The sequence below is a fragment of the Malus domestica genome, chromosome 12, assembly GCF_042453785.1.
Source record: "Malus domestica chromosome 12, GDT2T_hap1".
Taxonomy (NCBI): Eukaryota; Viridiplantae; Streptophyta; class Magnoliopsida; order Rosales; family Rosaceae; genus Malus; species Malus domestica.
Genome location: NC_091672.1, coordinates 22603967 through 22675517, shown reverse-complemented (window position 1 = coordinate 22675517; position 71551 = coordinate 22603967). Strand labels below are relative to the sequence as shown.

Below are 71551 nucleotides of genomic sequence, written 5' to 3'. Positions count from 1 at the left end.
CGTACCTTGGAAATTATTACCCACAGAAATCTGGAGTTCAGATCAAATTTATGAATTTTACAACTCCAAAAATACAATTAAAAATCCAATTTTCTCAACTGTGAGTACAGATCTAAGATTAAAACCAAGTAATAACAATAACACAACCTAAACATATTATCATAAATTTTACCCACAAACAAAACCAACCCAGATTATCATAAAATGCTTGAGGGAAGAACCTCACCTTTGTTTCGCCGTTGGAAACTAACGTACCCGCTCCGTGGAAGTTCCAATCTCATCTAAGTCGTGGACACAACAGAGGAGAGCGGGATTGACATCTAAGTGGGTAGAGACTAGAGAGTCGATTTCGAGAGAGGGAGAGTCGTCGATTGAGGGCATCTAAGAGGGTGAGGGATGTAGGTGAAGCTTGGTTCTTTGTTCAAAGAAAAAGGTCGGAAATGAGAGAGAGAGAGAGAGAGAGAGAACTGATTGTTGGTGGTAGACTTGACATTCGTGTTGTGTTTTCCGTATTCATGTCGTTTTTGTTGGTGGTAGACCTGGATCGTTGATATTATATTCAGAGTTTTACGGTTAGTAAAAATATTGCTTGATGTTTATAAAGTTTTTACAAACTATATGACATCGACTCATATTTCAGTTAACCGTAAATATCGAAATATGATATCAAAGATCTAAACCGTTCATCTTCTTACATCCGCTAGACGGTTAAATATAAATTTAAGGTTTATGAATTATAGTGTTTGATTTCAAAGCTGACCCCTTCATTAAAGTTGTAAAGTTTGTCACTATTAAAACTGATATAACATAAATATAGTTAGAATGGTATTATTGTAATTGGGAAATATGGCTATATAAGGGATTGTATAGCAATCATTTCCTTAAGTTCATTTGTATACATTTTCTCTAATCAATCAATACAATCTCTTTTGTTGCTCTCTATCAATTCTTTCTCTTCCTCTGTACCAATCTTTATCTTTTGCAATGTAGTTAATATGGTATCAAAGCCATCAGGCTCACGCCATAGATTCTGGTGGTTTATCTTCGTAGTAGTTTACTTTTTTTTTTTCTTCCTAGTTTAGTTTCTCTTCAAATTTCCATTAGATTCAGCGATTGTTCTTGTGTTGACTTTCTGTGCTCCGTTCTGTTCGCCGTTTGCAACGACGCTGTTAGGCTGCGAGAGAACCTTGGCAGTCATGGTTCGAGATTTTTGGTTCTTGAATTGGGAATTTTTCATATTTTCATCAAGGTCTTCAATGGCTCGGGTCCACTCTGGTTCAGGTTTCTGCGACTGAGAGCAGAGTTTGATTTCTTTGCACCGTTGATTCACTGCTTCTTCTTCATGTTCTCTTGCTGATGAGATATGAGTATGCGTGTTGCTCATCTAGGTAAATACTGCAAAGTTGTTGGGTGAAAATAATCATATGGATTAGTTGACATCAGAGGGTATATTAGTTGTCAATAAAATCCATACCCCCAATCATAAGCAAAGGATCAGAGAGGAGTTTCCTCCAAACATCGTTGGCAGATTGAGACTTTTCCTTGAAGAGAGCTCCCAGCGCGGTTGGCTGTTGCTGCTTAGCAGGGTGGGACCTCTTTCTTGCTTGGCTCTGATGGCAGACCGGCCTTCACGAATGGGCATAGTGACGTCCCCATCTTCTTCTTCTTTCTATCGATTGTTCGAATTTTGTTGCTTCCTTTGCGATTTTGCTAAACTTTATCCAGCTCCAGGATAAGCCGACGTTTGGGTTCTGTTCGGAATTTCTCTTATGTGTTGCTGATTGGACAATGGGATATTGGACTTTGTCAGGTTGTTTCTTGTATCTGTCATATTCTTTATGCATATATGGTGTTTGTGAAAATGTCTGAATGAAACTAAATGCCTCAAGGAGATCAGTGATCTGGAAATTTGGTTCTTTCTTATGCTCTTCTGCTCTGCGACCTACCAATCTGCTTAGGGTTTTTGTCGCCCATCTGCATTTCCATTGCAGGGTCTGTTCATCTGGGTCGAGATCGAACTGTTTGGTGACTGCCGGTGAGACTGTTGACATTTTAAGCTATTCTGCGTTGAGATTTTTTGATGGGTTTTCTACTTTTCCTGCATTATGTTGCTGAATTGTGACGTTGATTAGATTCTTGAACTTGATCTCTCCAAACCCATTTGGGGGTTCGAGTTCTCTCACTGTATGATGCTTTGTGTTTCTTGCCATTGTTGATTTGGATTATATGTTTTGGATTTGGTTTCTTGGAGTGTCATTCTCCTTGGTTGATTTGGTTTATTGGAGTGTCATTCTCCTTAGTTAGTTTGGGTTTCTTGGAGTGTCATTCTCCTTGGTTGATTTGGTTTCTTGGAGTGTCATTCTCCTTGGTAGATTTGGTTTCTTAGAGTGTCATTCTCCTTGGTAGATTTGGTTTCTTGGAGTGTCATTCTCCTTGGTAGATTTGGTTTCTTGGAGTGTTATTCTCCTTGGTTGATTTGGTGCCAGTCTCTGTAAAGCTATAAAGATTTAGGTTGGATAATTTGCATATACAATGAGTGTGTTAGTATGGCTTCTCAGTTCATTGTCGAAAATTTGTTGGGTATGTTAAAGATAAAGCTGGATTGTACTTATGGCTTTCATCATGGCTTCACCAACGGCAAAAGTTGTAGTCTTGTGTAATGATAATGGGGTGAGCATCGGTTTGGTCAGTAGTTACAACAGTGTCAGTGGGTGCTTTCTTGTTTGCAGTAGCTTAATTCTTGAAGCATGGCAGATATTTTGCTCTCGCAATTCCAGATCAGTCTCAAATACCTGGCTAGTTCAAACTTCACTTGGATACTCCAAGTTTAGTTTGAGGGGGGAGTAATAACTGATATAACAGAAATATAGTTAGAAGGGTATTATTGTAATTGGGAAATATGGCTATATAAGGGATTGTATAGCAATCATTTCCTTAAGTTCATTTGTATACATTTTCTCTAATCAATCAATACAATATCTTTTGTTGCTCTCTACCAATTCTTTCTCTTCCTCTGTACCAATCTCCATCTTTTGCAATGTAGTTAATAACTATGAGTGATTGTATATTTTTTTTTACATTTTTTACACTTCTACAATAATAATTATTAATTTTATTAATTTTTCCCTCAAATAAAAAAACATTATTCACGAAGGTTTGGAGGATTTTAAAAATCTAAACGATAATGCAAGTGTAATCATTACCTACTCGTGGAGGAATAATGATGAATCACTAGTGTTTATATATTCTTTCACATTTTTCATATGTGTATGTATGTGTTTGGGCCCAAAATATTGGTTTGGGCCGAGCACTAAATTGTTCTCGGCCCAGAGGCCGTACTTATGAATCATTGGGGGTCATTCGGTTTATGGGCCACATAGCCAAGGCCGACTGTGTCCTATTAGGAATCCATGGGTTGTTGAATCTTGATACGAGAAGAAGTTTCGATAAGATAAGGATATTGGAGTTTGGGATTGAATCCGGCTTGATAACGGGTTGAGTTCAAAGTCCTAGTAGAAGTAGGACTGGCCAAAATAAGGGAGGATCGAGGAAATGAGTCCTGATCCGAGAATGGTTATGATTCGATCGGAAGCAGGTTAACTATTATAAATAAGGGGAGGATGATACCATTCAACCCCCTTCAATTCAACACATAAACTGCCTTGCGCAAACCCTCGCTTTTACGAAACCTCTCAACTATCTTGAGATTTTTATTTTCTTCTTTCGCCAACACATCTTCAGTTTGGATAAACAGCACTATGAAGGCAACCGGTGAATGTCTTCAGTGTGGATAAATAACATTGTTGCCGTAGAATCAACCGACCGCGGCACACCTTCAGTTTGGATAAATAGCACTGCGTCGAGGCTGACTAGTTATCTATCCAAGTCTTAATTGAGAAGGATTTTCGAGTCTTTATTGGCAGAGGTCATCCCATTAGCCTTCTCGGTGAAGTGAGGTGTTACGAATTACTAGGCTCGGCACATTGAACGTCGAGTTGTTGATGGTTGGTTATTCACAAGTAGGTTTTAGAGTTCGGCATTCTGACGGCCGAACCACTTTCACAATCAAGACGTACATTTGTTTTGAGTATCTGTGTCTCTATACTCTGGTGTCGATTCGTCGTGCTTATACTCTTACGAAAATAATCACTGTGACTGAATTTGACGCCGACGATTTGTGAACTTCGCAGAGCTAGTAGCCTTGTCTTCAGGCTCTAAAACTCGAAGGCTGAGACATGTTCATTCCTTGGCCGCAGTCGTAAGATCAAGAAGTCAGCAGCGCACCCAACGCGACATCAACAAATTTTACTCCTCGACCGAGCTCGGCCGACAAGTTGGCACGCCCCGCACACAACCAAATGATGTAGTTAGCCCAATGTTAAAACTACGAAGTACATGACCATCGAGACATGATCAGTAAAAAAGAAAACAACCATGGGAAAATCAGCGACCAATCTGCCGGTTCAGAGTCTTGGACAAAAAGTGTCACATGCGCGAAATCCAATCGTTGTTGTGACCCTTGAGGCTGCAAGTGTGACACACCGAGAAAATTAAGTTTACCTCGATACCCAACCTTGAAACAGAGCATTACCCAATCGAACCGCCGACATTTTCATTGAAAAAATAGTGAAGGACTACGACGAAGACGGTGGTGAAGGTTTTGACCCTCCAACTAGGTCGTTTCTCCGAATGCGACTTGATAAGCAATCTCGACAAGTTGAACAGACAGTTGTTAAAAAATGAACAATTTTCTCGAGGTAATACGAAGTAATGGTGAGACCCACACCAAATTGGTCGAGTTATTAGTTAGTAGGGTATTTGAATGAGGATCTGTTGATCAGGCTCGACAGCTTCCACTAAGAAGTAATTCGCTATAGGCCGAAGTAGTGTCTACTCGGCCCAAAATGATTGACTTAGAAAAAAAGGGAGGATCAAGTAGTAGGTCAGATGGATCCGACCAGATGATGGAAGCAATATTCGTCGATATGATCGAGGTCAAACGGATGATCGATTAGGCCATATAAAAAGGGATGACCACCCACTGATTTTTCGGGACCAGCTGTAGTCGAATCTATGTCAGATTCTAGTGCAGAAGAAATTGATAAGCCAATGGTTTGTGTAGCAATTGTAGGGCACGCGTCGTATTAACCGAACCCAAGGAGAGATCAACACCACGACAACCATCTAAGTCTGCGATGACACCCCTGAAAGAACTTGGCGGAGGCCAACGCCAAAAAGTGTTTGCTAGGCTCGGTTCTCAGGAATGGACATATGGTCATACCTTGGCCAAACGGCACATTGACTTCGACGCGCCATTTTATAACGAGGATTATTACTCGCATAATTCCAGCAGCTCAAGTTCGTCGGCGAATAAAAAAACCTTCAAACCGCCTGAGCCACGTGATCAATGTTGGTACAGTTACAATTCCCTTACTGGTATGTATACTGCACTATCTAAATCTCAAAAACGTTGACGCCAATGGATATATTGCATGGCTCGACGACAGGCAGCACATGCTATTCCGACTACTAAATGGCAGCCAAAAGAGGCAACAGGAAGCGACGATAACCGACGTACCCCGACCATCATGGCCGAATTACTTTAAGAGAAAAAGGCAGTTGATTGCGACTTTGAAACCACCATTGAAGAGTTTAAGAAACGCATCAAACTCATTATTCGGCCTGGGGAGATGAAAACTCATTTCGAGCATTTCAGAAAAGAAGCTGAAAATAAGTTTCCCTCATTGCCCCTGCAAGTTTCATTAATAAAGGTCCGGCGAAACCTACACCTTCCATTCCTCGGCGAATCCTTGGAGTACATGCGCGACTTTCATAAGAAACATTCTGCCAATGACTTGTACGGTCTGCCTAAGGCATGTAAAAAAGCCCTCGACTTGGCACTAACTTACCCTGATGCTGAATATATTATCCAAAAAACCACTGATCCAGCAATGAAAGCCAAGTTCCAGAACATACGAAAAGCCAGGGTCCTTGGCTTCGAAGTCGATCCATACACCGACATTGATATAGCCGAGCTTCTTTTTTCTCTTGACGACCTTCAATATTTGTGACACCACTTCGAAGTTTTTTCGGTCGTATTTCTCTTCGATCTTACGGTTGATGAAAAAGATCAGGTGGCGCGACTGGACGCCTACTTAGACACAAATGACGCTCGGATTGCCTATGAGAAACGAGCTTGTAAGGCATTGCATGGGCAAAATCAGACACCAAAAACGAATGGGTTCGAAGACAACAGTCAGAAGGAAGTAAGGTCGGGTTACATCGCACAAGAGCAAGTACCTGTTGAGGCGCACATTAATCAAGCCGAGGATGTTCTAACGCACAATGTTACAATCCTCGATAACCCGGAAGATGACGACCAAGATCCAATGGGCCTTTCAGTCTTCGAGAATATGGAAATCAGCATGGTTCATATCCTACCTGCTAAATTCCAGCTAACTACACACCAACCAAACTTCTTGGATGGTGAAGTGGTGGTCGAGGAAGCAACACAATTTGATTTCGTCAACACCGCTAAAGAAGAGCAAGCAAACAACGACGACAAACTTAAAACAACCCTGGCCATATTGTTTCCTTGCTCATCCTCGGCTAATCTTCAACATTTAAAGCCGTTGTGTGTCACGGCCCACATTGAAGGTTACCCAATCTCCAAAATATTCATCGATTGCGGGACGACGGTCAATATCATGCCCGTATCCGTCATGAAAGCATTACGACGATCCGACGACGAACTCAACCCATCAGGGATAACCATGAGCAGCTTCGTCGGTGATAAGTCCCAAACCAAAGAAGTGCTACCCTTAGAGGTAAACATTGCATGTTGCAATCACATGACCATATTTTTCATCGTCGACTCCAAGACCGAATATAATGTTTTGCTCGGTCTGGATTGGATTCATCAAATGAATTGCATCTCTATTCCTTATACCAAGTTCTCATTTTTTGGGGCGGCAAATCGGTTGTGGTCCACCCAGCTGATAATCAGCCATTCGAAACCAATATGATTCAAGCCCGCTATTATGACGATCACGTCGACTACATTACTATACAGGGTTTTGTTAAAGATGTACGGTCGACTCAGATCTCAGTCCAGAAAGCCATCGAGGTAGGCGCTGAGACTGTACACCAGGATTTGGCAAGACTCGGCTTGGCCGACTTAATTACCAACACTGAGACTGACGCCACTAGAGAAAGACGTCGGGCTATGGTTTCATCCACGATGGAACGTCTGCTGGCTCATTGGTATGCTATTTCCAAGCGTCCACGATCAGGTATTAACTTAATTGAATTTTTGGCTGAATAAGATAACGGCCAAGTACTATCGTTAGATAAAATTCAGGCCGCACCGACTGAACTCGAAGACAGTCGACCCCAAGTTAAGGACCCCTTAGAAGAAATAAATGTTGGAACGACCGATGCCCATCGGCCGTTATTTATTAGCGCATTGTTACCCCATTCCATGAAAGTCAAACTCAGTCAATTACTCAATGAGTTTAAAGATTGTTTTGGTTTGAATTATCACGAGATGCCAGGCCTTGATCAGATCCTTGTTGAACATGAATTACGCATCAAAGCTGGTTGTAAGCCTTTCCGCCAGCCCCCTCGCAGATTCTCAACAGAAGTACAGCTCGGCATAAAAGATGAACTAGTTCGACTTTTAAAAGATGGGTTTTTTCAGACCGCTAGATACGTCAAGTGGCTGGCCAATATTGTCCTAGTGCTAAAGAAAAATGGTGCCATACGCATCTGTATCGATTTTTGTAATCTGAACTTGGCAACGCCCAAAGATGAATACCCGATGCCGATCTCTGACTTGTTAATTGACGCCGCATCACATCACGAGATCTTATCCTTTATGAATGGGCATGCTGGTTATAACCAGATTTTCATCGCCGAAGCTAATGTCCATAAGACTACTTTTCGTTACCCCGGGGCACTCGGCACATACGAATGGGTCATCATGACCTTCGACCTCAAGAACATTGGTACTACATACCAACGAGCTATGAACACTATTTTCCATGATTTAATTGGTACCATCATCGAAGTTTACATAGACAATGTGGTCATCAAATCAGCACGTTGGCAGACACATTTGGATGACCTCCGTTAGATGTTCCTACGCATGCGCCGACACAATCTTAAGATGAATCCGGCCAAATGTGCTTTAGGCGTATCAGCCGGAAATTGTTTAGGCTTCCTCGTACATCACCGCAGTATTGAGGTGGATGACAACAAGGCTCGTGCAATCATTAATGCTCCACCCCCGACGATAAAGAAATAGTTACAATCGTTGCTCGGTAAGGTCAACTTTTTTTGACGATTTATTGCTAATTCGGTCGGGAAAATGAAAACCTTCTCCACGCTTTTGAAACTTAAAGACTCCGATACCTTTGAATGACGTGCCGAGGACTAAGAGGCATTTACGCAGATCAAGGTCTCTTTAATAACTCCACTCATCATCGTCCCACCACGACGAGGACGACCTCTTAAGCTATATATCTCGACAGTCGAAGAATCCGTCGGATGTCTTCTTGCACAAGATAATGACGTTGGGCGAGAACATGCCATTTTTTACCTTAGCCGAAACCTCAACCCACTAGAGATTAATTACTCCGCTGTCGAGAAGCTTTGTCTCACCCTATTTTTCACCGCGTCAAAACTCAGACATTACATGCTCCTATCAATCACTCAGGTTATCGCCCAGACCGATGTCATTCGTTACATGCTCACTCGACCGATTGTAAAGGGCCAAATTGGCAAGTTGACGATAGCCATTTTTAAGTTTAGCTTGCAATACGTGCCCCAGAAAGCTGTTAAAGGTCAAGCTTTGGCCGATTTTTTGGCCTAACACCCTTTCCCGTATGAGTTCAGGGGCAATGACGTTGACATTGGCCTAGTACAAACACGTGATAATTACTAGATGATATACTTTGATGGATCCAGTACTTCAGTCTCGGCTGGCGTTGGGATCGTTATTCAATCCCCCAATCATAATCGTCGGTATTTTTCTCTCAAGCTCAGTTTTGATTGTACGAATAATCAGGCCGAATACGAAGCGCTTATTATCGGCCTCGGCGTGCTACACGATTTGCGGGCAACTCGTGTCCTTGTTCTTGGTGACTCCGAACTTGTCATTAATCAACTCAACGAGACTTTTTGTTGCATGAGTTGTACTCTGGCGCCTTACCATATGGTTGCCAGCTATTTGACCAAATCTTTCGACGGCGTTACTTTCAAACACATTTCATGAGTTCATAACACTGACGCTGACGAATTAGTTCAAATAGCCTCCGGAGCCCAACTTATGGGGGGAAAATTAGGTCGAGAAATACCTGTGTCACGACAAGCACATTCGGCATTGATTAATCAACAAGTTCTTCAACGTGATTGCGTGTACACGGGTCATGTCTTTGCCTTCGTTGTTAGAACGAAATGACAATATTGAGGTTTGTGCCGTCGAGGCATTATCGGACGATTGGAGAAAGACGATTATGCGATATATTGATAACCCCAATGAAAAACACGACCGAAAGATAAAAGTTCATGCCACAAAGTACGTATTATACCAGAATGAGTTGTATTGCAAAGGTGAGGATAGGTTACTGTTGCTGTGCCTTGGCCCGCATGAAGCTGCCTAAGCAATGGCAGAAGTACATGAAGGAATTTGTGGAACCCTCCAATCTGGATGAAAAATGCGTTGACTACTTTGGCGGCATGGCTATTTCTGGCTGAGTGTTCTAAAGGATTGTATTAAGTACGCAAAGGGTTGTGTACAGTGTCAAATCCATAGGCCTATACAGAGAGTACCGGTCGAATCATTACATTCAATCACCAAACCATGATCGTTTCGAGGATGGGCCATGGATGTTATCGGTAAAATCACACCATCTTCTGGTGCAGCCAAACATGCGTGGATACTCATTACAACAGACTATTTCACTAAATGGGTCAAAGCCAAGTCATATGCCGAGTTGACATCTAAAGAAGTTTGTAATTTCGTTGAAGAAAACATTGTGACTAGATTCGGCGTGCCAAAAACAATCATAACAGACAATGGTACGATCTTTACGTCTGACAGATTTAAAGAATATACGACAAGTCTAAAGATTCGACTCAAGCAATCTACGCCGTATTACCCGCAGGCGAATGGACAGGCCGAAGCAAGTAATAAGATCCTGATCGGTATTCTTGAAAAAATGATAAAAGAAAGGCCAGGTATGTGGCATTTAAAGATAAACGAAGCGTTATGGGCTTATCAGACTTCTCTACAGACAGCCACTGGAACGACTCTTTACGCATTGACTTACGGACACGACGTAATGTTGCCAGTTGAGCTAAGTATAAACTCGTTGCGAGTAATTGAACAAAGTAGTTTGTTTAGCGCCAAGTACAATTGGGCCATGAGACAAGAGTTAGAAGATTTAGAAGAAGCTCGGCTTGATGTTTATAACTTATTAGTAGCACAAAAGAAGATTACCGAGCGAGCTTACAATCAACGAGTCAGACAAAAACGTTCGGTGAAGGAGAGTTGGTTTGGTAAACTGTACTACCCGTAGGAATTAAAGACCCCAGGTTCGGCAAGTGGTCGCCGAATTGGGAAGGGTCGTTCGTTATTTATAAAGTTTTTGGCAAGGGAGCATACTGTCTTAAAGACCGAACCGGTGTAGTTCACAAGTTGCCAATCAACGAAAGGTTTTTAAAGAAATATTATCCAGTCACATGGGACATGCAGGAATAAAAGTTCATTTCATTAAATTCGCAAAAAGGTGTACAAATGAAGTGGGTCAATCAGTTACAATCAAATAATTCTAGGGCGATGAAGGTAAGAGAGATTCAAGAATGACCTTTAACTCCAACCACTGCACTTCATCCATCATGACCTCAGCTTGCCGATTCCTCTTGTCCATCTTCAGCTGTTCGACCAATTTCACGCTAGCTGCGTATTCGGTTAAGCAAGATTTGCCGCTTGACTCAAAATCCTTTGCAAGTTCGGAAGCAATTGTCAACCTTCAATTTTGGAGTTCGGCAATTTGACGGTCAAGGACGGCCATGGTCTCATTTTTCACCTTTAACACTTCGACCTTTGGACGAAGAGCGTCTCAAATGGATGTTGCACCTTTCAAGTCGTCGTCAGCCCGAAGAGCTTTCTCAAAGATATAGAAATATTCTTGGGTCCGTTCCAAGGCAGAAGACGCTTGAGTAATAGCCTCGGTGCTCAATTGACCATCAGATGCGAGATCATTTAGACATGCACCCACCGAATCAAGGCCCTGGCGTTCGAGAACTTGTGAAGCTGAGAGAGATAAGAGATTCTGCAACCGAACAAGAACAGTCGATTCGGTCGGTTCGGTTGTGGCTGCCGAAGGGCCAGCTGCTCTCGAAGTACTCGATAGGAGAGCATCGAATTCGACTTCCCACGAAGACTGCACATGAAAAGAATTTAGCAAAAAAGAAAATCATAATAGAATATAGCAAAGAGAATTTGTTTTTGACCTGCTGAGAGGAGACCTCGACCATGTCTCCTGGTTCATTGTTTGAACCAAGAGAACTTAATGGCCGAGCCTAGTGTTTTAGACTGCTTCTTAATTCACGCGACCGATGAAGGCTATCTATGTTCGACGGCCACTGGGGTGGCCAGGAAATATAGATAACACATTTCAGTGCATAGAATTTTTAGTGAAATGAACGACTAGACACCTGCCATTTAATATTTTTCTCGGTTCAGACTCGTTATAGCAAAATTAACAAGAGGAAGTAATCGAGCCTTACAGAAGCTGAAGTCACTTCTTGAAAGGGGATGCCGAGTTTTTGATCCTGCAGATGAACTAGGGTTTCTGGTGTCACTTCAGGCTCGACGAGAGGTCGTTTTCCACGATCAATTGCTGGAGGATTGACCTGATCAGCCGCCTCAACCACAGGGGGAAGATCGATGGAAGAAGGTTCAGTTGGTCGAGGGTGGCTCGCTGGCAGAATCTCGTCGCTTTCGTCATCCTGAAACAAAAAAGCTGTTAGTACTTTCGAATTTAATGAGTGAAGGGAGTTGCCAGCATAATTATACATCTTCTAAAATGATCGCTCATTGTTTTGGATTCTTGGGGAGATTCTTCTCGATCGAATGGGTTGCTTCCCCTAAGACGGGTGCTACAGTCGGCCCTAGGGTTGCAGGCGTCTCAACCAACGGTATAGCAACTGGTTTGACCACGACCTTGGTGACTTCAAAGGTTGGGTGAGCTTGGGGTGCCGGGCTGGTTGGAGTTTGCCTGTTCTCTGTTGAGGCCTAGACAACAGGAGCAGGAGGGAAGGCACTAGGAGCGGTCGTTCTGGTGGTGTGGCTGGAGATAACATGGATCTCCTAAGCTCATTTCTTCGCCAGTTTCTTGACGCGTTTTGTGGGACGAAGGGCTTCACCAACCGTCTCGGTGTTCGGGCGAAGCTGTCTGCTTGTTGTGTTTTGTACGGCGGTTGTAGATTGCTTGGATGAAGAGGCCAATTTTTTCTTGACCGCAGCTGGGGCGACCACGTCTGCCTATTTTAATACCCGACCACCTGAGAAAGCGAAGTCTAATTAGTAAAATCATTTAAGTGTTTGAAAAATAAAGGTAGGGATAGTCATATACCTTGGGGCATCTCTTTAGGTTGAGGGGCAGAAGTTTTTTTAGGTCTGTCATAAAAAATTTTGTTGACTACGTCCTCAACCAAAATGCCAAAAAGGTCATGGGTATATGCTTCCCACCAGTCGCCGAATGTATCAGTGCCAAGAGATTCAGGAACAATTGGTCGAAGGTAGAATTTCTTACACCGTTCCTGAAGCTCTTTCTCAATGTCTCTACACTCCCTTTCTGAGGAGCCAGATAGGTGTCCTTGGCTTAGAAGGGAGAGAGAATTAAGTAGAGGCACCGGGCAACCTTGGAGGTAGCCAAGTTGTCGGGTAGCAAAGTGTGGGTGGTAGACTTCCCAACTTGCTCGGCGAGCATCGCAACTGAGGGGAAGGTCACGAGTTAACACGAACGACCCCCAGTTTTGACGAAAACCAGCATCTTCGCTTTCATTCCAGGTTGATGTGGGAATTTGACGGAGTGAGGGTGTTCTTGACAACGACATACCAAAAATTCATCGTCGGAAAAGACGTCTAGGCCAAAGAAATGTTTGAAGACTTCTTCAGCTCGGTGAGGAGGCACTGGTCGAGAGGCCAACTGAAGGCCGAGTGATGCAGTAGACTGAAAGTTGGAGATTTCTGGCCGAATGGTGGAGAAATAAACCTGTAGCCAGAGTTAGAACATCCAGAGAGGTCCATTCTGTTGCGGGTTGATCTTATTGACGGTCGTCTCAACGAGGTAGCGTAGAAGATTGGCAAGGATAACTGGACTGAGGGCCAGAAAGTAATCACTGGCCAAGGCTTCCACCATCGGCATATTTTCGACCAAGCACTTATTCGACTTGGTACAACAGATAAACTTATTGTACCAGTAAAATAGGAAGACCTCATATTCGCCCCTCCGCAGACCCGTCTCTCATCGACCGGCAAAATGGAGGATGAGGGTGTTGTAGTTTAGAAAATTTTTATGTAACTTCTGAATTTCCCCTTTTGAAGGCTCTTGACCTTCTTGGCTCAACGTCTTGATGGTCCGTTCGTCGAACAACACTTTGAGGTTGAGGTTTGATGGGCATCCAATAAGGGTGTCGTCTATTGGCATGCCAGAAGGAGAAGTCCCAAGGATAGCCGAGATGTCGAGGACGGTGGGGGTCATGGGGCCGAACGGAATGACCAATGTGTTGGTGGTCGAGCACCAGAAGCTTAGAGCTGTCATAAGAAGTTCTTTATCCATGGAAATCTCCATGGTCGAGAGCTTAATGATGTCGTGGATGCCGAGAGCCTCCCATTCTTTGCCAAAGAATTTTTCAATTCGTACAACCCAAGCCGCCCAGTTTGCGTTGGTCGAAGGCCAGGCTCCTTGAGGCTCTGTCTGTCACCACTTTGACCAATCAAATCCTTGCAGCAAATGTGTCAGGCAGTGCTTTTTGAATAGGTTGGTGATGGATGATGGCATTGTGTCCTTAAAGAGTGAGCCCATTATTTGGTGAGTATTGTTTAGGTCACTCTTAAAAAGCAGAGTCTTAATGGCGTTTCGATCGATAAAGTCCTTGCACTTATTGTACTCGTTGGAGAATTCTGAGATGAAGGGGGCCATTGATGAAAGCTTAAAGATTTCTGAGATGAAAGCTTAGGGTTTTCTGGTTTTTGAAAGTTTTGAAAGCAAGGTGGCATGAAAGTTTCAAGGGTTTTGGAAGACGTAAGGTATGAATGGAAAGGATTTGGGTATTTATAGGCATTTGGGAAAGAATGCTAAATGTTTGATTTTCAAAATTAAGGATACAATCGAGCGGGAAAGTTGCTAATCATGGTAGATATTCAGAGAATCCAGGCAAAAAGATTGAGGCTTTCGCGGTTTGAGGACGCACAATTGCGTGATGCGGGCGGGTTTAGTGCAAGAGAGACGTTTCGGCGATCGCATGTTTTCAAGGGTCATGATTAAGGGCTGCTAGGTTAACCAGGGGACCGACATGTGGCAGGACAGTTGGGAAAATCGAGATTGTGGGATCATGTCTCATAAATGCGCATGGTGGTATTTGTCCATAGGATTCAATGATTGTTTTTAGGTCGGTTTCACTTCTTCAAGGTCGAGGCTTGAACCAACGAGTGTAGGTCGACGACCTCAGAAGCGAGGGGGCAATGTTTGGGCCCAAAATATTGGTTTGGGTCGAGCACTAAATTGTTCTCGGCCCAGAGGCTGTACTTAGGAGTCATTGGGGATCATTCGATTTATGGGCCACATAGCCAAGGCCGACCGTGTCCTATTAGGAATCCATATGTAGTTGAATCCTAATATGAGAAGGAGTTTCGATAAGATAAGGATGTTGGAGTTTGGGATTGAATCCGACTTGATAACAGGTTGAATTCAAAGTCCTAGTAGGAGTAAGACTAGCCGAGATAAGGGGGGATCGAGGAAACAAGTCATGATCCGAGAATGGTTGTTATTCGATCGGAAGCAGCTTAGCTATTATAAATAAAGGGAGGAAGATACCATTCAACCCCCCTTCAATTCAACACACAAATTGCCCTGCGCAAACCCTCGCTTTTGCGAAACCTCTCAATAATCTTGAGATTTTTATTTTCTTCTTTCGCCGACATATCTTCAGTTTGGATAAACAGCACTGTGAAGGCAACCGGTGAACATCTTCAGTTTGGATAAACAACACTGTTGCCGTAAATCAGCCGACCGCAGTGCACCTTCAGTTTGGATAAACAACACTGCGTCGAGGCTGACTGGTTATCTATCCAAGTCTCGATCGAGAAGGTTTTTCGAGTCCTTATTGGCAGAGGTCATCCCATTAGCCTTCTCGGCGAGGTGAGGTGTTACGAATTACTAGGCTCGGCACATTGAACGCCGAGTTATTGATGATTGGTTATTCACAAGTAAGTTTTAAAGCTCAGCATTCTGACGGCCGAACCACTTTCACAATCAAGACGTACATTTGTTTTGAGTATTTGTGTCTCTATACTCTAGTGTTGATTCGGCATGCTTATACTCTTACGATCACTGTGACCGAATTCGACGCCGACGATTTTTGAACTTCGCAGAACTAGTTGCCTTGTCTTCAGGCTCTAAAACTCGAAGGCCGAGACGTGTTCCTTCCTCGGCTGCAGTCGCAAGATCAAGAAGTCAGCAGCGCACCCAACGCGACATCAACAAATTTTACTCTTATGAAGAGCTCGGCCGACGAGTTGGCATGCCCCGCACACAACCGAAGGACGTAGTTAGCTCATTAGTTACTCGGTCTGCACGCCACGTAGGCTTGGTAGTTTTTAGGGTCAACAGTATGTCTTCTTAGTTCTTGCTTATACAAATACTATATTAGTTTATTTTAATTTTGGACAACAACATGTTAAGTAAAATTTATCCTAATAATGGTAATAAGGAACTCTCATAATAAAAATAAATAATGACAAAAACTTTTTTTTAACTTATATAGAATAATAATACAAAACTATATATTTAATATAGAATATATTGTATATATTAATATGGCTATTGTATTTTATAATTAATCTTTTAGTAATTAGACTTTAAAATTATCAAAATAATTTTTTTCTTAACGGGTTACCCACGTGTTACCCGCATGTATACCCATTAAGAACCCGATAATGACCTGATAAGTTATCATGTTGATCCAAAATCCGTTATTTTCGTGTCATGTCAGAAACTGCCGGATCTAATTGGTGGTGCCAAATCGTGCACGTGACTGAAGGATTTGGTGCCAAATCGTGCACGTGACTGAAGGATTTGGTGCCAAATCGTGAAATAAGCAAATATGTTTGTATTCTATAATTGTAGCTTTTTAAAAGGCTTAGAAAGTTTAAAACCTTTAATATTAGTTATGGTGTAGCAGCTTTCGTGCCATGAAATTGCTTGGAAACAAATCATACTATACTCATCACACATGTATGAAAATAACTTGCTCACCAAATATCTTAGAAGCAGTCATTTGTCTCTCGCTCCAATATTGAATTTGAATACAGGTCTCTTGATAATGCATGAGTCGAGATCACAAGGGTTTGCTTTCTTTGTGTTCGATGTCTTATTCGGTTTTGCTTCATTGTGACTGTGGTAACGAATTTCCGTCGTCTTCAATCTTGATAAAAATGTACTTACAAAATAATCAATACTTTTGATGAAAAAAATATATGCCTCACGCGCCCACGTGGTGGGGTTGGGGGGCCCAATTGATTTCTGATGCCTAAGTTAGTTCCTCACTAATATATTGACATAGTGGTGCAAGTATCTCTAATTGATTGAAATAGGGATTACTTACTTGGATGGAGTCAATATTCAATTGGGAACGTATTAAAGAAGAGATTTAGTAATTAATATCTATCTTTAATGCCTTTGACTTTTCCTTGCTATGGGCAAGTGAGCAGCAGTTGTATTCAACTGCTTGGACCTTCAGGGTGCTGAGCTGGGCATGAGAGTATTGAGAAATATGTCCATTTAATGAAGTCAATCTTGTATTTCTTGAGCAAAACGTGTCTTCTAGGCTTTTGAGATTATTTTAGGGTTCACAAATGGCCCTACACTTGCTGGGCTGCATGAAGGAAAATGACAGTAGGTGTAGAAGTCCCAAGCTGCCACCCCAGTTTGATGTAGATCTCCTACTTTGACTTGGAGATAGACTCTTCTAGGAAATGAAAACCAAATGCCACCAATATCTATTTAATTCTGCTTTAAGCAAGGGGATTAAACAAATTTGGAGAACTAATTTTTATCCCTACAAGGAAGAGAAGCTAGAGGAAATTTGTTTCCCCTTCCCTAGCTTTCTTCTTCTCTTGCCCTTGCAAATAATTGTGTCTTGTTGTTGTTCTTCTTCTCCGCACCGCACCAAGGTAAGAAAAAGTTTCATTTTTCCTTCTTAATTTTCTGGAGCCTCGAGGCTTGAAAATTTGGCTCGGCGAGGACGGGATTGGAATTGGCGTGGCTAGGAGGCCATGGGTGCTGCTGTGCTGCAAGTGGTGCGGCGGCAGGAATGACTTAAATTTACAAAATCACAATAAAAGTAATAATCCAAATCAATTTAATCAATCCAATGCTCGTAGCATATAAGAATTTTTTTTTTTAACCAATAAGTTGGAACTAGCTTTTAGAAGGCTTTGAAAGTTTGAAGTCTATAATATAAATTTGGTATGGTGCTTTCGTGCCCGGAACTGCTTGTAAACGAACCAAAATAAAATAAAAAAACAATACCCTTTACTTCCTATAAAAGTGTGACCTACCAGAAGTGGAGAAATAGAGAACCAGCGTGACCTACCAGAAGTCGAGGAAGAGAACTTCTCAGTTCTGTTAGCTCTTTCTTGGGTCATTAAGTCCTTGCTTCCATTTCGCCAAGTACCAAATACCCCTTTAATCTAAACTGCAAGTGCTAGATTGTCTTAGCAGTTAAAGTATTTCTCTTCATCCACTGGTCCCGAGTGTAGCTTTAAAATGACTGCTTCACATCATAACATTCCATCCCCACCAGCAGCGACGCTGATTAACGGCAGTAATAGTGGCGGGTTCATGCCGATGCGTCGCCACAGGATGATGATGCATATGTCATTCTTCTGGAGCCACAGCGCGGAGGTTCTCTTCACGGGTTGGCCAGGACCCGACCGCCCGGCCATATACGCCATTTCATTGGTGTTTGTCTTCCTTCTGGGCGTGCTGGTCGAGTGGCTCTCTCACAGCCGGCTAATCAAGACCGGAACTAATATAGTCACGGCGGGGCTTCTGCGGACGTGTCTTTACACGGTGCGTTCAGGGGTGTCGTATCTGGGGATGCTCGCCGTCATGTCGTTCAATGGGGGCGTTTTTCTTGCCACGGTTGGCGGGCACGCGGTTGGGTTCTTGGTGTTTGGGAGTGGGGTTTGGAAGAAGTCGGGCGGTTCGGGTACTGAGAGACCGTCAGATCTTCCTCCCATGAGGTGCGGATAATGGATTGTGGGGTGGGTTTTACATTTAAGAAATTTTATTTGAACTCATGTAATCTCTTTTTACACTCAACTTAAATTTAAATTGTTAATTGTCTTTATTGCATAATTACTATTAAGTGCAAAATGAAATTAATAATAAAACTCAAATTTATCAATAAACCTATTAAACCCTACCATCACTTCTTGTTTATTCTACGTTCATTTTGGTTAAAATCTTAATAGGTCTTGTAGAGAAAAACAAGTTTTTTTATTGATCGATAGCGAACCTTAATAGGTCTTGTAGAGAAAAACAAGTTTTTTTATTGATGGATAGTGATTTTGAAGTTTTGAATCTTCCAACTAAGGTATGACTCAATTTATGAATATTTTGTTCGTTTGATTTCAATTTTTTTTAAAGTTTAGAAGATAAGTATTTGGGTTTCAATTTTTTTCATCAATCCCGAATGGTTTGTTAAACTTTCTGCAATTGCAATTGGAAAATTCTAAGGAAAAACTTCTTGCCAATGTTCTTAGATTGTAAACTTCCTTGCTTGTTGATAAATATAAGGGGATGAATTGTTTGATTTGTTGCTTATGCACATTAGTAGAAAGGAAAAAGGCAAATGTCTGGGTTTGGTACTAGAAAAAAAAAAGAGTAGTCATGTAAATGCAAGTGGGAAGAGGAGAGTGGGGCAAGGATGCCTCTTTTAAAAAAATGAAAAATCCAATTCCAGATGTGTTTGGACCCAAATTTACACCATCGGCTTGAGTAATCGAGGTCGTTGAGTAAGTCTAGCTTCACACCGTCGGGTAGGAAAAGTTAAGATAATTTTGTTGTTGTTATGGGATAATATTATGACTTTTAATCATAATAATTATCTTTTAATAATGAATTATCTTGACACTTTTCTTGTACGAGATAAATGCGGCGCAAGCTGTATTGAAGCAAGCATAACAGTTAGATTTAATTTGGGATTCTTAGCATTCAACACGAGTGAGGATAGTCCTAGCACGTGGTGGCATCAATTAGTAACCAAGGTGGAGTCTAATTTGAAAGATTACCTATACGTGGAGAAAGGTAATGAGATGCAAGCAGGATGGGAATGGATTTCTTGAAATTGTTATTATCCAGTTCAGGATTGGTGATAATGATTAAATGTTATCATGCACGTGGCTTGGTGCTGATCAAGATGATGGAATAATCATGTACTTTCGTGGGAAATGAGCCAATCTCATGCAATTCATGCATGTGTGGGGTAATCAGCACAAGAGTATAAGGAAAATATGGGATAATTCGAGAGGTTTAGTCTCGGTTGGTTTCTAGGAAATCATCAAGGCCACGGGATCCATTTGGGATAATTCGAGAAGTTTAAGTCTCGGTCGGTTTCTAAGGTTAAGGGATCATGCATACTTGAGAGAATATTCCCATTATTTACATCGACAATCCTAGTGTTCTGCTACTATAAATACAAGGGGTTATGCATCATTCGAAGACCTCCAATTCAACACACAACTGCCCTGCGTAAACTCTCTCAACAACATGAGATTTTTTATTTTCTCTTTTCGCTGACACATCTTCCGTTGGCATCAACAGCACTGTGAAAGCAACCGGTGATATCTTCAGTCGGCATAGATAGCTTTGTCGCCGTAGAATCAGCCGATCTCGCATCATCTTCCGTTGGCATCAACAGCACTGCGGCGATGATGGTTGGTTACCTATCCAAGTCTCGGTCGAGAAGGATTTCTGAATCCTTATTGATCGAGGTCATCTCATTAGCCTTCTTGGCGAAGTGAGGTGTTACAGCTTACTGAGCTCGGCGCATTGCACGTCGAGTTATTTTATGATTGGATACTCTCAAGTAGGATTCAGAGTTCGGCATTCAGACGGCCGAACCACGTTCATTATTAAGACTCATATCTGCTTTGAGTATTTGTGCCCTTACACTTTGGTGTCGATTCGGCGTGAGTTTACTTTGACGAATACCATCACTATGACCAAATCCAACGACGGCGATTCGTGAACTTCGTAAGAATAGTAGCTTTTTCTTCAGGTTCAAAAACATAAGAGGCCGAGACGTGTTCCTTCCTCGGTCATAATAGCGAGACGCAGAAGTCAGCCGCGCACCCAACGCAACATCAACAAATTTACTCCTCGGCCGAGCTCGGCCGACGAGTTGGCACGCCCCGCATTCATCGAAGGACGTAGTTAGCTTATAGATTACTCGGCCTGCGCACCACGTAGGCTTGGTAGTTTTTAGGGTCAACATTTTGGCACGCCCAGTGAGACCCAGTGCTAAAACTACGAAGTTCACATGATATATCAAGACCACGATCAGGATGAGATTTGGCGCCTACTCAAGGAAGTTGTCGAGCAATAAAAACACCTTGACCGGATCGTTGAAGCAAATAAAGAAAGGAAAAAATCTTTCTCTCAAATGATAAAGGTGAAGGTTCATCACAACTGACAAGATCAATGGTTAAATGAAGATAGAGCTCGATATTATGAGTGGCTCGATAAAAAAATGCCTTTTGGGTTCAAATCAATTCCATTTGAAGAATGGTTGGCTCAAAAGACTGGGGGGCAATTTTTCACTTCGGCCACAATTAAAATTCGGCCTAAGAAGATTGTCAAGACGGCTGAAGAAAAACCTAGGCCACTTGTTTTTTCAGTTGAGACTGAAAGTGTGGTAGGCCTAGAAGAAAACGTTCAAGTTTCTAAGCAAAAAATTGACGCCAAAACTATGCCAATCGATATGATTATCGGCGATAAAGCTGATATAGAGAAATTCCATTCGGCCAAGTTATTTGAGTTCGAAGCCGAAATTAACAACGTAATTATGCATGGGGAGCATAATATTTGTCTAACATATTTGGTGGCCGAAAATGAAAAATATTTCGCCAAGTGAAAAATATTTGGAGAAAATTCTTCATTCGGCCTAGGACGAAATCAATTTCAAAATTTTGTTATTACAAGATCTTGGCTTGGAATAAAGCATGGTTGGCCTCCTCCTAACTATGGTTCGGCCACTTTTATTTCCATTTAGAAAAAAAAAAATTTATTTTCTTAATCATCTGGCTAATTAAGCCGATGCATAAGAAAATAAGGGGAGCAATAACAGTGCGGTAATCCAAATATTAGTTGGTCGAGGAAGCAATCCAGACTTATATATATTAGTTTAGGCCGAATATATGTATCTAAAAGAAGAAAAAAAAAGTTGCTTTCGGCCGAAGTGGCCGAAGAAAAAAAAATTAAATAAATAAATAAAGTTTTACCGAATGAAAGAAGTTTGGCCGAATGCTATATATATATATATATATATAGGCTATATTCTCCTCGGCCTCGGCTTCGGCTCGCTTTACAAAACTGTATATAACATACATGCCGAACTCGGCAAGGCATTATTGTCGAGTATGGGATCATTCATGTATACATGTATATGGCCATTCGGCTTGCCGTCTACATAATATATATATTTTCAAGCCAACATCATTATGGCCTGGTGCCATGCGTGTGTGTGTGTGTGTGTATCCTGAATAGAAGCTTTTGGCCGAATGGCAACCTTATGCATGCAATCACACAATAAATTCAGCATAAATGCAAAACTCGGCCAAATCGTCAACCTTGGCCTAATTTGCCAAGATTCTCACCAAGCTCGGCAGGTCTGTTAAATTTTTGCCGAGTCATGTATTGAAAAGGTTTTTGTTGTTCGATGAATTGTCCCTTTGTGGTAAATGAGTTGGTTTCAATGTCTTTCGGTTTCATGAATGCTCGGGTGTGGTGGATTTGTCGAGTGTTCAAAAAGTATAATTTCCTTAATCATTCGGCTTACGAGCCGAAGCTCAAGGAAACTGGGGGGCAATGTTTGGACCCAAATTTACACCATCGGCTCGAGTAATCGAGGTCGTTGAGTAAGTATAGCTTCACACCGTTGGGTAGGAAAAGTTAGGATAATTTTGTTGTTGTTATGGGATAATATTATGACTTTTAATCATAAGAATTATCTTTTAATAATGAATTATCTTGACACTTTTCTTGTACGAGATAAATGCGGCGCAAGCTGTATTGAAGCAAGCATAACAGTTAGATTTAATTTGGGATTCTTAGCATTCAACATGGGTGAGGATAGTCCTAGCACATGGTGGCATCAATTAGTAACCAAGGTGGAGTCTAATTTGAAAGATTACCTATACGTGGAGAAAGGTAATAAGATGCAAGCAAGATGAGAATGGATTTCTTGAAATTGTTATTATCTAATTCAGGATTGGTGATAATGATTAAATGTTATCATGCACGTGGCTTGGTGCTGATCAAGATGATGGAATAATCATGTACTTTCATGGGAAATGAGCCAATCTCATGCAATTCATGCATGTGTGGGGTAATCAGCACAAGAGTATAAGGAAAATATGCGATAATTCGAGAGGTTTTGTCTCAGTTGGTTTTTAGGAAATCATCAAGGCCACGGGATCCATTTGGGATAATTCGAGAAGTTTAAGTCTCGGTCGGTTTCTAAGGTTAAGGGATCATGCATACTTGAGAGAATATTCCCATTATTTACATCGACAATCCTAGTGTTCTGCTACTATAAATACAAGGGGTCATGCATCATTCGAGGACCTCCAATTCAACACACAGTTGCCCTGCGCAAACTCTCTCAACGACTTGAGATTTTTTATTTTCTCCTTTCGCTGACACATCTTCCGTTGGCATCAACAGCACTGTGAAAGCAATCGGTGATATCTTCAGTCGTCATAGATAGCTCTGTCGCCGTAGAATCAGCCGATCTTGCATCATCTTCCGTTGGCATCAACAGCACTGCGGCGAGGACGGTTGGTTACCTATCCAAGTCTCGGTCAAGAAGGATTTCTGAATCCTTATTGATCGAGGTCATCTCATTAGCCTTCTCGGCGAAGTGAGGTGTTGCAGTTTACTGAGCTCGACGCATTGCACGCCGAGTTATTTTATGACTGGATACTCTCAAGTAGGATTCAGAGTTCGGCATTCAAACGGCCGAACCACGTTCATTATTAAGACTCATATCTGTTTTGAGTATTTGTGCCCTTACACTTTGGTGTCGATTCGGCATGAGTTTACTCTGACGAATACCATCACTGTGACCGAATCCAACGACGGCGATTCGTGAATTTCGTAAGAATAATAGCCTTGTCTTCAAGTTCGAGAACCCAAGAGGCCGAGACGTGTTCCTCCCTTGGTCATAATCGTGAGATGCAGAAGTCAGCCGCGCACCCAACGCAACATCAACAAATTTACTCCTCGGCTAAGCTCGGCCGACGAGTTGGCACGCCCCACATTCATCGAAGGACGTAGTTAGCTTATAGATTACTCGGCCTGCGCACCACGTAAGCTTGGTAGTTTTTAGGGTCAACAAGATGTTATTTTATAAAGGGAATGGGTGTAAAGATAACTTAACCTTTTGAATAAGGTTTGAGATGGTAGTTTAAGTAATAAATTTGGGTTTAAAAAAAATTAATTCTTTAATAAAAAACAATATGGGTGAAGAGAGTAAGTTGAGTGTGGAAAGATGTTACATGAGTTCAAATAAAATTTTCCTTTACATTTTTGTTTGTGTATGTGCACTTGAGTGCATTGGCACTAACTGCATGTTTGTAATATTCCTGAATTAGAACTGTATTAATAAAATAACTTAACGAAAGTTTTATACATTCACTTCATGATTTGGTGAACAGAAATGTTAGTCCGCTCTTTTTTTTATTTTTTTATTATTGTACGATGATTTAAATCGTTTATTTTTAATTTCACATCAACTCTATCCAAAATTAATCAAATGAGAAATCATTAGTCATATGATGATTATCCAATAAATGGATAAATAATGTTATTCATTTAAAAATAGAAAATTCGACAACGTCAATTGGATAGTTAAATTAATTTGGTTGATTTTAGCATAGTTGATATTTAAAGAGTGAACTAAAAAGTTGACAGTTTCGATTATCATGGGACATTTGGAGGAAAAGGTAGAATGAAAAGGTCTGACCATAAAGATAGTAATGAAACATAAATATAATAAAAATAGGTTTTGTGGCTTAAGTTTCTATCAATTGTGAAGTGAATAACATACGATGGATCTACAGTTTCAGATCAGAATAAATGATGTAACTAGTGAATTTCAAAAGAGAGCTTATTGTCATAGTTGGGCTTTACCTTCTCATCAATTTAAAGCATATAACAACATCTTAGCTTCTTAGCACCAACTCCAAATGTGTTTAATTATACCCATCTTCGGAAGAACTCTAGAGCGGCCATTTGTCCCTCGGCCCTTGTAATCACCTCCAAACCAAGTCCCAACAACATTGTTTTCCACACTTGCATGTCTTGTTTGTAGCTATATTACACCAAAAACTACAAGAAAACCTTGCAATGCCCAAATCTCAAGCAAGGAAAGGATGGAGGACATGATGAAGATGAACATGCAGATGAACTTCCACTGGGGAAATGAGGCTACAATCCTATTCAAAGGCTGGCCTAACGAAAGCACTGGCATGTACATATTGGCTTTACTGTTTGTGTTTGTGCTAGCCTTTGCTATGGAAACTTTGTCTGCCTGGCCCGTTGTCAAACCTAGCATGAACCCGATTGTGGCGGGGATCACTCATGCGTCCATTTACGCTGTTCGAATTGGCATGGGGTACTTGGTCATGCTCGCTGTCATGTCATTCAACGCCGGAATCTTCATAGTCGCTGTGGCAGGCCACACCTTCGGGTACTTTATAGTCAAGGCCAGTGCTCTTGTTCTTGCCAAACCAGCTGCTTCCCCAGCCTAGTTGAAATTTGATTTTGTTATGCCTAGTTGATGATCTGATTTAGTTTTACCTTTTGTCAATGAATAGTTTTACCTTTAATATTTCAAGAAAATAGCTTTGATTCATCATTTGTGAGGCTAATTAAGCAAACAATTGAGGAGGATATGTCATATATTGCAAAGATCTCTAAATGTTCACCTTATTCTATAATGTAAAACATCTTGTGTTCTCCTAACAATCAATCATGGAAGTATTTTCACAGAGAAAACAAATGGAGAGAGTTACTATTTAAATCTAATCATTAGCTAGAGGAGGTCCAATTTCAACTCGCATGGATGCAACAATGATATGTATAATGTCCCTACCACTAGAACCAAGTAGAAACAATTATGTAGGATTTAACCATCGTACATATATCTTTGCTTGCGCATGCAAACAAGTGCATCTCCAGTTTTTTCGTCATTGAACCTAGAAATTCATGGTCTGATCCTTGAATTTACCTAAGCCCTGCTGATTCAAAACTAATTAACTATAAATTCAGGATAATGTCGTATTGTTGTTGGAGAACAATTTAGAAACAAAAAATAATATAAATACAAAACTGAAATACTTATACTTTATTATTAAAAAAATACTTGCAAGAATGAAATTACACAATAAATACAGAAATTAAAATGATACTAACTTGAATGAATCAGAGGTAGAGGCTAGTGCATGTCTTTCGAACAGTATTTCCGTCTCACTTTTGTACTTGTGATTCTACAACATCTACTCACCAGGATACAACTACCTAATTCTACAACCCGCACTGGATTATAGAATTCTAGTGAATTGCTTTGTGTGTTTACTCTCTAGGAATTTTGTGCGGAAGAAAAGGAGGAAGAAAAGATGATTTACGATGGAATTGAGGACTCCAGTTATATAGGTTCTTTCATACCTCTTCAAATACCTTGTGGATGTATCTAAAACTATACAAGTTGTGTCTATTAATCAAAACATTTTTAATTAATTTAATTAAAAACTTAATTCAAAATTAAAACTAATTGATCAGATTAATTTTAATTCTTAATTAATTAATATTAATTAATATTAATGTTATTGTTAATATTATGATATAATCATCAAGACTAATTCACACCATTAGTGAGTAATCTAAGTCTCAATCCTTATTCCAAATGATCCAATATCTAATCATTAATAAAGAAGACTAAATTAATATAAGGACTTTAAGTTTCCTTGAGTTCCCGGGACTTAAAAGGAGCTCAAAACTCCAATAATTGTTTCTTTAGAAGTTTGCAAAACACAGCTCTACCACTAGGTGGCAGTATGGTTAGATCATATGGTGCACGGAATCGTACCTCTCCTAGACTCCTATCCTGAAATACCAAAGACGATTAAGTTATTAGATTCCACTAATCCTGTATTGTTTGATACGTCAAATCCTTATTAGTTCTATCAGCTTTATTTCTGTCATTTCCTTTATACGTGCCCACTCCTCCACTCCACTTTCTAAGCACCATTGAATCTTTTTATTTCCTTCTCAAATGTAAATTTAATGGACCAACGTAATGATCTTGGCCTAGATATATGATTTATTCTCGGACGGTGGATCTGAACGAAACGTTATATATATTTTGGTTTTGAAAAATTGATGTTCTAACTATACTAATTTATTGAAAACTGAAATTCAAACTTAAGTGTGTAAAGATAGACACATTACATAACCAACTGACCTAATTCACATATATCATATATCACATTAAAATAAACTTGTTCAAAGTTTTATGTTTAGTATGACAACGCAAGTTACAGAATATCTTGAAAAGTTTAATATAGTGGAACTGTGGAAATCGTAAAATTACATTAAAAGCCATATGAAACAAACAAAAGCCATTGTAAAATAAACAGAAGGCCACTCATCTCTCAAACCTCGATCGTCATCACCCCAAACGTCGTTGCTTTCCAGCTCCTCCATTTATATAATATACACTAAAATCAAGAAGAAAAAATCACCTTCCATTGCCACCAAAACCAGATTCATCCGAAGTAATCCAACCTCAAAATCTCAAACCTCTTTTTCTCTCTGTCTCTGTCTCTCTCGAGAGAGAGAGAAATGGACGACATGCCAAATATGTCTCCTCCGCCCAAGGGCGACCTGACGAACACAACTTATGGTACCATGATGATGAGCAGCGGCCTCACATGGGGCAAAGATGTCATCATCCTCTTCCCCAAGTGGCCTGACAACAACCTCGGCATGTACGTCTTGGCTCTCTTCTTCATCTTCCTCCTCGCTGTCGCGGTCGAGGTATTGTCCGTTTTGCCCAAACACAGACCGGCCGCCAAACCCTACCTATCCCTCCTCGGTCAGACAGGCGTCCACACCTTTCGTACCGGTTTGGCTTACCTGGTCATGCTCTCTGTCATGTCATTCAATATTGGAATCCTCATCGCCGCCGTGGCCGGCCATGCACTAGGTTTCTTCATCGTTAAGGTTCGTGATCATGGCCAACACCCCGACTCGCCCGAGCCCAAAGTTTGATTTGTCTTCTTGTTGTTGATCGGTGCTTAAGTTTGTGTGGGTGCTTGGGTTTGTTTCTATCTTCTTTTTTTGTTGGTCTGTTATGTAGTGCGTGACTATATTTAACGGGAAATATTTTTGCTCATTATCTAATTTATTATTGTCATATGAGTTTAAATTTTGACATTTATGTGATTAATAGACATAAATTTCAGAATTTAAATTCATCTAACGATGATAAATAAGATGGTGGTGAGGAAAAGTTGCCCCATATTTTATGTGTGCGCTTGTTGTGGTTGCTTTTTTTTCACCTAAGATTTTCATGTGCTTGTTGTGTAGTGCTTTAGCTAGTTTGCTTGTGGCTCTAATGAACTAATATTTGTATGATTTGCATATTTCTGTTCGAATGAACTAGTATTTGAACTACACCTCAAGAAAATTAGAGGATTCAAAATTAAACGGGAATTCTAGCAGTGGTTATGGAAGAGAAACTTAGAAAGCTTAAGCGAGAAGAAGAAGAGAATTTCGATAAAAAAAATCAGAGAATATCCTTCTGCAATTCTTCCATATATTTCGGGCATACACACTGAACATGTGAGCTTATAGACCAACAATATAACCGTTGGAGGTGAAAGAGAGATAGACGCATCTCTAAATTCAATCTCAGCCATCCATTACATCCTACACTGAGATTAAACCCTATGAGACTTAACCCAACACATCACATTCTAACACACAAGCTCAGCCTATGAGCTGAAGCATAACACTAATACAAACTTATAGTCTTCTTTAATCAGTTCATCAATTACACACTAACAAATCCTACTTCATTACTCTACCCTTCTCGCACCACTACATCTGATGCACGTGTTACAATTGCAATGCGTTTGATACACGACATCAGCATGCCAAACACATCACTATAGTGGGGCTCATTTGGTAAATAAGATTGGACTAAGCTAACTAAATTAAGGCATGTTGACTATTGAAATTAATAAAAAAGTCCAAATAGGTAGAGTTAGATTACTCATAATCGAAACTTATTCCAATCCCCACAAACTGGTAAAACATCAATACCTCATAACTTATCCTTTCTTTTTAATTAGAAGTTTTAATACCCACAAAATTATGAACCTTCACCTCAGCCTTCAAATCTTATTTCAACGTATCTTATAAGTAATCCAATCCAATCTAATCATAATCATAATCAATACCTTAGAACTTATCCCTTCTGAATTAGAAGTTGTAACACCACATAATGATGAACCTTTTTTTTTTTTTTTAACAAAAAACTTTTGAACAATTTCTCGATTTATGCATGTCATCCCTGCGCAAAGACCATGCTAATCTTCTTCTATATCGTTCCAATTTCATCGGACATCGCCAAGGGGACAAATGATGAACCTTTTAAGTATTGAGTAATCATTACAATTAAGCAAATTTGTCATCGTCAAAAATGTATAAACTAGAATTATATTTGTCTTTAACTTGGGATTAAGAGAAACAAATAGATCAATGGATGGATTAAGGACATTTGACTCTCGCAGTAACAGCAACCGTCCATGAGATCTCGTTCGTGATTGGTCAGTGGAGCTCAGCCTACCTGAACCACTTGACTTGATTATTGCTAAGTTGACTTGACTATTGCTATTGATGCTGTAAAGAACAAGACCGGTTCACGGTTTATGGGACCCTTGACAAAATCATTAAAGAAGTTAAAACATTAATTTCCATGATTTCCACTGTTTGTGGAGTATAGAAAGCTCTACAGTCTACAATTGTTGACACTTAACTACATTTCTAGAACCTGTCAATAATCGAACCTCCGGTGGGGCCGATGGCCGGAACAGCGTCGCAACGTTAATTTGAGACGTTGATCACAAAATCGCACATCCAGGCCGCCCTAGGGCTGCAAGTAGTCTTTTAGGCCAGAGTAGAGAGAACCAGGATGTTCTGGGAGGGTCATCCACAGTTTCATGAGATTCGTCTGAATTATCTCCGTCGGAATCCTCCTTATCATCACTCTTAGGGTTCTCAACTGCAGGCTGATCTACGTCTTCAGTTCCAACCTCTGCAATTTCCCCTGGCTTCTTGTCAAATAGGCCCTTAAATTGTTTCCGTACCTTCTTCTCAACTTCCTGATTATAAATGGCGAGACAATGACAATCGCATAAACAATTTCCGCTCCGTCTCTCAAATCATAAACAAATTGTTGCTGATAAACTCACCTGTTCTTTCTGTTTAACTTTTAGCAGAGCAGCTGTAGCATCAGGTTCGGTTGACTTGTCTAGTTTAATCATCTAAAAGCATCGAGAAGCGAATTTGAAAAGGAATAACAGGAATTTAATCAATAAAAATATCACTGTATTATTTACAAGCATTACCGTGTTGAAGTCACGCTTTGCTTCCTCGAAATCCCCAAGAGTTATGTAGGCCATACCGCGGCGGTAAAGAGCCTTGACATGTCCAGGGTTCGCTTCTAAAACCTAGATGTTCCATCGGGAATGCATTACAAAACAAAGTGAAAAGACTTGACTTCGGACTACATTACTAATTATCCAGACCCTTTATCTTTCAATACGAAAGTAGCAATACATACCTTGTTGCATGTCTCAATGGATTTTCTGCATTCTCCCATCTTCAGGAAGCATGCAGCAACATTCAGATGTAACAGATTCTTTAAACATTCAAAAGAGAACCAATTATGAGTCGTCGACATATAGTTATCAACCACACAGGTTGTGCAGCTCGACTTAGAGAAAGAAGATGTCTACTATTACAAGATACAAGAATTAAGCAATTACAGAAAATTATATATACAGAGGATAAAATCAATCAGCATGGTATAATGGTTACCCTTGTATTTGCAAATATTTTCCCCTCTTCATCATCTTGAGGATTAACATGATTAAATTCCCTAAGTACCTGCATAAAAACCATCCGACAGATAAGATCATACGCCTATAAAGGACGAGGGACACATTTTGAATGGCTTGGAGCAGAAAGTCGATTATGATTTCATAGAATGACAAATCATAAAAAATAAAAGATTTTGATCAGAATGTAGTATTATCACCCATCCATAAAAAAAATCAAATTAAATTGGGTTATACTTAAACAGAAACTGAGTTAATGGCAGTTAGATTCCAGGAATACAACTCAAATCATAAGATAAACTGTGGCTGTGAACTCCTAGAAAAAAATAAAATCAGTTTTGTAACAAGCAACAGCAAACTTGCAATGACATTAATTGACAGACAACCTCAGTAAGAAAACATGCTTCTATACGAAGGTAGAATGGACCCACACCCAATAAGCTCAAATGAACCCTTCTCATAATTAGAATGGATTCTGGTCTGGTTCAGTATGGAATGAAATTATAATCCTGGAATCGACTTGATCATCAGATTATAGATAATTAAGTTCATAACCCTAGCCCATTCCCATTTTGGGTGGAACATATCTACTAATTCTTTGGTTCCAATTAGTAAGAGGGATCTTGAATATACACGTAATTTAAGGGTGAAGCATGAAAGCAAGGGCACATTACCTTGTCATACTTAGCCTTAGCAAGTTCAAATTTTCCTTCTTTGAATAGCCTGTTTCCCTGAAACGAATATAGGGTCAAAGAAGTCAAGCTTTATACCACCAGAACAATTTAATTCTGAAGATAAGCATGAAAGCACGAAACTGAGCACTGACAAAGCTTTGATGCAATAAGATTCTGGGTCAATATATCATTAGCTGTTTACGGTTTGATGCAATAACCACTTAATGTTAATAATAAATACCGTATTTCTAATCTTCTCTGCTTCATCCATTATGCTTTGAAAATTTAAACCAGTCCAATCCTGCAATGAGTTTGAGAATTAGGCATTAATCACATTGGTAGCGTAGAGCTTAAAAGTAGGGACCTACAGAAGAAGAAAAAAACTCAATGCATAGTTAAGACAAATGTCCAGCTAACCAGAAAAAACATACGAGCATGTCTAGTTATGCATAGTTTAGTCACAGACTCACATCAGCACCTAAAGCATTTAGAGTGCCCATAATTAAGTATTCCTCCATCAAGAACCAGTAGAGGTAATTTTAAAGACGAAGTACACAACCACTTTGAAGTTACTTTAAGCCAAAAGCTAATTCTTGAAGGTCAGAATTTCATCTCATATTGAAGCAACTGCTTGACAGAAAGTTAACACTAACATGAACAATTAAAATTATCAACCACAAATATTCAGAAACTATAACCCTAACAAATTACAAACATTATCAAAACAATTTATTTTTTAAAACAAAACTTCGAAGAAAAACTTAAGATTACCTTTGGCATCTCAAACCCAAGAAGCTCGATTTCCCATTGAATATGAGCACCCTCAGGAACATTAGCAGGCCTATGATATGGAAAGAAAAACAGTGATACACTCAAACTCGAAAAACAATAGAAACAATGGCAGGAGACTTCCATTTGTGTGTCTAGGTGTTACATTTTAGGATACTATTTATTATCAATTATGATAGAAATTATAAATGGTAAGCTAGAATTCTCAAAATAACCTAGGAAATTTGTCATATGCATAATCAGGAGGGCATGTGACGAGAGCTATCTCTTCAGGCACCATCAAGCGAACACACATTTCAAATCCCTCGGGCACCTATCATACAACATAAAAGTTTCAATGTAATGAATTTCCAACTAATCACCATTCATATAGAAAGTGTATACAGACGCACACATATTGCACAAACTGAAAAAGTGAAGACAAACTAAGAATTCTTCATAAAGCTTATGGACAACTCACAAGGCCTTCTCCAGAACAAAACTCCAAAGGCTGACCATCGTTATCAACTCTTGTATCATAGAAGATAGTCTTTTCCTCGTTAAGAAGCATACCCTTATAATGGACACGTAGTAGGCTGTCATGAAGAGGGCAATCCATAGGAAACTCACCTAATTGTTCAAGAAATATAATAGAAACATTACACTTCATGCATAAATATAACTTATGTAGATAAAAGATTCGTGAAGACCAAAAAAACTACCATTTGAAAAGGAACAGAGTCAATGACTCGATTGGGAAAATCTGACATGAAAATAATGGAAAATTATGTAGCACGTCTCAATTTATGTTTTTAAGAAACCTTGATTTCACTGGGAACATAAAATTCTTGAACCACACCTTTTCCATCATGAATACGACGTTTTATCAGGCGCCCGTCACCAAGCATGTCACGCACCTGATAATACAGAACCATAAAGCTAGATCAGAACTTGACCACCCTATAAAAGCATATATCCTTGCCAACTTTGCTATACAAATGATTACATAAAGAAGAAAACAAAGAGACATGAAGAGGCAACTTGATTTATGATAAAGAAGAACTTTGCACACCTGAATAAAGTGGGCAAGCTCTACTTCAAAATGAACTTCCTCAACACCTTCTACTCCAGGCAGGAAAGGAGATGGAGTTAAGTACTTGCTGGTCACGTATATTATTGCCTTCTCTTCCCGTGTCATTGTACCAATTCCCATCTCAAGACCTTTAGGTACCTAGTTTATATTCAAAGACATTGGAGTGAATAATATAAAGTAGTAACGCTTAGAGTAATATCCAAATTGACTTTTTCCCCACTCAACCTAAAATCTTGTGTGGTCTGATTACTTCTAGTCTTAATCAAGGTATTAAATATCGGTAATATCGGAAATATCGGTAGTCCGAAAACACGGAAATATCGATGGAAATATCGGGATAATATCGATATCGATAAAAATTACATGGAAACCATGGAAATTGTAAGAAAAACTTGGAAATTTTTATTGAAACTTTGCAAGATGTTTATTTAGTCAATTATTTATTAGTTTATCACAAAAAATTGGAAGGAAATGCATTGCATGATGGATTTAACATTATCAAGTTGATTATATAGCGAGCTGACAAACATTGTGAGTGTAGAAAATATGCAGTAATTAATGAAAGAAGTTTAAACACACCAATTGGGGCTTATTGCGGCAAGTTTTTTAGATATGACCTCGCATCAAGTCGTCTTTTGTGTTAATTTGTAATCTTAACTGGTTTTGTTGTGTTGTGTCAATTAGTTAAATTAAGCGGTACATCCAATTGGGGCTTATAAACATTTTAATTCTCCTTAAAAATCTAAGGGCATTTAATCAGGATTTTAAGTGATTCTTTAAAGTTTAAGGGGTATTCGATCATGATTTTTAAGAAATTCATACATTCCAAATGTATTCATTTAGAAATTGATTCGAAGAGATTTTTAAAAAGTTGGGAAACTCGAAAAAATTAGAAATATTTCACATAATATTTTAAACATTCTCAAATCGCTCCCTGAAAATTTGAGGGAATTCACTTAAAATTTTACATAAAAGTTTTTAAAATTATTAAACTTCATCAAAGTTCATAAATTTTTAAATCTATTATAAAAAAGGTCGTACCCAGTACACAAGGCTCCCGCTTTACGCAGGGTCTGGGAGAGGTGAATGTCGGCTAGCCTTACCCCCATTTATGGAGAGGCTGCTCCCAAGTCTCGAACCCGAGACCTACCGCTCATGGGCGAAGGCACTTGCCATCGCACCTAATATGAAATTCAAATCTAAACCTAATATGAAACAATCACTAAATTACATAGAATTTCTAAACCAAATCTAACAAGGATCAATTAAAATTCTAATACAATGTTGTAATTACTTGGAGTTTTTTAGGGCAATATAAGTAGATGATTTGGGGGCCTGAACCTTGCTTAAATCCCGAAATTGCCAATTGAAACGAGAAAGAAGAAAAGACAAAGAGAACGAGTCAACGATCCCTCCTCTTCCTTATCGCCCTCCTCTCCCTCTTCGCAATCTCCGCCCCTGCAAAACCCTCTTCGTTTCCTCCTACTCCTTCTCCCTCCGCCGCCTCCCCTCCTCCTCTTCCTCCTCCGGCTTCGTCACCATCATCACCGAGATCAACCAGATCCTACCCGAAACCCCCTTTCTTTCTTCTTCTCTTTCTTTCCTTCTCTGCACACTCTCTTCTCTCTCGAAACCCTCTCATCACTCTCACTCTTTCTCCCGTGATTACCCTAGTACACGGCATTTGGGGGCCTGAAACTTGCTTAAATCCCGAAATTGCCAATTGAAACGAGAAAGAAGAAAAGACAAAGAAAACGAGTCAATGATCCCTCCTCTTCCTTATCGCCCTCTTCTCCCTCTTCGCAATCTCCGCCCCTGCAAAACCCTCTTCGTTTCCTCCTACTCCTTCTCCCTCCGCCGCCTCCCCTCCTCCTCTTCCTCCTCCGGCTTCGTCACCATCGTCACCGAGATCAACCAGATCCTACCTGAAACCCCCTTTCTTTCTTCTTCTCTTTCTTTCCTTCTCTGCACACTCTCTTCTCTCTCGAAACCCTCTCATCACTCTCACTCTTTCTCCCGTGATTACCCTAGTACACGGCATTTGGGGGCCTGAAACTTGCTTAAATCCCGAAATTGCCAATTGAAACGAGAAAGAAGAAAAGACAAAGAAAACGAGTCAATGATCCCTCCTCTTCCTTATCGCCCTCTTCTCCCTCTTCGCAATCTCCGCCCCTGCAAAACCCTCTTCGTTTCCTCCTACTCCTTCTCCCTCCGCCGCCTCCCCTCCTCCTCTTCCTCCTCCGGCTTCGTCACCATCGTCACCGAGATCAACCAGATCCTACCTGAAACCCCCTTTCTTTCTTCTTCTCTTTCTTTCCTTCTCTGCACACTCTCTTCTCTCTCGAAACCCTCTCATCACTCTCACTCTTTCTCCCGTGATTACCCTAGTACACGGCACCCACACCATCGTTCCGTAGACAGCATCACCATCAAAACCTCGTCTTTCTCTCTCTTCCTCTTGTCTCTGCAAGATCGACGAAACCCAGAAACCTCCGGCGAGTTTTCTTCATTTTCTCCGGTTAGGTAAGCTTGGGTGTGTGTTATGGAACGAGATCAGGTCGGGGGAAAGCTCACCCAACTCCGGCGAACCCGTGACTGTTGAGGAGCTTTCCGAACACCTTCGGCCATTTCACGGCGAACCAGGGGTATAAACTTACTCCTCTCTCTTTCCTCTTCACGTTGGTAATTAGATCGGAGTCTAAGGTTTGCGTTTGTAATCGGCCGGAGCTGTAGAAGCTCCAGCGTTCTTCTCCGAGTAGCACAGTTCCAAAATATCGCGATAGTTTCGGAAATATCGCGATATTATCGATAATATCGCGATATTTTGACGAAAACCCGTTGGATACCTATTAAAATATCGGTACCGTGAAAAACGGATAATATCGGCGAAATATCGCCGATATTATCGGCATTTTGTTCCTTGGTCTTAATGTACTCTTTAGTGTATGAAAGAAGAAAATTAGCACCAAAAATGCAATTTAAACCCATCAGATAAGTACAGCTAAGAGCAATGTCACATGAAATAAAACAAATGAACGACTCAACACCAACAAAGCAAGTAATGAGAAATCGGTTACCAACCTCTGACTTTCCAAAATTAAAGAAAAATGGCTCTCCTTGAGTACGTGAAACAAGCACTTTTCCATCACCTGTCTTCGCAGAAATCCTGAAAACAACCATATACCTCCCTTAGAACGTTTCCACACATTCATATTTACAGTTCATTACAGAAACAGAATACTTATTGGGAAGGGAAAAAAAAAGGTGTTTACCAGGCTTTTACTTCATAAGGTTCCCTTGGCGATTCCCAACCCTGACCTTCAGTTATTACCTACATTATAGCGATTCACATCAATCATAATCGAACAAATATTCTGAAAGCGTTTGTGAGTTATATCAGCATGCTCCTAAGTCAGAACAAAAGTGCAACAATTAATTTCCCATACCTTCTTTAGAACTCCCAAGTCATCACTAACGACCTGAAAATTAACCAAAATGAAATAAATAAGATCAGAACCAATGAGTAGCCTAGTGCATTGACCACCGTCCAATCAATTGTACTGCAAGCAATTTCAACCATGAGATTTCTGTTTTGAAATTCTTGCCTTGGCTTTAAAGAAATCTATCATCTCAATTTCAAAATGAAGTTCGTCATCCTTTGGAAAGCCGCTGGGTGCTGAAACTGGGCAATCATCCTCACCGTAGTGCACTTGGGGTTTCATTTTGAACTGAAATAATAAATAATACAATTTTGTAAACATGAGCCAAAGATGCACACATTCATAGGCAAAAGACAAAGCTCACTGAACCAAGACGATATTACCATTGCAACTTCACCCTTCAGCATTGTTGGAAGTCCTTCTAGCAAACCCACTATGATCTTGCTCCTTCCCAAAACATGTCGAATAGGAGTACCCTTGCCTGTAAATAAGTATTTATTCAATTCAATGAACATAACAGAGCATTTTAACATGGAAACTCATTTACTCAAGTCGAAATAAAATTAGGAAAAATAAAATGCATTACTTTCGTTCAACAACTTTAGGTAAATCATAGAATACAAGACAACACAAAAGCTATTTAGGGGGAAAACATATAACGAGTGTCATTTACAAGTCCACTAATCTCTATACATACTAAAATCTAATTAGTACCATGGCACCCAACTTGCCTCCATATTCCGATCGGGACGATTCGACAACAACTCCATCCATTGTTCTAACAGTGGAATGATATACAACCTGCAAAATGCACAACGCAATTTAGCTTTCGCAATTTCCTTCCGTAACGTTATCCACCAAAATTCTTAATGTGACACAATTCAATTGCAGTAATAGCTCATCAAAAATCAACACAAGCTCTAACCTGATAACCATCCGAAGGGGTCGAATCGCCTCCACCGGGCCTTATCACCGCTTTCATCAAAGCTCCGGCCGCTATTTTCTTCCTCCTGAATTAATAAAATCAAATAAAAATCAATGAACTTCAATATAGCATTTCACTGCTTGATTCCAATAAAAAAAAAAAAAACTACCGTTTCTCATCTTCGGAAGGCTCCTTCGCCTTCTGCGGCGGCGCAACTACCTGCTCGGCAACTTCTTCAACAGCCATCGCCGATCGACGTCAAAACCCGAGCCCTACATGAACAAACAAGCTTCCGCTCAGCTCGACCAGCAAGAGCGGAGATTCCGTACAGTCAATTATCTTCATAATTTCACTCAGCTAACCTGAAATTCGGAAGATCGAGGACGATTCCAGACCCAGTTGACACACGAGTCGTTGATTTTCAAAGCCTCCAGTTCCGCAGCCTCGGTTGATATTTTTACTGCTTTCCCAGTCCCACTTCTTAACAAACGGTTACAAATTGAACCGCTCGAATTAAAGACGACGAAGGGCAATTTTTTACCGTTGGTAATTGGTACATGGATTTACCATTTACCACTTACTGAGGGGTTGCTGGGTCCTAGAGATGATACGGTGGTGACTCGTGCTCAGGAGCGAGATATTTGGTGCCACATGAGCAGCCTAGTTCGAGCTTGCACCGGGTTCGGTTTGTGTTTGGCTCATCGAAAGCTCAATCGGTAAACTATTGTTATATGTTTATTGTATGGTAGCGTACACTAAAAATTATATCGTTCGATTAATATAATTCACAAAACACTGTATTGTAATATATAACTTTTTTTCTTACTTAACACAATATCATGATTAACGATTACTAAGGAATAATATATCATGATTTATGATTACTTTCGACCACTATATTAAAAAGATTATACGGTGTTCAACTTTTAAGCCAAAACCCTATCATGATATTGCAGAAGCTTTTTACAAAATCAAACCAATTTACTATAAGAAAAAGTTCGAAACAGCTTGAGCTCGGTATTGAACTCGAATTTTTTAAGCTCGCATGAGGTCGGCTTGTGTAAGAAGTAAGAGCCAAGACAAACCTAGCTCGAGTTCAGAAAAAATTAAACAAGCTAAACTTGAGCATGGTGATTTCGGTTTGACTCGGCTCGTTCACAGCCGTACGGACAAGTGGCACCAATGATATATATTTACATGTGATAAATTGTGGTTCACCTAATTAGGGCAACCCATGATCTACTTAAGGAACCCAATAATTCATTTTTAATTTAAGGAACCCAATAATTCATTTTTAATTTAAGATATGATTCAGTTTTTCGTTGAGATATTTAGTTGAGCACATGATGGGGGTGCCATTATTTGGGGGTGCCATTATTTGCCTGAGTCTATCAATATCTTCCAAGGCTTGCTGCTTAGGTCTATCGACAGCTTCCAAGGCATGTCCCAATGCCAGTCGAATTATGTCCAAGAAGGATTTCATCGATCAATTTCAAGTTCTGTACCAGATCGTCATAGGGTCCTTCGGCGACCCTCCCCCCATATTTTCAACTTTTACAGTGTCTCATGACCCATAGGACCACCAAATTCACCATGTATGTACATAGTCATAGACTTTAGTAACATCACATCTCAAATGAGTTCCAGTAAGTTGAAGCAGTGGATATTTTTGCGAACAATGAAATATCTCCTAGTAGAATGAGTTATCCTACCTTTTGATTATGGTATGGTATTGTCAGATCGAACATAGGGTTACTTAATTTGTCTGTCATATCTTCGCTAGGTGTTTATGAAATTATTATAGCAGGTTAGTCTAGTAATTAGAGGGTGGCCGGTTGCCTATAACGGCATGGAAAGCAACTCTATCAAGTAAAGCTAGTCGCCATTCAAGTTGTGACAGTAAGGTCGTTCAGGCTTGCTTGAGAAGGTAAAGTCGGGAAGGCCTTGTTCAAGTTCTATTCTCTATATGAGCTTCGGAACCAATTTGTATACTATGCATGTAACGCGCATATATCACATCCATTGTATTATAAGATCCTATATATTTGAAGCATCTTTGTTAAATCACATGTACTGTTAACCAGCTAAATCGAGTTGATGTAATTTTGATACAACTATATATTTAACTAGATAGTGGGTGAATAAATCGAACTCATTATGTACAAAATTCGAATCTAAAATTTTTCACTTAAGAGTATAGAGTAATATCACTAGATCATGGTACTAAGCGGCCGAGTTGATGTAATTTAAGAGGAGGGACTTCTATATCATCTCAAACAATAATGTGAAGTCCAAAGTTCCGACTTAACACTTTGATTGCCTTGTTAATTATTTGGTTTGGTTCAGAATTTTACGACGGTGTATAAACGTATGTGTACGCCTTTGTCTTAATTTAGGTTAATGTGAGTGCATAAAAATATATAAGGGAAATGCAAATTTCAGAAAACAATAGAGACCGATAAACTCTAATAAGCTATCGTAACTGGAGTGGACATCAATCCGACCAAATCAAACAAACTAGCTTTTTTTTTATTATTATTTTTAGAAATATCGACGGTACGAGGAGAATTTTATTAATATCGAAAAAAATGGTACAGCTAGTCAGGAGGGACATAAACTTAACCCCTCAGACCAACTCCAATGATGGGCTAAAAGCCAAATTACCCCCCAAAATTTCCCCCCAAACCCACTCCAACCCAAGGGGAAAATTTGGGCTAAATGCTAAATGCTAAACCAAGGCCAGATTTCCCCCGAAATTTAGCCCATAAATCGGAATTTAAATTTTTTTTAGGTTAAAATATCCATAAAATTAATTTATGATAGTCTACATATTTTTTTTAATTAATTTAACAAAAAAAAGCCTAAGTTCATTTTTTAATAATCCCGGGCTAAAATTTTAGGCTATAAGACCATCTCCAATCCTAACCTAAAACCTAAAAATATTTAGCCCAGAAAATTTAAGTTTTAGCCCAGAAACAGCTTTTCTACTCCAACCCTTTTGGCCTAAAATTTTAGCCCCAGATTATCAAAAAATGAATTAAGGCTATTTTTTTTTTAAATTAACTTTAAAAAAAAAAATTATGTAGACTATCCTAAATTAATTTTATGAACATTTTAACCTAAAAATATTTAAATTCCGATAAATTTTGAAAAATCACTAAATCAATACATGAAAATCATGATAAACCACATAAACTTAAAAAAATATCTATATTCTAGCCGTTGGAAAAAAATATTTAAATTTCCGATAAATTTTAAGATTATTCTTGCCATTGGATTTAAATTTGGACCGTTAGATCTTTTTTTTTACCGTTAGATTTGATTATATTCGATTTAAGCCGTTAGATTCAATAAATATATAAATATAAAACAACAAAAAAATTGAATGTGGACCGTTGGATTAACCAACGGTCCAATTAACACCACCACCCGATGAAGAAAAGTAGCCGTTGGCTATAGGACAAGGCCCACTTTTCACTCTCATCCGTGGGTCCCAACAGCTTTTGTGGGCTAAATTTGTGACCTATATTTACCTTCATTTTAAGTTTTAGGTTTTAGGTTTTGGGTTGGGGTGGATTTGGGGGGGGGAAGGGGAAAATTTAGGTTATAAGCCACCATTGGAGATGGTCTAATGGTTGGAGTAGAAAAATTGTTTATGGGCTAAAAGCTAAATTTTCCAGGCTAAAATATTTGGCTTTTAGCCCAACCATTGGAGATGATCTCATAATACAAGAAAAAAGGATTAAAGATATATGAAAAAGAACTGGAGACATAAACTTTATCATTCTAGAAACAAAAACAACAAAGATACAAGGAGGGGGGGTGGGGGACATGAAATCTAACCTCTTTAAAGATGAACCTAAAGGTTTAAACCTGCAAAACAAAACAAGCAACATCACAAGATTAAGAAGAAAAAAACCAAAAAATAAGACTAACATGTATGCCGAGATGCACATTAATTTAAGAAGCGGAAGTCAGAAAAGTCAACATAGTCTAAAAATAAAGCAGCTTAAACTGTCAACAGAGAGAAATCATGACATATCAAAGTTGGAGAAGACAACCCCATATTAGCAAACCTGCTAATATAAACTGCAGTAGTAAGACTTTCTTCTTGCCTAACTCATCATGATTCCCGAGGACAATGCCCATTGATGACTCTAGGACATTTAGGTACATGAGAATGGCCTTCCAGGAGTTGGGACCAATACTGGTGGATTCAACAAGTCTTCTTTGATCTTGTCGTAGCTTGCTAACATTGATCTGACTCGATGACGTAACAGCCTAGTTAATAACATGATTCAAAGAGATAACTCGGGGAATTCCTCTCGAGTGCTAAGATGATTGAAAGGTTTATTTTTCGGCTTGCTGGTTATCAGGAGTGAACCGGGGTAGAAGCGAATGCAAATCCCTTTGCAGTTAATTAAAAACGCGAAGGTTAGCAAGAGTTAAAAATCCATTTTCGCCCTTTTAAAGATTTTTTAAAAATCCAAGCACGCTTTGTTGTGCTTAAACAGTATCGTAACTACTTGCGACGGTATAATTTCTTCTCAGACTCGGACAATAAGTTTACATTAAAACTTTAGAATCAAGATAAGGAAGAACTCAAGGAAGTTCATTACTGAGAAAAGTAGTGATCTCGTCTTGCTTGATGGGATCACCACTCAACAATGGTCACTTAGCAATGAACATACTACCTGAAAGCGACCGGGAATGAGAACCTATCCCTTACAACACTCATTCTCATCTTGTTATTTTTTATCCCTTTATGCAAGTGGTATTTTATTCTAAAATAGTTTAACTTGCGCGGGAGAGATAATCAAATTTGGGTACATAGAGAGATCACACCCTTTTTTTATTAGTATTGGAAGATCACATCCTGTCAAGCTAATGTGCACGCTTCCAACTCCAAGTACATACGGCACGGATCATAGTCATGCTCCAGGGATGACAAGTATGGGGTGATGGAGTAGTTTAGTAGATAGGAATCTGTCAATCGTTCATTGGTCTTACCAGCTCCAAATTCTTCTTTTCTTTTATTATTATCTTCTTTTTTTTGTTTAAAAAACCACGACTGGCCACCTCCTCTTTCCACCGCCCCAATAAGCACCCATAGCAATCACCAACCTCCGCTTTCCCGTTTTCTGATCTTGCTTCCATACCCCCTTTCATCTGCCAACCCATCTGGCGATCATCCCTCTAACTTTGGCGATTGCGTTGAACTCCAGACTACTAAGTGCTACAAAGCAAAAGTTAATTAACCAGATACAACTATCGAGTTTTGACATGTTCGATAATTTGTATACTATGCATGTAACGACTCGCGCATATATCACATCCTTTGTATTATAAGATCCTATATTTGAAGCATCTTTGTTAAATCACATGTAATGTTAACCAGCTAAATTGAGTAGATGTAATTTTGATACAACTATATATTTAACTAGATAGCGGGTGAATAAATAGAATTTGAACCAAAAATCTTTCACTTAAAAGTACAGAGTAATATCACTAGACTGTGTTATTAAGTATTCGAGTTGATGTAATTTAAGAGGAGGGACTTTCATGTCATCTCAAACAATAATGTAAATCGAGTAGATGTAATTTTGATACAACTATATATTTAACTAGATAGTGGGTGAATAAATAGGATTTGAACCTAAAATCTCTCACTTAAAAGTACGGAGTAATATCACTAGACCGTGTTATTACGCAGTCGAGTTAATGTAATTTAAGAGGAAGGACTTCTATGTCATCTCAAACAATAATGTGAAGCCCAAAGTTGACTTAATACTTTGCTTGCCTTGTTATATGGTTTGGTTCAGAATTTGACGACGGTGTATAAACATGCCTTTGTCTTAATTTAAGTTAATGTGAGTGTATCAAAATATATAAGGGAAATGCAAATTTCAGAAAACAAAACAGACGGATAAAAACTAATAAGCTATCGTAGATAGGAGTGGACATCAGTCCGACCAAATCAAACAAACCCGCTAATATATATTTATATATATATTTTTTAGAAACCTCAACGGTATGAGAAGAATTTTATTGATAGCGAAAAAAAAGGTATACCTAGTCAGGAGGGACATAAACCTAACCCCTCATAATACAAGAAAAAATGATTAAAGATATATAGAAAAGAAGGGGAGACATAAACATTATCCTTCTAGAAACAAAAACAGCAAAGATACAAGGTAAGGCGGGGACATGAAATCTAAGTCTAAAGACGAACCTAAATGTTTAAACCTACATAACAAAACAAGCAACATCACAAGGTTAAGAAAAAAATTAGAAAATGAGACAAACATGTATGTCGAGATGCATATTAATTTAAGAAACGGAAGCCAGAAAAGCAAACATAGTCTGAAAACAAAGCAGCCCGAACCATCAACAGAGGGGAATCATGTCATACCAAAGTTGAAGAAGACAATCTCATATTAGCAAAATTGTCCACAAACCTGCTAAATATAAACTGCAGTGGTTGCGAAGGTTTGGTTTCGATCAAAGAAAAAGTCAAACGGTTTAAAACCAAACCAAACTATAATGATTGATTTGGTTAAAGTTTTGTGCCTTTGTAAAACCAACCTAAACCGAAATGTACCAACCACTTACATTTAACCTTTATATGATTTTGTTTTACACGTGTATTTTCTATTAGCTATTAATTAAGGATGTTGAATTTGAAGGCTGATGAAATATTGAAGTTATTGTTCTTTGAGTTGTGACTCTAGTAGTTACTAAACTTTGAACTTTGATGGCATGTAAAGATTTTGGGACGGTTTGATGTATTAGGAAATAAAAATGTGGCAAATTATGATATTTTTGTTATTTTAATTAGGTAGAAATTCAAAAAAAAAATTACAATTAATATTTATTTGGTTTTGTTTTGTTTTATTTTCTTAAGAATTTTTGTCAAAAATGGATCGAAATCAAAGCATTATTCCTTCTTTTTTTTTTCTTTTTTTTTTGTGGGAATAGGTTATGCCTCACAAACACAATAAACTAACTATGATGATGTAGTTTAAATTTATTTTTGTCGAGAATTAAACATAAGATCTTTCAAATTTTTTTGAACAAATGATATTACCTACACTAAGATGAGGGGGTGGCTTAGCCTCATAATGGGCTAGCGATAATATGATTCAAATTCACCTTTGACGAGAATCGAACATAAGACTTTTCACTTAGAAGTGAAGAGGAATGTCACAAGATCGTAATACTAAGTGGCAACCTAAGATCTCTCACTTACAAATGAAAAAAAATACTACTAAACCGTAGTACTAAGTGATCATCAAAGCGTTATACTTAAGTGGTTTTGTTAATTTTTTATTTATATGACCGATTAAATCCAGCCCGTGTCCATCCCTACTCGTCCAAAGATAGGAGGATGTGGAAAAGAAAAGAAAGTGCACGTAAGACTGAGTCAAACTCACATGCAGCAAGATGGAAGAGAGATATTAACGCACACATATCCAGTAGGTAGTAGCTAGTACCACAAGCCCAACTTTCCAAGTACCTACCCACGTCCCACCACCACCACTTACGACACATCGACCGACGTGGGTCCATACCAAACAACTATCCCTACCTCCCCTAAGCGCCAATCACGCGCGTTAAACCCCCATGACCAGTGGTAGTGCGCGCCATGTGATTTCATTTCAAAACAACTTTGCATGGCCCTCCTGGCTGCGGCGTGCTTGACCACCACTCCACCGCAACCACTTCACCACCACATGCGGCAAACAGTGGCCTTACTGGTGATGTTATGCGGGTCCCACACTTTAATTTTTAAGAACAATTTACAAGAAGGGATTCACACATCTATTTTTATTATGAAATCTTTTGATATAGACGTTTTAGTTTTGAATTTTTTAAATCAAACATTCATGTTTTTTAACGATTTGATTAAACTTTTTTTTATCATAATTTTGGTGTTATATGCATATTATATTGTAATAAATTTTTTTATAATCTAGCATTTTGATCACACTCTCCTCCGTTAGAGATAATTGTAAAAAAAAAAATTAGATTCAATTTATTTTCACAATAATGCTACAATTTAGCATTTAATTTTTAAAAAATAGAGGTGTGTCACATCCCGGCCCGAGCTCCCACCACATCTCGGACTCGACTTCACCGTTGCACGATATTGTCCGTTTTGAATCCCGACCACACCCTCACGGTTTTGTTTTTGGGAAATCACACGAGAACTTCCCAGTGGGTCACCCATCCTGAGAAGGCTCTCATGCGAACTCGCTTAACTTCGGAGTTCCAATGGAACTCGAAGCCAGTGAGCTCCCAAAAGGCCTAGTGCTAGGTAGAGATGAGAATATACATATAAGGCTTAGAGGATCCACTCCCCTGGGCGATGTGGGCTGTTGCAATCCACCTCCCTTAGGGGCCTGACGTCCTCGTCGGCACACTTCCAGCCAGGGATTGGCTCTGATACCAAATTGTCACATCCCGACCCGGGCCCCCACCACATCCCAGGCTGGACTCCACTGTAACACAATATTGTCCACTTTGGGCCCCGACCACGCTCTCATGGTTTTGTTTCTGGGAACTTACACGAGAACTTCCTAGTGGGTCACCCATCCTGGGAATGCTCTCGCGTGAACTCGCTTAACTTCGGAATTCCGATGGAACCTAAAGCCAGTGAACTCCCAAAAGGCCTCGTGTTAGGTAGAGATAGGAATATACATATAAAGCTTAGAGAATCCACTCCCCTAGGCTATGTGGGATGTTGTAGGTGACTATTGGTCAAAGCACTTTAATCAAATTTTAAAAAGGCATAGATATTTAATCTAAATGATATAAAAAAACTATAGAGGATTCTAATTTTCCCTATTAATCGAGGTTAGATTGAATAAGTTTAACAGAATTTATAGTCAAATTAAATAGGAATGTGTACGAAGCTAAAAAGGTATAAAAATCACTTTCCTGCATTAAACGAATTCTACAATGTAGTGATCCAATTTAATAATGCAAAATCATGTGGTGTCTTGAGGCTTTGATTAATAGTACAATGTCATGAAAGGATTTCGATACAATGATACTATGACATGATGCCTTTTCATCCAATAATACAATTTCATGGAAACGAGTTAACTTCTAGTTGTTGAGATTAACTTATATGAAATTGATTTCACTATTCAGTTCACATACAACAATCATGTAGCAGTTCAATCTAGGAGTGGGCAAACGGGTCTATGAACCACGGGTCGAGGCGGGTAATCGCGGTTCAAGGCGGGTACAAGCCGGGTCCAATTTTTCTAAAGAAGAAACGGGGCGGGGAGGTGGTTTTCACGGGACGGGGCGATTCCAAATATGTAAAAGCACGGGGCCTCGCCCGGGCCGTTTCTAAAATGGAATGAATGGATAGGATTTGTTTCTCCGAGTGACCCAGCCTCTTTTCCCACTCCTATCTCTCCTTGCCGACATCACCGAACGCCGACATCACTGGCACGAACAGATTCCAATCAAACTGTCACCGATTTACCTTCGTCATCCCAGACCTTCACCGATTCACCACCGGTGGTTCAACTGTTGGTGCAGGTATGGTTGCTATTGCTGCAGTTGTTGTCACTGTATTAGCTATTGATGGAGTTCTTTATGCAAAAGGTGGGTTTCAAGAACTGTTGATGATTTTACCATTAGTAAAACAATGGGTGAAATTGGAGCTGGTCCCAGTGATTTGTTAAATGAAGCAGAACTAGCAGCTGCGGCTGAAGAAAAAGAAACTCATGCATTTGAAATTGATCCTTCACAGGTAGATTGTTTGTGATTTGAAAAATGAAGCCCCTTGTTTCTCATTGTTAGCTTGTCTCCCTCACAGTTTAGACTCATGGATTTGAAATTGATCCTTCACATGTTGCTCGAGAAATCGGTTTTGGAGCTCTGTATCAAAACAAAAGCAGAGGTGGCCGAAGTAGGAATTGGGAATGGGGAAATGGGAAGGTGGGATCTGAAGCGGCAAGGGAATAGGAAATAGGAAATTTGTAGGATATGGAGGGGCAATGAGATCCAAGATGTGGGTTTTTGTTTGGGTACTGGGGACTAAGAAATCTCAGAGAGAGGATGGCAAAAAAAAGGAATTGGACTCGTGGACCCGTCCCAAACCGGCCCGTTTCAAACAGGTCAGGTTAGGTACGGTTTCCAAACTTACAATCCTTGTACCCAGCCCGGCCCACCCCATTACACTTTAAAACGGGTAGGTCTGGTTCCTCCAAAATTGGGCCCGCCCGGCCCATGCCCAGCCCTAGTTAAATCTAATAAAACAAAGTTAAAGAGATTTTATTCAGTAATAAAAGGTCACAAAAGCGTTCTAATTCAATAATAAAACAATATATAGGAGGAATGTAAATGAGACTCTTTGCCACCTCATATTTTTTACAATGTTTTATACATATGGCACGGAATTGACATTAGATTGTGAGACGATAAAAAATTCATAAAAAATTTGACTTTTGAGACACTCCTAACATTTCTCTAATTTATAAAATAAAAACTTACACATAGAACAAAAACTTGTTTCATAAAGGAATTAGATTCTCTCCAGATCTCCTCATTGGGGATCCAGATGATCAATTACTATTAACCGTTCATCAAATATCGTATGATCATAATTAAATGTTTTTTATATTTTCAAAAGTAAAGCAGTCTCATTTCGCATGAAAAATATAAAAAGAAAAAAATTATGACCGTACGATCTTTGATAAACGATTGTTACTAATTGAACATTGGAATCCTCAGTGAAGAGATTCGAAGATGATCTAATTCCTTTCATTAATTCTTCTCCTAGTTCCCGCATGGGCCACGAGGGAGTGTGCCACGTGAAAAGCAGTGCACTCATTGGTCCCACTAATTAACATCTGGCGACGGTGGTGCTGCTTCCCTCCTAAGCAAACTCTCTGTCCGTCACTCTCATGAAATCTCAATCGTCACCTTTTTCTCTCCAAAACCAAACCAATTTCGTTTCCTTTGGATTGTCTAATCAAATGTCAACAGTTTTTCTATTTAAACTACACACCCCGTCTAAATTTTCCCCCAACAAGTTCCTTTTTCACACTTTAAATTCCAATTTTAGCCTCTTACTTAACAGTTAAACTCCCACAAAAACTAATAAAATAAAGGATGAATTGTCAATTTAGTCATTAAATTATCACTTGAGTGAAAATTATATTTCTAAATTATTTTTTTCATAAAAATCAGTCTTGAATTATAAAAATATGCTAATTACATATCCAATATTATATTGGAGATGCTATATTCAATTTTTCGGTAATTTAAGTCACATTACTTACACGTGATACATTAGAGGGTAAATTAGTAATTTTACATATAAAAAAATATTGTAAGAAGTAACAAATGATGTGTGAGAAGTAAAAAATGGTGTGTGGATAGCACACCCCTTTCTTTTTCCATTTTTTTTAGTTAAGTTTCTCTAGGGCGGGCCAAATAAGGCTAAAATTGGAATTTTAAGTGTAAAAAATTCTATTTTTTATTTTTTTATTTTTTTTGGGGTTGAACTTAGACTGAGTGTGGGGTTTAAATAAAGAAATAATGGCAAAGAGACCAACTATTTCAATTAAATTTCGTTAGAATGTGGTTAGAAATTCATAATAGAGTCTTCCCACAATGACTGAATTGATTAGAAATCATATGATGTGATTGTTAATAATTGAATTATTATTTAATTGTTGAATAACATTTTTATTTTCTATTGACGACACATTACATGATTTATAAATGCGATAAAAATTTGGTCTACCGACATTACTCATAAAAAAACTCAACAGTTTGATAATTTCTAAGATACTAGTTTTTATTAAACTAGCAAGCGAAGAGCGTCAAAAAACTATTTCAACTATTTACAGCATCTATTGGAGATGAATTAAAGTTAAATTTAGTTATCTTACAACATCTCTTAATTAATTAATTAACTAAAATTTGCTTTAATTAACAACTAAAACAAACATAATTAATGGTTAATATGTGACCATGAAACTAAAATATCCATCTTGCCGGACTAAGGTGAAAAGCAAAAGTCATAATAAGCAGCTTCTTTTAGAGCTTTTTGAACCGCGATATAATTAGTATATGCTTTTTAGCTTCAATCTAATACAAGTTGAACAGAACCAAGTTGGCCAATATACATGCAACTTGGAACCAAAACCCAAATCCCTCTGCCCCAAAAATCTAAAGCATGATTCGGCGGACATAGTAACCTCTCGTGTCAACTGCCCCAAAAATCTAAAGCATGATTCAGCGGCCATAGTAACCTAAGCATGATTCCGCGGCCATAGTAACCTCTCGTGTCAACTGCCCCAAAAATCTAAAGCATGATTCAGCGGCCATAGTAACCTCTCGTGTCAATAATGTAACGTCATGTAACGTCTGATAAATGAAATTTACTTATCCAGCCATACCATTACATCTCATGCCAAAAACACCAACTAAGAAAGTTACAAATTTTATATCATTGGTACAAAACATCATGATAACTGTACACGTGCCGGGTACGTGACAAATAACCCAAAATAATTAAAGAAAAACAAAGGAAATTGCATATAAATACATCCATTTTATTATTATAAATACTAACTGCACTTGCATGGCCATGATGGGTGTACTGGATTAAGATTGGAATCCAAAACTAGGTCTTAACCCTTTACAATTCAGACTTCATTGATTTTTATATGAGATCCCAAACACAAACATTATCCCAAGGACTAAAACAAAAGAGGGATAACAGTCCAGTCCACCACTGCCTTGTTCCTTGACAAAAGCTGCTTCTGCTTTTCTGCTAAACCCTAAAACAGCTTGTACCATATCCACTTTTCAATCAAAGCAGACATTTTATTTTTCACCCTAACAACCCTAATCCAAAAAAACATTTTCTTCTTCTTCTTCGTCTTGTCCAACCGGTTTTGCTGTCCTGTCCTGTCCTTCTCAAAAACTACTATTATCTTCTGTTCTAAAACCTCCTACTATTGTAAAATAAAACCCATTAAAAACCCTATAGCAAGCTTGCATTTCCTTGCCTCCCTAAAATTCCCAAAATCCAAACAGAGCCCTAATAAGTCCACTCCTGGGGGAGCCTTATCTCGCTGCCTACTGCCGCCTGCGGCCGAATGATGCGCTTCTGCTGCGAAATGGCGGTTCTGGCGGCGGCGTTGCTCCGAAGCTGAAGAGCAACCTCTGCAAATTCAACGAAACAAATGAGTACACAAAACACAAATTGTAAATTTAAGATTGGCATATCAGTAAAACTATAAATAAAAAAGTATAACAAGAGAAAAGGTGTTAATTTTTACCGTAATCAGAGTTCAGTTTGCCATTAAAACGACGCTGAAGCTGGGGATGTTGCATGTCATCAATGTTCAGGTTCAGAGCCTGCACGACTCGAGCTGGGAGTAGAACTGTGGAGCAAACTGTACCAAAAGAAAACACAAATTTCAATCAGCCAACCAAATCGAAAGAGAAAGTGAAGACCAAATTAATGCCTTTGAAGAACAACGCCCAGATCTGAAAAAACCAGAGCCAACAAAATTTAATAACATTCAAATCTCAACCACCCAGCACCCAAAATACCCAGAAAGTCATCCAAAAATCTTAATGATGTGACCCACAAGCTTAAAAAAAAATTGAGTTCTAGGTTTTACTTAAAAAGAGTCGGATTTTTTTAACTGGGTTTTACTTAAAAAGTGAAATAAAATTGTCTGGAAGTGAAAAATGAAGTGGGGGCAGAGAGGGGGTGGACCTGGCTTCTTGCGGGTTTCGGATTCGGTGCCAACTTGGCGGGGTAAGAAGACGCCGGTGCCGGAACGCTCAATTTTGGCAGATGGGTATTGGTTTCCGAGATAAACAGCTCTCAATCCGGACCCCTTTCTGTTGTACTCTTGCTGCTGCTTAGCTTGTTGCAGAGGCGGCCATGCAGATGGCGACAAACCCACAGGCCGAGCGTTGAGAATGTTGAGAGTGTTTCTCGCTCTGGTTTGGAAGTTTGGGTGGGTCTGCGGCTGAGTCTGCGGCGGAGGATATCGAGTTTGTGCTCCCCAGACCGCCGCGCTCTGCTCCTTCATCATCTGTTGCTGCCTCAACAGCTTAAACTGCGGAAAAAACGGAGCAGAAAACATTTGAGTGTGAGGTGTTCGATAAAAGTCCCCAAAGAGATTTGAATAAAATGTTTTGAGTTTTTTCTTAGTACCTGAGCGGCTCGCAAGTGCTTGTGAGAAAGCGACTGCTGGTGGAAGCAATAAGCAGCATCTGGGTTGTTGGTGGGGACAGAGACGGGGGAAGGCTTTCGTGGAGGATCCAGGAGGCCTCTGCTTTGGTTCATGCTCATCTTGGCAACTTCCCCTGCAGCTGCATGCAGCAGATCCCAGGTGGCCGGCGGCGACTGGGCGTTTGGGCTTCCGCGGCTCGAGCCCTGTCCGCAACCGCAACCACTGCTGACTGCGTAGAGAGTCGATTGGGGAGAACCAGAAGCGACCCAACCCTGCGAATCAGGAAAAAAATCAGAACCGCCATTAAAACGGCGTCGTCTAGAAACAAAACAGAAATTACTACTCTTTCTAATACCTTTGGCTTCTCGGAGGCGAAAGCAGAGTTGGAGTGCTTGAAGTTGAACTCGTCGTCGAGAGTAGAGTAAGCCATTTGGCGGGTCAGCCCGGTGAGGTAGTCTTCCTCATCGCTCTCAGTCTCGCTCGACTCGACCGGCGAACTGAAATCCGACGAAACCCCAAAAGCACCGCCGTAAGGAAACTCAAACGGCAACAGAGCCTTCGGAGCATCAGCGTCGAACCGTAATCCGAACCCCCCACTTTTCTTGGCGTTGGAGTTGAGCTCCATGGCGGGTGGGTCTTCGTCGTTGAGAATCTGGGTGGGGAGCCAAAACGCAAGGTCATCTAACGTATCAGCCATCTGGGTAGTCCTTGAAATAGCTGAGAAGAGCAGAGACAGAGAGTGAAGTGGAGAAAAGAGTAGAAAGAGAAAGTGGGGTTTGATGGGTCTGAGATATGGGGGTTTGCTGCTTGGTGAAGGTATAATAATGGCGAAGCCAGCTGGGTTTGATGGCCCTACAGAGAAACTTACAGGGACCCAGCAGATATGGAGAAGCAGAGGTTAGTGAGAACGAGAGAACAGAGGAAGAAGGTATCTCCGGGACGATGAGAGGCTTTATTGAAAGTTGAGAGGAAGCCCCTAAGACCTTTTTAACAGTGAGTCGGTTTATTAAATTATTAATTTAATTTATCGAGTAGAGAGAAAGTGAGGAGAGAGAAGAAAGCAGGATGGAGGAGGAGGGCCGAAAAGCAGTACGACGAATACGAATGGCAAACCAAAAACGCAGAAGCAGTGAGTAGAAGAAACGCATTAGCCAGCAGGGTGCTCACGCGGAAACGTGGACGTGGGTAACACGCGGGAACTCCCTAGAGGGGATGGTGGGTCCGGCTAGAAGAAGTTGATTCCATTTCAGTCCAACTGTTTTCTTCCAAGACCATTTTTCTCCCCCCTTTAATTATAAAGTAAAAGTAATATTTAATGTGAAAGTTAATTAAAATTAAGTGAAAAAAATACGTGACAGATGATTAGGTGTATAGTAACATACAACATAGTTATGTCGTTTATTATCTTTAATTCATTCAATCTGTCGGATAAAAATTAAAAGAAATTTATATAAGATAAAAAAGAATGTATGGGTGCTACTAAAAAAGAGTGTGTAGATAATACCATCATTTTTAGTGAAAATAGTTTTTGGTCGATTCATGTGTTACAACGTAAATTGACGTCATGGATGATAATTTTTCCAAGCGATTATTTTTATGTGTGGCGAGTTGTTTTGTCATTCTGTTACTAATAAATGTATAGAAACATGAATGAACGACATGGTTGAATTTTTTATTTTTTTTTTGCATGACAATCACAACCGTTATAAAGTGTTGATAGTTCACGTGTTATAATATAAATTGACATCATCGGAGATAACTTTTTCGAGCGATAACTTTTATGTGTGGTGGGTCGTAATATCGTCTGGTATTACTAATAAATATTTGTAATATAATGAACGACATGATTAATATATGACGAACTTGGCCCATGTTTGAAAATTAAGAATGGATTGTACTAGGTAAAACACTAAATTCAATGTATTTTTTAGTACGAAATGAATGTTAATTTTGGAATTTTGTCTAAGCTGAAGAAATTAAATAGAATAGAGATCAAGTAAAACTTATTCCCTTCAATTCTCTCAAAATGATAAAATAATAAGGCATGAGTTTCCTTCATGACTAATTTAATCTTCTTATGGACAAAATCTTCTTATGAAAGTTAAAATTCACTTTTAGTTTCATACATATCTTCTTCTTTTTTAACAAATGATATTATCTAAGACTTTTCACTTACAAATGAAGAGAAATATCACTTAATTTTGGAATTTTACCTCATAATGGGCTAGCCATAATGTGGTTCAAATTCATCTTTGGCGATAATCGAACTTAAGACCTCTCACTTATAAATAAAGAGAAATATCACTAGACAGTAATACTAAATCATTGATACGCTGAGTTATTCAAATTCAGTTTAATCATAAACACCTGACGTAACCACAAATCGATGAATAATCACACAACCCATCATATTATAATATAATTAAACTATATGACGATGAAACAATCACGCCGATAAATCTCTTAATTTAAGGGATGTGAGTGGGGGCTTGTTATGAGGGATGTGAAAACCCCTCCGTGTGAAAGTGGTGGAGACGCGAAACGTGAGGGAGGGAAGTGGGCCAGTCACTCGCCCCTCGTTCGTTAGCGGTTGAGGCGCAGGATCTTATTGCACCGGAACCAGGCCTTAATTATGAGAATTTTATAAGAATTAAAAATCATAAAGAGAAAATAATTTAATTCTTTCTAACAAAGAATTGTGAAATTGCATAAGAAGGGCATTTGTCCTTTACATGCTTCCACTTGGCATTTCTCCACCTCATTCCCCTCCATGCAATGTAAACAAATCTGCTCTGCCTCACTGAAATTTACTTTTGTCTCTTTTGTCCCTCTTACTTTTCTTCCCTTGATTTTTTGCTTTTTTCTAGGAGGAAAAACGGATGGTTTCGCACGACACTCTACTTTTTTGGGATCAAGAAAATTCATTGAAGTATTTTAATCTTCTTTGGATACTATCATGCAATTCATTTGTGTTAGAAATCGAAACTATCTATTAATATAACTCTCTTTTATAAATGAAAAGATAATTTAATCTTCTATCTCAAAAAAAAAAAAAGGCAATAATGTAATTTTACAAAACTAAATTTTGCTGTTTTCTATTGAAGCCTCATCTACATATGATTTTAACATATATTAATATTAAAAATAAAAAAACAAAACAAAAATCTCTCTTCCCATTCCAACTCTCACGTTCTCTCTCTCCTACTCTCCTCTCAGTTCAAAAACAAAAATCTTAGTTTGGATTGATTTTTTGCAAAGTTAATTTTTACATAGTAAAATATAGTATTAATGTTTCTTATTATAAACACAAAATTTTAAAAAATGGTCACAGAATATTTCAAAGATAAACTTATTCTCATCTTTTAAGTAACCAAGTTAATCCTTTTAAAAATCAACCTCAACCTGGTCATGTGAAATGTAATTAACTTTTTTTTTTTTTTAAGGAAAACTAACGAAAAGTTCAAAAAAAACTTTAGTTTTAACGAAAAATGACAAATAAAGGTGTAATGAATAGTACTAAAAACAGGTAAAATATGGTTTTTCGTTAAAAGTAAATAGTACCGAGAGTGTTTCGTTAAAAAAAAATTCTTTTTTTTCGATAATGTTGGTACTTTTCCTTTTTCCTGTTTTGCTGTGTGAGGTGAAATGGTTGGCATCAATCAGCAGGAAAACAAAAACATGATGTACCAAATTACCAGTTGGTTGCTTGCAGCTAAAGCCTGTGGGAAGATCAGCAGCCAGCGGAAACACGATCTCTGCGCAGAGGCCATGAGCCAATGGAAATAAATTCCTTCTGTGTATTGCTGTGATGATGATGAAATTGACAAGGTTTTTGGGCTTATGCGAATTTTTCTTTTTGGGCTTATGTGAATTTTTCTTTTACCATCATTTGCCGTTAAAGTGAGATTAGGGCAAGTTAACTTCACACCAACCTGTCATGTTTTAGGCAACACCACCCAATAGACTTTCTTTGTAATATGTTTAGAATTTTGGGAAGTGTTATTGGTATTTTAAAAATCTCATTCTGCACTTCTAACAAGTGTATTTTTTTTGCCAAATATAGAAAGTTTGAAGTGTAGAATGAGATTTTTTGAGTGCTAATAACAATTCCCTAGAATTTTAAGACCTATTTAGTAGTTTGAATGAGATTTGATTGACTGGGATATGTAAAACAGGAGTTGTAACTCAGTACAAAGATATTTTGATAACTAATTTTAGTGTGGATTCATAATCAATTATATCCGTGCATGTTCATTTTACATTTTGACACAACGAATAAATGATTGAATTCAAGTTCATTTTTATGAGTCACAACCTATCTCAATCAGCCCACTAAACAGGCATTTAGGGTGGATATGTTATAAGGAAGGAGAACTGTAAACAGATGGGATATGAACTGCACCAGTCAAGATTCGATTCAATTCAAAACAAAATTTGATGTGAAAATTCAAGGGATCAATTGATAAGCAAATCCATATCCCTAGAAGATTCAAATTACTCTTTCATATGTTTTGTATATAATAATAAAAGATATATGGGCAGATAATATGTACTAAGTTGGATGGATCATCATAGCATCATATTCATATTCGGTTTCTTAAGCTAAAAAACTATTGAATTTGGATTATGAACGGATTATGATAATAATCACTTCAGTTGCATCGAAACCAAATCATTCAGCTCAAAATTCGATAAATTGATAGGTATAAAAGTAGCGGAAATCCAACAATGCTTCCTTTAAATAATCTTCTAATCTTCGCTTTTAAAGTTCAATTCTGATTTCAAAGCTATGTACTCTTTAGTTTTTCCACTTAGATGAATGAAAATTCTTAGTTTAACAGACATCAGGTGACGGTATAGAGCTCTTTAACAGATCGAGACATTTTAAAAGATTATCAACATTATTTTTTCTGTTGCAAATGCTCCCACTTTGCATCAAATCACCACCCTCTGGAAATCCCTACATATTCAAACAGATGTTCCATCCGAAAGCAAACATTTTTAGTGAGCGGACGGCGGACATATCCTCCCTCCTTTGTCAAATGCTATTCTCATTTGCGAGAAATTTTTTATTTTGATTAAAATATGAGTGGTACACCATGTGTTTTTATATAAATGGTGAGAATTTTTTTTTTTAAGTTATTAACTTTGGATTAATCTCAGTTTACTATTTTAAAGTTTCTTGATTTTCAACATTTGGTTCATGAAGTTTTTTTTATCCCAGAATGGTACCTAAAATCATAATTTTGGAACAGTATCATACATCTATTAAGTTTTCCGTCAGAACCTTTGTTAACTGATGGACAATGACTAGGTGCCATGTGCCAGTATGGATCCACGTGAATATTAAAAAATTAAAAAAAAATAAAAATTAAAACAATTAATAATTAATAATTAAAACAATTTATAATTTAAAATTAAAAAACCAAACCTTAACCTAAAAAATCAATATGGGTTCATCTCTCTGTTTCTTCTTCCCCACCCAACACAGAAAATCACGATCCTTCCTCTTCCTCTGCCTCTCCCCCTCCGCCTCCCCTGGCGCCGCTCCCAATTTTCTTTTCTCTCTCCCATCCAATCCAGCAATCAACCCTTTTTTTTTTCTTTTTTTTCTGTTTTCCCTCTCTGCTCCGCCCTTGCTACTTACCCAATGACCCCTTCCCTCAATTCTCTCCTCGCTCAGCTCCAAGTACCTCTCCCCCCACGCCTCGATCAACACCGATGTCGCCCCTTCGCTCCAACAATCTTCCCTTCCTCCACCGCTGCTCCGCCCTTGCTGCTTCTCCGATGACAAGAGAGCTAGGGTTAGGGTTTTGTTCTGAGTCGGAGTCGGTCTGATCCAACTGTTCTGCCTCTGCGACGCTAGAGATTGGCTTCCTCCAGACGACGATGATAGGATCTCGTTGTCCTTTTCCATCGATGCAATTGTTATCCCACGCCGATTTAACATCAAACTTAACGGATATATGAAACTGTCCAAAAATTATGACTTTATATACCACTTTGGGATGAAAAAAAATTCATGTATTAAATGTTGATAACTAAGAAACTTCAGGTAGTAAATTGAGATTAATCCTTAACTTTTTAATACACATATCCCACTATTTGTATAGTGACATGTGGTGTACCACCTCGTATGCCGATCACACTGAAAAATCTCTCCTCATTTGCAGGAAACATACCTTTCCACCTCCAACGCTTATCCTTTAAATTGTATTTTTTTAATTTTTTTCTTTTCTGAATATTGCTTATTATTTCGTAGTATTTATGTCAGGCCATATATAAGACGAATCGTATCGCAAGTGAGACAACTTGAACTTAGAAAACAAAATGAATAAAAACAGACAAGAATATCCAAGATTGACGACAGGAAGCGAAGAGCACAAGTAACAAATATTTGGATTTTGGAGTCAACATAATAACAAATTAACATGCATGGGGCCATATATCCCTCAAACCACATGTGCTAAACAAAGTTTTAAGTCGTCATAAAACCCAATCGAAGTATTGAAGCGGTAAATTGTTCTGGTGAGTATGATTTTTTTGTTTAACTCATCGTGTTTTGAGTACACACTTTCATCCTCCTTTATATTGCTTTAAGTAGTAATATCCATTTGTAATGAACATTTTAAATTGAATTATAATTATTTATCGTACGATATTGGTGTGGATCCTAGCATGCCTCTTGTTTAACCAATGTGATTAACAAATTTTTACGATAAACATGTTATATTAAAATTGGCTATTTCTTAATCACCATACGTATCAAATACATAAACAATTCATTTCAACGATCTTAATTGTCATCGAAACAGTCTAAAATAAAACTCAAAATTGACAAAATAAACATATATAGTGTTTAGATATTCTTACAACCTAATTGCCAGAGTTTTTCTTTTTTGAAAATCAGCGTAGAAAAATAATTAATTTTGTTGAACAAAAATTCAATAAAAAAATATTTTGTTCTAATGAAGAAGGCAAATAAAAGAATCTGTATTTTGCAATGATTTGGCACCTTCAAACCGTCTATTATTTTATCCTAGTCAAACCCAAGCCGCTTTAACCCTTCTGCTTGTTTCAACCGTCGTCGTTTTCCGGGAAGATTATTCCGGCGCGTCGCTTTGCTTCTCCACTTGGCAAACAGCTGCCGGCGTTGGCCGACGCTCTCTCTCCTGTCCCACTCTCGTCACAAAATGTATGCACAATTGCACATGATGAAACTCATCAGCAAAAGCATCAAAACTCCACTTAATAGTTAAGCCCGATTAAATATAGTAAACATAGTTAATTAAGCATATTCTTTGGTTGGATAGAAAAATTAAACAAACTGAATTAAAGAATTAAAAATAATTAAGGGACATGCTTACTTGTTTACTGCAAGGAATACTGGATAAAGACGTTCATAGCTTTTTAAATATTTTTTATTTTGTAAATAAACAAACTTTATGTTATTTTATGAAGCCACTTTTCCACCGTTGATCATTCAAAGGTTTTCAGATCCAGAGGATGGTATATATGAAGCGCATGCTTGCCACGTCTTTCTGTTTCTGAGTCACACATGCAATGCATACTCGTGTAAAAGCATAAAATTGCTTCTAATTAGTGCCACCGTTTTGAACTTTCCCGCCGAAAGAGATATAATGTCCTATCACATCTTTAGAATAGATTTGAGCTCAGTCTGTTGTTTATTATGTCTACATGTGAGATATACAAGATTAGACATAATGAGTTGTTAATCTACAATAAAATGAGTTATCTAACATATTATTCTACATGATTATAAATCATGTCTTACAAATCTCAATCTAATCATATTTTAAGGCTCAATCTCATCAATCCTACCAAACCAGTTAGTAAGGGGCTTGGTTTGGTTTGGCAACTTGGAAGTTATGCAAAATCTCCATCATTTTCAAATTGTTGGGTTGTATCACAAAAAGGTTTTGATACAATTAAAAGTCAGATTATTCAATATAAATTGTAAAATATTTTTCTCTCAAATATTTTTTATGTTAACTTGCATTTAACAATCTCAACTTCAAGGTTATTCGAGGATGATCTTATAGAAAAAGTAATACACATATAGTACATTTGCTTCCGTTAAGCCTCACAAAGTGATTAAATTAGACAAAAAATTAACCTAATTACCCCAGTTGGCTTATCTAATCTTATACTACCTGGTACATGCATCCACGTTGTACAATTTGACTACTGCGCCTCAAGTCCAATCAAGTCCAAAGCTTAAGTTGTAAGGCATGTGCTTCAACTGTATTATATGTAAATGCAATTGGTCGGCGCATGCATGGCTGATGTAACCCTAGCTTAAACCTAATACCCTTGCCAATTTCCATGACTAAATCAAGCCTGCCTTTTATCTACAAGGCATGCCCGTGCGTTGATAAATATTGTCAAGCTAGGGTGTACAGGTAATATTATGAAATTACTAACTTAATTGTTGAAGGAAAAAAAAAATACACCTAGTCAGGGATATAAATCTTACTCTTTTAAAAACATAAACAAAAAAGATACAAGAAAAAGAAGAGGGACATGAGACCTAACCCTTCTAAAACAAAATGTAAAAGATAATAACCCGCAAAACAAGTTGCAAAGCAAATTAACAAGAAGTTCAGGCAAAAATAAATTCATTAAGAAGGGGAGACAAACTTATAGGTCGGGATGCCCAAAAAATTTGTGTGCAGTAAAGGGAGAGTCTCCAAGGGTAGAACCGGATGACACACAAGGAAAGACAAGAGCAACCCTTAATTTCCTAATTTATTCGTGACCGCTTTCTTATCTCGAAAAATATGAAAGCAACGGAAAACCATGTGTTGCAAAACGAGAAGACGATTTTTCCAACGAGTTAAGAGCTGTCAAGGAGGAGAAAAATAGTCAAAAGAAAAGAAGATCATGTTGGAATAGTTACTTTCTAGCCACAAATTTTGACAGCCTTGCCCATGAACCAACTCCACTGCGAGGATGACAGCATGATGCTCAAAACTCTGAGAAAACCCACAAAAAAAAAAAAACCCATAGAATCTCCATTGACCCCACAACAAGTTGCTTTCACCCAATTATATGGAGGAGGATGCTAAAAAATAGGGACAATAGAAAGAGCATTACATAACTCAACCGAAACCTCAAAAGAGACTAAAAGTTGCTTATCTAATGTCGGTAGAAATGATTTTTGAATGAAGACCTAAATATTAGACGGCTAAATAACTAAAACATTACAATGTATGTTTTAAGAATATACGTAAAAAACGTGTGTCTTGATCCTGACCATATCTATAATAACAGAGTCGGCTCTGAGATTTTGGGGGCCTTGTGCGAGACTCCAAGGGAGGCCCTTAATAAGTATAGAATTTTGGTTGATATGTTTTCTTTTACATTTTAATTTTTATGATTATTTATAGATTGAGTTAAAGAAAAATTTTCGTGCTGTGGTTAGATATCTATTTGCTGTGTAAAAAAAAAAATTCGGTGGTGTATTTTTGGATTTGAAACTCTTTATTTTAACATACCCAATAAAAAGCCCTTAGAGGGTCTAACATTTTGTTGCTATGTTTTCTTTTACATTTAATTATGATCACATATAATTGAGATGATGTAAGGAAAAAAAAATCTTAGTGTGGCGGTTAGGCACCTATTTACATCCCCTATGTTTTTGGGTTTGAAACACCATGCTTTAAATTAAACAAAATTAAAACAGAACTCATTCTTTTAAATACCAAAACAATTAAAATAAAACACGAAAGAAATTAAAATAAAACATTAAATAAACACCATGCTTTTAAATACCCAAAAAAATAAAACACAAAAAAAAGCACCGGGTAAAGTCAAACCCAATTTCATAGACATGGATTATGGATAAGAAGCGGAAGACAATTGGGCTATGAGATGACTTTGGTATATCATTGCAAATTTAAAAACTTATACTATATCTACAGGTAAAATAAAATCGTAATCGGGGGCCTTGTGCGGTGGCACCACTTGCACACCCTCAAGGCCGGCTCTGTATAATAAGCATTACTTGGTGAAGGACATGTGTGTATATATATATGAAAGAGGCCAAAATCCCCCCTTACTTTCGGTTAGTTTAGCTGTTACCTAGTGAAGATGCTTTCTAGTACAAATGAATACACAAACAAAAAATTATTAGCCAATGTTTGGTACTCATGTGGCCGGTGATGCGCACTTAGATGCGTCCATCAGCCGATATGGTCAATCGGTGTTCCATTGCAAGCAAGCAAACATGTCTCTATGTTGACCCACATTTTGTAATGTACATAAAATAATCATATCTTCCAGTGCCAAGAATCTATAGTCCCTTACCCAACATATTCTCTTGCTTCTGTTGTTGTCTAGTTTTGTATGTGTTAGATATGTGTGAGCTTAATAGGGCAGCTTCTAGTGAGATTTTTGCATATAGAGATTGATCTTCATTGGGATCCTATTATGTAACTCAATGATCAAAATCTTCTATTCTTTTGGTTGTTCATCAAGGATCAAATTTTTATTTATCTTTCGCGGAATTATCTTTGTAGAGAAACGTAAATCGATCATGAACAATTATTATCGTTAATTGGAACACGTTGTTGATAATATGATATTTGCACTAGAAAATTTTCGCATCTATATGCTTAATACTCACGAATTGTACTAGTAGTTCCTATAATTCCCTTGAACTTTCACTTTAATCCATGTAGTTATTTGTTGCATTCTCATCCTTGTAATATTGTTTTGTTTTCACTTTAGTCCGATTCCTCGACTCTTAACTTGTTTTTTACATCCATATTTTTGCACATCGTCTCATATGAAAAAACCCAAGTTGGAATGGCCTTATTGGTGGATCATATCCTAATGGAATTAGTGAAACTACAAGGATGAAGATTGAAAAGAAAGTTAAAAATTACGTAAACGAAAGTGAAAATCGGAATAATTATAGGGAACATATTGTGTTATATATGCATCTTTATTACATTTTAATTTGAATATTTAAAAATGAAGATCTGACCACTTTCCTGAAAAATAGTTAAAATTTTTAATATTATATCACATCATATATGATACCTACACTATAGGTTAATTAAATACATTCAACCTGTGATGGAGACATAATATATGGAAATAAACAAAACTTAATTTACCTATCATCCATGAAAATAGTTCAAAGAAATTTAACCTTCCTACGTTTATAAATTCGTACTAGTATATGTGATGATGTATACATATATAATCCATACTAGTATATGTGATGATGTATACATATATATAGTACTTACAACATTGATTAGCTTGTACAATTAATCTGTGCTGGAGGTAAAAGAAAATATTGAGATACGTATTGGAAGCAGGAGAAAATATGATAAAAATAAGCTAATGTGAATAATTAATAAACATACCTAACTCAACAAAATGGACTAAACGCAATAATATCTTACGAAATTGAAACTAAATACAATAATATCTTACGAAATTGAACCATTGTCGAGTTTACTCTAGATATGTAATTGATTTTCATAGCTTACTATTTGGTAAAATGAAAGGCAATGAGTATGAGCAACAAATGTGCATGTTATGTTATAGATTGGTGCTGAATCCGTGAGTGGAATCCAAGGTGGTGTGTCATGTCATCTGTGGATATCTTAGTACTAAGTTATAATCTTGAGGATGAAGGGATAGTGTGAATGTGTTACTCCAATTATACAGAAAAGAGTAATGCCTAAGTTTGCTACAAATTATACCATCTTATTTGCTTTTCCACTTTTTCAATTTCTTTTTTGGCCTTTATCTTTTTGTATTAGTACTTTTTTTCTCAGATTTTCTTTATTACTTTTCAAAGCGGTCATGTAAAAGTCGGTCATATTCTCTATGTATCCGGATTCTTCCGTTTACTTGCCTTGTTTCCCAAGCTTTCTATTTCATATTTGTTCTCCATGATCTCATTAATTAATTAAATAAGAAAGATGATTCATTAATCTTAGAGAGTCATATAGTTTAAAATGGAAAACGATTGATATTGGCCAACTCATGTCCAATAGCGGAGCTAGGAAATTTTCACTGAGTGGGCTAACTTAAACATTCAAATCTTGATATTGTATTTTTCACAGTATCGTCTAGCTTAAGAAAATTTTCACAATGTGAGTCAAGAATTTTCGTTATTAAACAAATACGTGTTAAAATTCAAACAAATCCAAACGTGTACATGTACAAGAAGTGATTAGAAAAATGACGAAACAAAAAGAGATGATTTGTAAACTGTATTATATAATTTTATATAGTTAAACCAAGAAAATTAGGATTAGTGACTAAATATATGATGTGCTATATTCAAAAATCAATAAAAATTATATGTAAAATTTTAATTTTTTATGGAAAGCTACTTGGTTTATAGCCCAGGGTAACCCTTAACATGGCTACGCCATTGCTCATGTCTTAGCTAAGGAGAACAAAATTTGACCAGCACATATGTTGCACAATAATGCCTAAAATTAGCACACAAACTACTAAAAAAATGAAAACAAGATTGAATTTTCCCATTGAGAACTTTATCAAACATATTTAGTCACTTGAAAAATTAATGATCGGACACAACCCCATCAATTGAAGCTAATAGTTGTTTATTATCAATTTATCGTCCAATTGATTTTAGAATCGTAATTCGTAAGTAGCACTCTAATATAAAAATAGAGAGGTGTAGGATTTGAAGTGCTAATAACAACTTTGTTTTTGTATTGTAGTTTCAAATACTGAATAGTGAATTCGATAATTCTAGGAGCTCGATAATGATCTAGAGTAAAACTTCCGTCAAATGGTAAGACATATTAAAATCTCACCAATTCTAATAAGTGATAATGTATACTGACAAATAATTTGATGAACAAAATGAATGACCTTAATTAGCATTATCATTAAAAGACCATCATATTGGTAGATGTAGCTATTTAATCATTAATCTACTAACAATTAAAGTAAGATTTGGATTTGGTGGAGACAGTTAAGAGAGAGTGATCATCACAAGAGAAGATAATTGGGCTGCAAAAAGTATAACAGGTGCATGCGGTATTATAGTACCGGTTGGGTCAAACCTAGATTCTAGCACTGAAAGAACAACATGATCATCAAATTAGAAAACTTGAAAAGTTTGGATTAAGCGTAAAGCATGTCGCTAGTTTAACCAAAATTACTTTTCTTTTTCACTTTCTTTGTTTTATTCTGATCCCATCATACTTAACAAAAACTTAACTATTTCTGAGCTATTTTTATTTTTATTTTTTTATTTTTAGTTTATCGGACTTGGAAGTAACATGGGGTGGAAGAAAATAGCAGCCAGCACCTGTGGAAGTCCAGCTGTTCAAGTGTTTAAGAATTAAACAACGTATTTATAAAAGTGATCAATGTGAAGAAGTTTTCCTAGTGTGATTGTTACATAGTGCCACTACCACATATTGTTATTAGTTCATATATAAATGTTTTAATAACCCGTGAATTTATTTATTAATAATATATATTACGTTTGTGATGTATCACTTATATTATCTATAAAGTATGTTAATCTCTCATCATGAGACAAATTGACAATAAGAGAAGTGGCTCAATTCATTATAAACTCTTTACAGGGTTTAATACATTTCTTCACATTAATACCATATATTAGTTGACATGAAGCAAGTGAGACCACTAGACTTCATACGTGAGTTAACCGACTCTGATACTATAAAAGTTAAAATTTACTGTACAATTAATTGGCTATAGAGGAAATAACCCCCTCTTCTTATAATTCGTGATAGAATTTCTCAGTTTTCCAATATAAGAGTATCTCCAAATGAGACGTCAAATTCAAAACATCAAATTTTAATTTGATGGATAATTTGACAATTTGACATATTATCAAGATTTTACTTCCACCCGATATGTCAAAATTTATTGTTTCATTTATGTTTTTTCAAACAAAAATAATAAAAGTTGGGTTGTTGTTGGTTTAAAAATAATAAAATAAAACTTAAATATGCTAACATTTAAGGTAAGACAAGTGAAATGTCTTTGGAAATAGCAAAAATCATATTTGAAGGTAGCTTCAAATTCTTTGTCCATATCAACTTAGCCTTCTTTTTCATGTCAGCTTTGACATCTCAGTTAGAATAAATAGTACTTTAATTATTACTGTTGTATATTTACGTGCTATTTTTTACATCTCCTTTAAAAATTGTCTAAAATATTTCTTTACATTCTCACAATTTACAGATATAATACTTGAGATTATGCTATGTGAAGTGTTGTTGTCATACTAAAAGATTTCTCACTAGCGTGGAATGTATAGTTTATGATAAGAGTAAATTATAGCAATGGTCCCTCAACTTTAAACAAATTGAAGCAATAGTCCCTCAACTAAAAATCCATTATTATTGGCCCCTCAACTTATCAAAATGTGTAGCTATAGTCTTTTTCATCAATTTCATCAAAATTTTGTCAAAATAAGTTATGTTGGAATGACCATTTATACAATTAGGGTCTCTCAACTCATCAAAGTGTGTAATTATGGTCATTTTCGTCAACTACATTAAAAAATTTGTCAAAACGAGTTATGTTGAAATGACCATTGCTACAGTTGGGTTGAAGTTAAGAAAGCATTTCTCCAGTTGAATTAAAGTTGAGGGATCAATGGTAATAAATTTTTAGTTGGGGGACCATAGCTGCACGTTTTGATGAATTGAGGGACTAATGGTAATAGATTTTTAGTTGAAGGATCATTTATTCAATTGAATTAAAGTTAAATGACTATAACTACAATTTACTCTTTTTATAAATATGGAGGGTGAGACTCGAGAGAGAGAGAGAGAATCAACTATCGAGGAACATGTCACCTTGATTAGCGTGTGAAAGTATGGATTTTGTGTCTTAAGCTTGTCGTTTGCCTTTGAAATGGTGCGAGCGTCTTCACTCTTCAGTGTCGATGGAAGACGAGTTCTGGGAGATTCTTTATGGAAAAAGTTTGAACATCTGTCTGCTCCCATGCAGTGGCAGTTTGACCAGCCCACAAAGCACCATTCCCAGATCTCATGCAGCCATTGTCTTTTGCTGCTCAGTGGAAACCACTTTCCTTACTGTACACAGTAATCTCAATCTTAATCTGTGGATTAAAGCTTAAACCTTAAAACAATTTTATCTGTTAACATAATCATCACTAATGGGCTACTTCCCCTATGTTCAATTGTTTCCCAAACCATAAAATAAGCATAATTATTAGAATTATTATATATTAATTTATTATTGTCATTAACTTATTAACAAAATAAGGAAAACTAATGAAAATGGATTGAAAACTTTGAATTTTAAGAGCAAGTCCACCCCTAAGGACTTTGTGCCAGCACCCAGCGTATTTATCCACTCAAGTGAACAGTAATAGACCCCAGTGAACAGTAATAGACCAAAGCATCTCCATCCCTAACAAAAAATTGCCTAGTCCATTTTATTAAAATATTATTATTATTTATTATAAAATAATAATTTTTTTAATAATTTTATATTTAATTTCTGACTTTGTAGAAATAAAAAAAATTAAAATGTTTTCAATTTCATAACCTGCACTTCCTTTCTCAATTTCTCAACTTCACTGTTGCACACTTGCACTCCTGCACATCATTTCTCAACTTCACCGCTGCACACCCCTGCACTTCCCTCCCATCTTCTAACTCTTCCCCTCCTCATCTGCTATCATCAACAAGCTCAAACCCAACTCCTGCAAAACCAAAAGATTCAATCTTGGTGCCAGCTCTGCAGAACTTGCCGTCGACGACGATGGGGTTGGAGTCGTCTTCCCCCATGGGGAGTCATTTGGTGGAGAAGAAATACAGTCAGGTATTCCCCCTTGACCTGACCTGGCGCGGAAAAAATGAAGGAAAAAAAATGGTGACTGATGTCATGTTGGCGTCATACGGGCCAGTCCATTGCTCTGTCAATTTTGAGCTGGTCTGGAGACCAGCTTGGGCTGGGTGCCAGGCAAGAACACGGGGTGGAGAGGATTGGCTGAGTGCCAGCCTTGTTTTTTGGCTAAGTGCCGGGCTCTCTTCTTCCCGGTGGACTTGCTCTAATGATAAGGACAAAATAAAGGGTAAAGTGAATAGTACTATGATCGACTTTTTAGTATAAAAATATGGTTTTTCGTTAAAGTGAACAGTACCGGATGCTTTTCGTTAAAATTCCCTTGATATAAAGCTAAAAGCTGCTGCTATAAACCGTTTGAACACATCCCTCTCACTCTCTCCAGGCAGTCCATTTCATTCATGCTCTAGTTTCCAATAATGATTTGCATTGACAAATTATTTTAATTATTTTTGTAATTTTAAAAAAAAAATTATTAAAAAATCTAAGTACAGAGAGGAAAATAATGTGTGCCCATTTAAATTGGTGGAACTAGGGTTTTAAATTACTTGGTTGGTATGGGGTGAGAATCATGAGACAGTTGAATTAAAAATGGTAAAATATCAAAAATATATATGACAATATTGGAGAATTTCTTGTATATTCATTAATCTTCAAAGTTGAGTATATATAGGAGTTATAATTGATATTACATATACACTTCGTCAATGTGAGACAACAAACTACTATTTACATTTTAACTAATACATAAATATATAACTCGCAACACTCCCCCTCAAGTTAGAGCAAAGATGTCACACATGCCCAACTTGTCAAGCGAGTTGGAAGACACACTATTAGACATAACCTTAGTAAGCACATCAGCAAGTTGAACTTGAGATCCCACAAACGGAAAAGTAATAATTCCAACATCCAATTTTTCCTTGATGAAATGTCGATCAATCTCCACATGTTTTGTTCGATCATGTTGCACTAGATTATGAGCAATCTCAATAGCAGCCTTGTTATCACAATGGAGTTTCATAGCACCCTTGGGTTTAAATCCAAGATCTCTCAACAATTTTTTCAACCACAACAACTCACATACACCATCAGACATACCACGAAACTTAGCTTCAGCACTTGACCTAGCCACAACGTTTTGTTTATTGTTTCTTGTTTCTCCAAGTACCTACATTACCACCCACAAAAGTAAAATATCCAGATGTAGATCGCTGGTCAGTGATAGAACTTGCCCCATCTGCATCCGTATACCCTTATACATTCAAATGACTATTCTTGTAAAAAACCAAGCCTTTACTAGAAGCCATCTTCAAGTACCTCAAAATATGGATTACTGCATCCATATGAGCTTCACTAGGTGGGTGCATAAACTGACTTACCACACTATCTTCATAAGCAATGTTAGGGCGAGTGTGAGACAAATAAATTAATCTTTCTACAAGCATCTGATACTGTTTATTATGAGTAGGAACTTGATCCAGAAATAAGGCCAGACGATGATTCTGCTCGATCGAAGTATCAACAAGTTTGCAATCTAAATCACCTATTTAAGCTAATTAATCAAGAACATACTTCCGTTGAGACAGAAAAACACTATGCTTGGATCGTTCAACCTCGATTCCAAGAAAATACTTCAATTCACCCAATTCTTTCATCTCAAATTCAGTAGCTAGGTACTTTTGAAGGTGTTGTACCTTCTCCTGATCATCACCAGTCACTATCATGTCATCAACATAAATAATCAATGCAGTTAGCTTACCATTTTGTCGCTTTAGAAACAAAGTATGGTACGAATGACTTTGAAAATACCCAAACTTCTTCATTGAACTTGTAAACCCCCCAAACCAAGCTCTAGGAGATTGTTTCAAACCATACAAAGTCTTTTGCAATATGCACACAACACCTTTTTCAGGAGATATGCCAATACCAGGTGGGAGATCCATATAAACTTCCTCTTTAAGATCATCATGAAGAAAAACATTCTTAACATCAAACTGCAGTAGGGGCCAATCTTGATTTGTTATTAAAGATAGAAGAACACACACATTGTTGAGTTTGGTAACATGGGCAAAAGTCTCTAAATAGTCCACACCATAGGTTTTAGTATAACCCCAGCAATTAATCTGGCTTTATGTTGGTTAATAGAACCATCTGCTTTATGCTTAATAGTGAACACTCATCTACATCCAACAGCTTTCTTTCTGTTTGGCAACCGAACCAAATCCCAAGTGGAATTCTTTTCCAAATCTTCCATCTCAACATTCATGGTGTTGATGCACAAAACCGGAGGGGTCTTGAAACAACGTAAATCCGACCGTGAATCTGCAAGAAAGTAAAGAACACAAGATGTATCGTGGTTCACCCCAATGTTTGGGCTACGTCCACACTGATGTTGATATTGTTTCACTTTGAATGGTGAATATACAAGAAGGCTAGAGGCAGTGTGCTTTCTAGCCTATTTTCTCTCTTCCCATGGACTGAATCTTGACCTCTTTCAATAAGGAGAGTGAGGAGTCATTTTATAGAATAAGGGCTTCTCACTTATTATATATTTGCCCCTTCATTTATTACATAATTACATTTGAGTCCCCCGAGTATTTATACGAGGTCTAAATACGGAAGCCCCAAATATGGTACAAACAGTAGTCCCCCAAGTCTTCAGTCAAGAGAGTGTTTTGGCTGGAGACTTGAAATTCAGTTTATGTGTGGGCCGAAGTAACTAGATGTCTTCTAGAATTGATACTCGATATGAGGCGGTGCTCAATGTGAAATGATGCTCAACTAGAAGTAGCACATGTTATGAGGCTGCTCGACTTGTGGCTTATGTTGCCTTGGTTGGCTCAGCTTGTGGCGTTGAAGGTGAGGAATTCCCTTTTATAGAATAAGGGCTCGCTCCTCAATACATAAGTGATGGGTTAGGAGTGATGTTCGCGGCGAGGGGCTTGCTCAGCTTGCGGTGATGCTTTCTAATGATGGTGAGAGAGTCCATTTTATAGAATAAGGGCTCGCTCCTCAATACATAAGTGATGGGTTAGGAGTGATGCTCGTAGCGAAGAGGTTACTCAGCTGGCGGTGATGCTCTCTAATGATGCTGATACATAAGTGATGGGTTAGGAGTGATGCTCGCGGCGAGGCGGTTGCTCAGTTGACGGCGATGCTCTCTAATGATGGTGATGGAGTCCCTTTTATAGAATAAGGGCTTGCTCCTCAATACATAAGTGATGGGTTAGGAGTGATTCTCGCGACGAGGCGGTTGCTCAGTTGACGGCGATGCTCTCTAATGATGGTGAGGGAGTCCCTTTTATAGAATAAGGGCTCGCTCCTCAATACATAAGTGATGAGCTAAGTCTCTCTCTAATGAAGGTGAGGGAGTCCCTTTTATAAAATAAGGGTTCGCTTCTCAATACATGAATAATGGGTGCTCTCTAATGAAAGTGAGGGAGTCCCTTTTATAGAATAAGGGTTCGCTCCTCAGTACATAAATAATGGGCCAAGTTCCCCAAGTATTTTTCATGAGGCCCAGTTGTAGAAGCCCAATATATGGTACATAGTGTAGTCCCCCAAGTCTTCAGTCAATAGAGTCTGTTGGCTGTAGACTTCAAATTCAATCCATGTATGGGCCGAAGTGGCGGTTGTTCGGATGTGGTCTTTGTATACCATGCACTGAAGCTTTGAAGTCGGAGCTTTGTAAATGAAGCTTTCGAAGCTGGAGCTTTTGTAAATGAAGCTTTTGAAGCTAGAGCTCTGTAAAGAAAGCTTTCGAAGCTAGAGCTCTATAAATAAAGCTTTCGAAGCTAGAACTCTGTAAATGAAGCTTTCAAAGCTAGAGCTCTGT

The 71551-nt window shown here is 38.1% G+C and overlaps 6 protein-coding genes and 1 non-coding gene across 10 annotated transcripts; 3 read left to right on the top strand and 4 right to left on the bottom strand.

Annotated features, from left to right (window-relative positions):
- Positions 1–17823: 17823 nt before the first annotated feature.
- LOC103450504 (copper transporter 6) lies at positions 17824–18645 on the top strand. Its single transcript, XM_008389869.4, has one exon. The coding sequence runs from the start codon at positions 18060–18062 to the stop codon at positions 18546–18548; it is 489 nt and encodes a 162-aa protein (XP_008388091.3). The 5' UTR covers positions 17824–18059; the 3' UTR covers positions 18549–18645.
- A 6307-nt stretch (positions 18646–24952) lies between these two features.
- On the top strand, positions 24953–25330 carry LOC103450587 (copper transporter 1-like). The gene has a single exon (XM_008389953.3). The coding sequence runs from the start codon at positions 24953–24955 to the stop codon at positions 25328–25330; it is 378 nt and encodes a 125-aa protein (XP_008388175.1).
- A 2092-nt stretch (positions 25331–27422) lies between these two features.
- LOC103430397 (copper transporter 2-like) lies at positions 27423–27851 on the top strand. Its single transcript, XM_008368536.4, has one exon. The coding sequence runs from the start codon at positions 27423–27425 to the stop codon at positions 27849–27851; it is 429 nt and encodes a 142-aa protein (XP_008366758.1).
- Positions 27852–29119: 1268 nt separating this feature from the next.
- Positions 29120–29223, bottom strand: LOC114820281 (U6 spliceosomal RNA). The gene has a single exon (XR_003767773.1). It is a non-coding gene; the product is annotated as a U6 spliceosomal RNA (small nuclear RNA).
- A 282-nt stretch (positions 29224–29505) lies between these two features.
- LOC103430399 (peptidyl-prolyl cis-trans isomerase PASTICCINO1-like) lies at positions 29506–38101 on the bottom strand. Of its 4 annotated transcripts, none has more exons than XM_070809305.1 (21): positions 37969–38101; positions 37776–37878; positions 37607–37691; positions 37413–37482; positions 37065–37162; positions 36847–36969; positions 36688–36720; positions 36514–36572; positions 36323–36407; positions 33221–33379; positions 33008–33065; positions 32630–32778; positions 32385–32482; positions 32152–32221; positions 31622–31681; positions 31381–31437; positions 30687–30755; positions 30430–30600; positions 30215–30316; positions 30059–30130; positions 29506–29968 (listed from the first exon to the last, which is right to left on the bottom strand). In XM_070809305.1, exons 2-21 carry the CDS (start codon positions 37850–37852, stop codon positions 29708–29710), a joined length of 1956 nt encoding a protein of 651 aa, XP_070665406.1. In that variant the 5' UTR covers positions 37853–37878; positions 37969–38101; the 3' UTR covers positions 29506–29707. The 4 variants fall into 4 exon arrangements, with proteins under 4 accessions (XP_070665406.1, XP_008366759.3, XP_070665407.1 ...); XM_008368537.4 differs by having other exon boundaries at positions 30430–30507; XM_070809306.1 differs by having other exon boundaries at positions 37396–37482; positions 37969–38092.
- Positions 38102–50169: 12068 nt separating this feature from the next.
- LOC103423466 (uncharacterized) lies at positions 50170–52954 on the bottom strand. Its single transcript, XM_008361547.4, has 5 exons — positions 52190–52954; positions 51816–52106; positions 51369–51717; positions 50923–51039; positions 50170–50806 (listed from the first exon to the last, which is right to left on the bottom strand). The coding sequence occupies exons 1-5, from the start codon at positions 52529–52531 to the stop codon at positions 50682–50684; spliced, it is 1224 nt and encodes a 407-aa protein (XP_008359769.2). The 5' UTR covers positions 52532–52954; the 3' UTR covers positions 50170–50681.
- Positions 52955–56668: 3714 nt separating this feature from the next.
- Positions 56669–57751, bottom strand: LOC139189882 (trihelix transcription factor ASIL1-like). Its single transcript, XM_070809139.1, has 2 exons — positions 57482–57751; positions 56669–56794 (listed from the first exon to the last, which is right to left on the bottom strand). Exons 1-2 carry the CDS (start codon positions 57749–57751, stop codon positions 56669–56671), a joined length of 396 nt encoding a protein of 131 aa, XP_070665240.1.
- Between the last annotated feature and the right edge of the window lie 13800 nt (positions 57752–71551).

What these genes read in the sequence shown, in the direction of transcription:
- LOC103430399 (XM_070809305.1), bottom strand. Translation starts at nt 37,852, where the DNA reads ATGGCTGTTGAAGAAGTTGCCGAGCAGGTAGTTGCGCCGCCGCAGAAG. An exon ending in TCGTATTCATGATGGAAAAG is followed by an intron (nt 32,779 to 33,007) that starts GTGTGGTTCAAG and finishes TTGAACAATTAG; the next exon opens with GTGAGTTTCCTATGGATTGC. An exon ending in CAGAGAAGATTAGAAATACG is followed by an intron (nt 31,438 to 31,621) that starts GTATTTATTATT and finishes TATTCGTTTCAG; the next exon opens with GGAAACAGGCTATTCAAAGA.
- LOC103450587 (XM_008389953.3), top strand. Translation starts at nt 24,953, where the DNA reads ATGGAGGACATGATGAAGATGAACATGCAGATGAACTTCCACTGGGGA.
- LOC103450504 (XM_008389869.4), top strand. Translation starts at nt 18,060, where the DNA reads ATGACTGCTTCACATCATAACATTCCATCCCCACCAGCAGCGACGCTG.
- LOC103430397 (XM_008368536.4), top strand. Translation starts at nt 27,423, where the DNA reads ATGGACGACATGCCAAATATGTCTCCTCCGCCCAAGGGCGACCTGACG.
- LOC139189882 (XM_070809139.1), bottom strand. Translation starts at nt 57,751, where the DNA reads ATGGAAAAGGACAACGAGATCCTATCATCGTCGTCTGGAGGAAGCCAA. An exon ending in TTGAGGGAAGGGGTCATTGG is followed by an intron (nt 56,795 to 57,481) that starts GTAAGTAGCAAG and finishes TTGAATATGTAG; the next exon opens with GGATTTCCAGAGGGTGGTGA.
- LOC103423466 (XM_008361547.4), bottom strand. Translation starts at nt 52,531, where the DNA reads ATGGCTGATACGTTAGATGACCTTGCGTTTTGGCTCCCCACCCAGATT. An exon ending in CGAAACCCGCAAGAAGCCAG is followed by an intron (nt 51,040 to 51,368) that starts GTCCACCCCCTC and finishes CTTTTGGTACAG; the next exon opens with TTTGCTCCACAGTTCTACTC. An exon ending in CAAACTGAACTCTGATTACG is followed by an intron (nt 50,807 to 50,922) that starts GTAAAAATTAAC and finishes TTGAATTTGCAG; the next exon opens with AGGTTGCTCTTCAGCTTCGG.